At 41.8% G+C, this 67959-nt stretch overlaps 9 protein-coding genes and 1 pseudogene across 9 annotated transcripts; 2 read left to right on the top strand and 8 right to left on the bottom strand.

The window, feature by feature from the left end:
- Positions 1-552: 552 nt before the first annotated feature.
- Positions 553-2968, bottom strand: LOC124410417 (annotated as a pseudogene).
- A 709-nt stretch (positions 2969-3677) lies between these two features.
- On the bottom strand, positions 3678-6193 carry LOC124410415 (venom carboxylesterase-6-like). The gene is made up of 8 exons (XM_046888767.1): positions 5857-6193; positions 5478-5796; positions 5182-5379; positions 4919-5097; positions 4671-4839; positions 4150-4485; positions 3962-4085; positions 3678-3907 (listed from the first exon to the last, which is right to left on the bottom strand). Exons 1-8 carry the CDS (start codon positions 6055-6057, stop codon positions 3721-3723), a joined length of 1713 nt encoding a protein of 570 aa, XP_046744723.1. The 5' UTR covers positions 6058-6193; the 3' UTR covers positions 3678-3720.
- A 1315-nt stretch (positions 6194-7508) lies between these two features.
- Positions 7509-10121, bottom strand: LOC124410523 (venom carboxylesterase-6-like). Its single transcript, XM_046888973.1, has 10 exons — positions 10091-10121; positions 9962-10029; positions 9861-9873; positions 9542-9678; positions 9170-9467; positions 8639-9105; positions 8397-8568; positions 7960-8295; positions 7767-7890; positions 7509-7680 (listed from the first exon to the last, which is right to left on the bottom strand). Exons 1-10 carry the CDS (start codon positions 10119-10121, stop codon positions 7509-7511), a joined length of 1818 nt encoding a protein of 605 aa, XP_046744929.1.
- A 276-nt stretch (positions 10122-10397) lies between these two features.
- LOC124410419 (venom carboxylesterase-6-like) lies at positions 10398-13183 on the bottom strand. Its single transcript, XM_046888770.1, has 8 exons — positions 12980-13183; positions 12602-12899; positions 11817-12014; positions 11531-11709; positions 11277-11445; positions 10863-11168; positions 10656-10776; positions 10398-10572 (listed from the first exon to the last, which is right to left on the bottom strand). Exons 1-8 carry the CDS (start codon positions 13181-13183, stop codon positions 10398-10400), a joined length of 1650 nt encoding a protein of 549 aa, XP_046744726.1.
- A 22009-nt stretch (positions 13184-35192) lies between these two features.
- On the bottom strand, positions 35193-38746 carry LOC124410412 (venom carboxylesterase-6-like). The gene is made up of 8 exons (XM_046888763.1): positions 38299-38746; positions 37894-38215; positions 37614-37811; positions 37346-37524; positions 37058-37226; positions 36645-36980; positions 36431-36563; positions 35193-35602 (listed from the first exon to the last, which is right to left on the bottom strand). The coding sequence occupies exons 1-8, from the start codon at positions 38509-38511 to the stop codon at positions 35401-35403; spliced, it is 1752 nt and encodes a 583-aa protein (XP_046744719.1). The 5' UTR covers positions 38512-38746; the 3' UTR covers positions 35193-35400.
- A 2170-nt stretch (positions 38747-40916) lies between these two features.
- Positions 40917-44009, bottom strand: LOC124410522 (venom carboxylesterase-6-like). Its single transcript, XM_046888972.1, has 8 exons — positions 43797-44009; positions 43392-43713; positions 43112-43309; positions 42844-43022; positions 42555-42723; positions 42142-42477; positions 41928-42060; positions 40917-41118 (listed from the first exon to the last, which is right to left on the bottom strand). Exons 1-8 carry the CDS (start codon positions 44007-44009, stop codon positions 40917-40919), a joined length of 1752 nt encoding a protein of 583 aa, XP_046744928.1.
- A 1050-nt stretch (positions 44010-45059) lies between these two features.
- Positions 45060-54311, top strand: LOC124410406 (mediator of DNA damage checkpoint protein 1-like). Its single transcript, XM_046888744.1, has 8 exons — positions 45060-45267; positions 45360-45469; positions 45552-45650; positions 49510-49608; positions 49733-49930; positions 50010-52770; positions 53127-53438; positions 53887-54311. Exons 2-8 carry the CDS (start codon positions 45362-45364, stop codon positions 54102-54104), a joined length of 3795 nt encoding a protein of 1264 aa, XP_046744700.1. The 5' UTR covers positions 45060-45267; positions 45360-45361; the 3' UTR covers positions 54105-54311.
- On the bottom strand, positions 46045-49177 carry LOC124410413 (venom carboxylesterase-6-like). The gene is made up of 8 exons (XM_046888764.1): positions 48780-49177; positions 48385-48706; positions 48086-48283; positions 47408-47586; positions 47139-47307; positions 46730-47065; positions 46504-46627; positions 46045-46331 (listed from the first exon to the last, which is right to left on the bottom strand). The coding sequence occupies exons 1-8, from the start codon at positions 48990-48992 to the stop codon at positions 46130-46132; spliced, it is 1743 nt and encodes a 580-aa protein (XP_046744720.1). The 5' UTR covers positions 48993-49177; the 3' UTR covers positions 46045-46129.
- Positions 54312-54921: 610 nt separating the features above from the next.
- LOC124410397 lies at positions 54922-60130 on the bottom strand. Its single transcript, XM_046888729.1, has 3 exons — positions 60111-60130; positions 55290-55517; positions 54922-55099 (listed from the first exon to the last, which is right to left on the bottom strand). Exons 1-3 carry the CDS (start codon positions 60111-60113, stop codon positions 54959-54961), a joined length of 372 nt encoding a protein of 123 aa, XP_046744685.1. The 5' UTR covers positions 60114-60130; the 3' UTR covers positions 54922-54958.
- Positions 60131-65783: 5653 nt separating this feature from the next.
- On the top strand, positions 65784-67741 carry LOC124410396. Its single transcript, XM_046888728.1, has 2 exons — positions 65784-66157; positions 66247-67741. The coding sequence occupies exons 1-2, from the start codon at positions 65876-65878 to the stop codon at positions 66382-66384; spliced, it is 420 nt and encodes a 139-aa protein (XP_046744684.1). The 5' UTR covers positions 65784-65875; the 3' UTR covers positions 66385-67741.
- Positions 67742-67959: the final 218 nt, after the last annotated feature.

The following is a 67959-nucleotide window of genomic DNA, read 5'->3' as shown; positions in this document are numbered from 1 at the left end:
TTTTTTATATCTCATTTTCTTTCTATAATTACATGTTTTTCCAATGGACAAGGTTGAACTAGCAATAAGATTTGCAAGAACCTTAAGGTCAATGGATTAGCCTCGAGTGGTATTTATTTGGTTCTGAATTCATACGTGCGTTTGAGGGTTGAGTAAAATATTTCATAATGGGTTGTACAAAAAACTTTATTATTTCATCAATAATCGAAATTGAAGTCAAATATTTCAACACAGCCTAGATAAGCCTACTTCTTTTTAACATTACTTATTAAAATCAATCTTGTTTTTGCAATTATAATTGTGCAATGAAACTTGATTAGTCTATTGACTATTCTCTTATGTACATATCTATATGTATATTTGTATTCGTAAATTACTTAAAACTCTAGTGAACATGGAATAATACTCACTAATAATAATTTAACCATGTTAAATATTTACCATAAATACTCGTTTAAATACTATTTTCCATTTCTCACAAAGTACGTGATGACAATAATTGATATACATACGTCTTATTGTTAGTAAAAAATTTCCTATACATGTATATTCTCATATTTCGTTCAACTCAGTATCATCTACGTATTCTTCTTCAGATTCGCTGTCCAAAATATCTCTCCAATACGGGTCCTGAGGGATGCGTTGCATCGAATAGTGATTCTCCTGAAAACCGAGCGAGTGCCAAAAATTCTTATTACCAAAATTTCCGCTTTTGGCTGCGTAAAGAGCATTTGGTTCTGCTATGTGAAGGTAATGTAGCGTCTTTGTGTTGTTTTCCACTCTTTTCCAATCCAGTTCTACTTCGGGCGTGCTGAGGGAAAATGAAACACACTATTATTACCATTTCGGTAGCCGGTGAAACGTGTGAGGCATTATCGTAGTTACTTACCCATTGGTTGCGAAAGACACCCAAAGATTGATCATCTTCTTTTGCATGTTTTGGTCATCAGGAGTTGATGTGGCGTTGAAAAACGTGTACAGTACGTATCCCAAGTCATCCAGATGGCTGACTCCTTCGGAACAAGCGAATGAAATTTGTTAGCGACGCTCTTGATTCGGCGGCAAGATTTCACGGTTTTATGTAACTAGAAAAATGCTCTGTATTCATCTCGATGAAAACTTACCAAATTTTATTTGGTTGTTAGTAAAGGCTTCGGTTACACTGTGATTCCCTTTGTATGAGAAGTAGTAAAACAAAATGGAACTGTTGGTAACTTGTGCTTGTAATCTCGCCGCTTGTTCGGCATGGTAGAAGTACAAACGATCATTTCGCATTTTTATGACCGTGCGAAGTGTCAAAATCTGTCGCTCTTTTCGTATCCCAAATACTGTTCCCGTATATATTTTGCGACTGGTGCTTGCAGGCAGGTCGGAACGGTGTAATTGAAATCGAGAAGAAAGGGTGCCTTCTTTTCCCATTCATTATTAAGATATTCTAGATCCTTGCGTTCTGCGGTCAGCACTGAAAACACATATATAATCAAGAAATGTTACCGACGGCTAAAACGTTTCCCTTAAATCGTACGATTTCGACGAGTACGTGACTTACAAGATACTGGAAAGGTGCCATCTTCGCTAACAACGCTCGTGATCCAAGGTAGATCCTGAACTCTTTTGGATTTGAGTGCTTCGATGGGCGAATAATCAATGAAAGTGAATTCGTCTTTCGCAACCCCCTTCTCAACCACTGGGCCAAAAGGAACGTAAGGATTGTCTAACCACCCCTAAAATTCAACAGATGTTGGATTATTATTCTGCAGCGAAAAGTCCTGCCAAGAATTGTTCGAATGATCACAGATCGATAGCTGTACCCCACTTGCCTGAAATGCCTTAGTTGCTCGAACGATGTCGACCGTCTTTCGTGTTCTCAGACATTCCACCATTTCTTTGACGTCAGTGTCGTCACATTTTAATATCGTAGCCAACTTCTTGGCCTTCTCAAGAGACCCTTTGGTCTGAGCCCAGCTGTTCAAAGCGGTTCCGCTTATCGAAATTCCTCCTACGAGCGAATAAGTAATATGGTTTCGAACGATCGCGGAAGAGATTGGCAGGTAGTGATCAATTCTCGCACCGTCAACACTTTAAATCAGTCATACTCACTGTGAAACAAGCCTTTGGTGACGTTCTTAAGGTAGTGATAGTGCACGCTGACACCTCCTGCGCTTTGCCCGACGATAGTTACACTGTTTGGATCCCCCGTGAAGTACTCGATGTAATCCTGGACCCAGCGAAGAGCGACTACTTGATCCTTGAGCCCAAGGTTTCCGGGCACCGTGTCGTCCTCCGTACTCAAGAATCCTGAAGGTATGTGGAAATTTATTGACACTCTCAAATTTCATTGGAGAATCTTGTCGCCAGTCAGGACTTACCTAGTGGTCCCAGTCTATAATTAATCGTGACGAGCACGACGTCTTTGTCAAGCAGGTATTGGGGTCCGTAAATGCCTCCGCTTCCCGATTTAAACGCACCTCCAGGAATGAAGAATATCACGGGTAGCAATTTGCTTGCATTTTTTAATCTCGTACCCGGGGTGTAGATGTTGAGGAAAAGACAATCCTCTGATGGCTCGATTCCACTTGAACCCATCAGTTTTATCGAACTGAATTGCACACAAGGCGCACCGACTCGACTCGCTATCCGAGCATCTTTCCACGGCGAGACGGGTCTTGCCACCTGAGAAATTGTTGCAATTTGGATTATAGAATCATGCGTATTCTGCCAATACTGAATAATAGTTATTATTGCGCTTTTTCGGAGGCGCACGTACCTTGAACCTCAATTCTCTTATCGGTGCCTCGGCGTAAGGTACACCCTCGAAGGCTGCATACAAACGCTTCCCACTCGAGATGTCGTAACGTCCTATGATTAGTCCTAATGCCGTATTGACCAGCGGACTTGATCGCACGTTCCCTTTTGCAAGGCAGAGAAAAGATCCGAGTAGCAACGTCCTTGCAACGGCGAACTTCATCGCGTTCAGTGTGACACAGTAGACTGTTTACCACAGAATAGACCGCTTCGCGATAACACTCTGCCATATATGTGGATAGCTGAGTAATTTTTGAGTTGAGCCCGCTTTGATTTGATAATTTTCCTCGTCGCGCGTATCCGAGCAAATTTCAGTGTAAATTGACTTTTTCCTTGTTTCGTTGGAGTTACTAATGCGCAAGTCGAGTAACTTGGGGAAGTTTAGAAACTGCAGGTGTGTGGGTGTCCTCTTACGTACATATTTTTACAACGCTATTGCTTTTATGATTCATGATTCGTGCTCATTCAATCAGCCAATACATATAGCAAGCTGAATCTTTAAATTTGGATTTATCCAAATGAGATTTCCTTGAAAAGACTTTAGTCCACAACGAAAAAAAGGGCCGTCAAGAATATACCTCGTACCGTTAAAAGTAAAATTAATCATTTTGTATAACATTTGGTATATTCATCATTATTATGCTTGTTCGGCGAATCTAGTTATTACTTTTCCGTGTCACGCGTGACCGATTGCGGAAGTCCCCGCAACGGTACAATATTTGCGGAGCCAAATTATCTCTACACCACATCCTCCTAAACGTTGATGTTCTTTTACACTATATTACTGACTCCGGCGTACCGAATTAGACGCTAAGTTTTCCTGATACTTGGAAAAAAGCTGAATGAACTGAAAATTGCGTGATCTATCTATCTATATTGTGATTCATTGTACAAATTTTACATTTTTCAATCATTTCATACATGGATTCCAGTCACGGTCACTGGGATATTCTCCCGAAAAGGGATAGAGAGCCAAAAATTCTTATCCCCAAAATTCATGTTGCCGTCCATACGAATTTCTTCCGGCGACGCAATGCGAAGATAACGGAATTCTTCGTCACTTGGGTCCACCCTAGACCATTCGACACCTACCTCAGGTGTGCTGAAAAATATCTTTCACATCATTCGCTAAAATTTTAGGACAATCCGTACTTACCCTGAACTGGCGAAGGAAACCCAGAGATTCGTCATCACCTTCTGCATTGCGTGATCTCGCGGCGTTGTAGTTGAATCAAAAATCGCATCCAATACGTAAGGAAGATCATCCAGGTGACTGACTCCTTTACAAATGCAAGCTGCATAAGTTCAGGGTTTAATGGTATAAACATGTGTTTGAAAACGTACCAAAGTTCTCCTGGACACCAGTGAAGTCCTCGCTCAAACTGTGAGCTCCTCTGTACGTGAAATAATAAAACCTCGCAGGGTGTCGGGTGGCTTTTGCTTGTAGCCTCGCAGCTTCCTCGGCGTCATAGACAAACAGCCTGTCGCCCATCATGCGTACGATTTGCTCGACGGTGGAATTGTCGATTTGCTCGATTCCCAGGTAATGATGTCTTATCAGCCTCGCAACTTTGCGATGGTCGGACCGAGGGATTGTGTAGTTGAAGTCCAACAGAAACGGTGCTAAGTAATCCCAGTTATCATTCAATTCTTTCAGTAGAGGTTCGTTTGCCACGAATTCTGAAAATACGTTAACATTCTTTTCTCTTAATTGGAATCTTAGAAATTGTACTTCTAGTTAGCAAAGCGAGGTGTGACGATGTCGTTGCATACGTACGAATCAGTCATTTCTCATATTCGCACAATGATAAAATCTGGTCATTTTCATGTGCAATATAGTCACGACTGATCGGAGAAAGTCTTACCATCAGCCGTGAAGAGGCCCTCCTGGCTTACTACTGATGTAATCCAGGGTAGGTCCTGGACATTGCCAGAAGCCAATATTTTGGCCGGTGGCTCATCGATGAACACAAAGTCGCTGCAGCCTTTTTCTACAACAGGTCCGAACGGCGTAAAGGGATTCTCCAGCCACGGCTGGAATCGTGACGATCGAGTCATTCATTTCCTATTACGTGAGTATTCCATTCTTTGAATTCACTGCACGTGCTCTTACCATGAAATCGCCAATTGCTTGAGTGATCAGACGTGCGGGTCGAGTCCTCAAACAATCCACCATATCTCGGACTCCGTTGGAGGGACATCCAACGATGGTCGCGAGTTTCTTAGCCTTCTCTAAAGAACCTTCTGCCTGGGCCCAGCAGTCCAGCGCAGTTCCGCTTATGGACATTCCCCCTGAAAATATCGTTGCATGGAACAGTGGAGTGATTCTTTAAGGACACTTTTGCTACGACCACGTAATCCAAGGTGACTACCTACTCTGAAAGAGGCCAACGCTTAGCTTCGATAAGTAATGATACTGCACGCTCGAACCCCCGGCACTCTGACCAACAATCGTTATTCTGTTTGGATCACCACCGAAGAACACGATATTATCCTTGACCCATCTCATCGCGATTACTTGATCCTTCAAGCCCATGTTTCCCGAAATCATCTCGTCCTCGGTACTTAAGAAACCTGAAAAAATTTCGATAGAGTCAAAAAAATTTGTATACATACCTACACCTCTGTCAACATCTAGAATACATCGAATTTTCTCCGACATCGATACTCACCGAGTGGTCCCAGTCTGTAATTAATCGTAACCAGTATCACGTCGTAGTCGAGTAAATATTTCGGTCCGTACAGGCTTCCAGTTCCAAATTGAAACGCGCCTCCATGTATGAATAATATAATCGGTAGCGAATTGGCGGACGATGCAATTCCATCGCTGCGATTCGTGACTGGAGCATAAATGTTGAGGTAAAGGCAATCTTCCGATCCGCTTACCCTGTCGTCTGGCTCAGGGGTTGGAAGAGGGGCGAAAGCCATGCAAGAAGAACCGAATTCATTCGCACTCAGGACGCTCGTCCAAGGTGGTATGGGTTTCGGTGCCTGAAAAACCCACCATAGAATTGTGAATCACAGGTTAAGGTCAAGTGTGCAGCCACTTACTCGGAATCTCGAATCTCCGATTGGAGGTTCAGCGTAAGGTATGCCTTTGAAGGTCGCGTAAAGGCGACCTGCGCTCGAGATGTCGTATGAACCTTCAATCCCTCCAAGTGGTGTGAAGACTCTAGGAGATGATTCTTTCGGTACGACAAAGAGGATGAGATCACATCCCAGTAACAATGACGTGGCAATAATAAACCTCATGATTTGTCGGATTTAAACTACCGCGAATTACGCTTACGCAAGTCCCAATATCTATATGAGTGACTGTTTCTTCTTATTGAATGGTAATACTTTTGCTTCAACGCTGCTTAACATGTCGAAAAAGAAGCTATCGGCCAAGACCTTCTGCTTTTTCACTGAATACCAACGATCTGCATTATACATGTCCGCGTAATTTCGTGTTTTCTTATTCCACGACGTTCGATATAGACAAGAAACGAATAATAACAAAAACACATCTGTATCAACTTCGAGTACAAGGTGTTACTGTAATTATTCACACGGCAATATAGTTATTACAGAACAATTGTATAGATCGTGGAATTGGTAAAAATTGTTTTCCAATCGGCAACCTCCTCCTCTTGGGCGCAGAAGATGGGAAAACCTATGAAGAATGTGGCAGTGGAATGAGATCATCATAGTTTATTATAAAATCCTCGTAGCTGACGTATCCTTAATCAAGTTGTTCTGGGATACTTTTGAAATTGTTCCTGCAGCCTGTGGTATGGAAATATTTATGAATATCGTTATTATTTGATGCACAGCTTGACACTTATGGCTTACTTGAAAGAAATTCAAATTATTCATTCTGTCGAACAAGTCGTTCTAATATTCGACTCACAGTTGATTGAAGAATATTTTTCAAACGAACTTCAATACATTTCTACACATCGTTAGGATCTTGACGATAAGCTGCATTTGCAAATGTACATCTTGAGATAATAAATAAATAATGTATCAATATAGTAAGAAAAATTAAAAAAATAAGAGTTATTTTTCGAACGCACGTATCCGAAACATGTTCAAACATATTTCTACCAATTGTTATGATATATTTTTAGGACTCTATCAAACTTATATGTCACAAGTAGTTGATAATATATTCGTTAAATTTTGTGAACATTGAGTTCATCAAGTAAAAAGTTACGGCTGCTGGGTCGGCAGCACAGCTTTGCTAAGCATTGAGTTTCATATTTTTTGAAACTCAAATATTACCATCGACCTTGAGCAGCCTACGAGGCAACGTGTAAAAACTGAACATTTAACGCTCTAGAATCGATCAGAATTCACCTCTGCATACGTACCAGATGAATAAACAGAAGACCACATGTCTGCAAAGCAGTTTTTCTAATATTCTTTTTAAAATATATGATCACGAATTTTTATTCCATTAACATGGAATTTTTTTCACTACCATATACACATGTATTACATATAGAAATTTTATTTATTCTCTACTGTAAATTTATTGAAAGACGCTTTAATTTACTACAATGACAATTTTTCCTTATGATATGCAATTTATAATTGATTTTCTGTACTCTCTGAACCAATATTCTAATTAGTGATCATCTACTTCTTACATTACTTATTCTGGTTTGTATATGTAAAGTGTTGAAATTCTTGATTTTCTTTTTTTTACTATTTGTTAATCAATCCAGTGATATCATATCCCCTTGAAAATTGATAGATTCCCAGAATATTTTGTCCCCGAAGTTTGTACTACCTTTCATGCTTATGTCACTGGGTCCAGCTATTTGAAGATAAGAGAAGTTCGTCTTGCATGGATTCAGCCTAGACCACTCGACACCCACGTTGGGCTTACTGTAAAGATCAACTTAGTAAATGAAAGGGTTTCACATGGTGGGGCTCGCGATAAAAACTAGCGTCTATGATAGAAATACGTTCACCTGTTGCTAGCATATGATACCCAGAGATCGATCAACTTCTTTTGCATCTCTCGGTCTCGCTCGGTTGTCGTTGGATCGAACCACGACTTCAGGACGTACGCGACATCGTCAAAGTGCGCGACTCCTGAACAACGTGAGAAATTTTGTCGCCCTGAGAAATTTCACTTTCGATTTTAACGATTAAAGAAGTTACCGTAGTTCTTGTTGTTGTCAGCGTAGAGTTCGCTGACACTATGGGCCCCTCGGTAAGAAAAGTAATAAACCCAAACGGGGCTCTCGGCGGCTCGTGCCTGCAACCTGGCACTTGCTTCTGTCTTATAGCCATACAGTCGATCAGTGGCCATTTGAGTCAGATTCGGAGCAGATGATCTATCGATCCGTTTCGAACCAAGGTAGTGTTCTCTTATCAACTTGGCGACTTCGGATTTCCGTGTTTCGGGAATGGTGTCAGTGTACTGCATCAAGGTGGGTGCAATCATTGCCCAATTTCTGTCCAAGTCCGTAAGCGCCATTCCATTGTTCACGAATTCTAAATAAGGGGAAAAATCATGCAAATATGATTGATTTCAAGACTAATCATGGTTTAGCTTCGTTTAAAGGTACTCATGTCCTCAAACAATGGAGTCTCACGAGCCGTTGGGATTAGACCATCCTCATCCGTGATACTTGTGATCCATGGTTTATTTTGTACAAGCCCATTGGCCAGTGAGTCGATGGGAGGCCGATCGATGAACTTGAAGTCATTGCTTGATCCTTCCTCAACCGATGCTCCAAACGGAGTCTCGGGGCTGGCCAAATACGTCTAACAAGACAATGCCTTCGTTAAGTAATACTTGGATCTACTACTAGAAGTGCCATTTTTTGTCACTCACAACAAACTTTGTGATGGCCAGTGTGATCTGCTCCGCGGATTGCACTTTCAAACAGTTGACCAAACTTCGAGTGTTGTTAATCGGGCACCCGAAAATCCCACCAAGTTTCTGGGACTTTTGTAGAGGATTCTTGACTAAACCCCAAGGATTCAGCGGGTTTCCGCTAATCGACATTCCTCCTACGAATGAAAAGAAATCCTCGTCAATAAAATCGACGTCTGCTGGATACAACGTGACGATAGACTTTGGAATCACTCGGTTATACCCACTTTGGAATAAGTCTGATGTGATGTTCGTAAGGTAGTGATATTGCACGCTCACACCTCCGACGCTCTGACCAACGATCGTAATCTGCGACGGGTCTCCGCCAAAATACCGGACATTGTCCTTCACCCAACGCATCGCGACCATTTGATCCTTCAGCCCCATGTTTCCGGGCACGACGTCGTCCTGCGTACTCAGAAAACCTGACACAGAGGAGTCAAGAGAGTTGCGTAGCGAGGAAGAATTCCGGGGCGAATTTTGGCTTACCCAGAGGTCCCAGTCTGTAGTTGATGGTAATCAGTACTACATTCCAGTCGAGTAAATAGTCAGGTTGGTACTGCGAACCGGCACCGAACCTAAAACTACCTCCGTGAATGAAGAATATAACCGGTAGTAGTGAATTCGAGGAATTTATTATCGGGGCAAAAACGTTTAAAAACAGACAATCCTCGGAACCGAATAATTTTACGTCTGTACTTCCAGCTTTTGAGGCGTATTGCAAACATGGAGATCCATATTGTTTGGCCTCAATAACGCCCGGTTTTCGTGAGACAGGCTTGGGAACCTGTAAAACCGTACTTTGTACATACCGTGAATTTTTTATCTGCGCAAAACTGTAATCAACGTGCGTTTCCTTACCTCAAATCTCAATTTTCCGATTGGGGGTTCTGCATAGGGTATTCCTTCAAAGGCTTTGAAACGACGGCCTCCGTACGAGGTTCTAAAGTAACCCAGTATCAGCCCAATAGTCGTATTTGCACGCGGTGTCGTCGTCTCTGTTTCGTTTTGCGTATCACATAGACCACATCCGATTAAGAACGTAGCGATAATTAAAAACTTCATGACTTGGCACTATATGTGGATTAGCTAGCTTGAGAAGCACTGGAATAGTACAGCAAACTTTTCAGCTTTTAGGAATGGCATCTGACTTAAATGGTAGGAGTTGTTTCATAATTACCCCATATTTTCCTCTATCGTTTAGAAAGATACATATAGGGTACCAAATACAGCCTATAGACCTTTGTTCATCCGTGAATAATTCATATTATTCTTATGTACTCGATAGTTTATTACGATACAGTTGATACGAACTGGAAATAATTGATGTATGCATACTCTAACAGATGCTTTTGTACCAGTTAATATTAAACATAGGTATATTAAACATATTTTATCAATATAACCTACATAGCTGTGTTTGGAAATGTATCGACCGCATTTTGAAGCTCGTGACTACGACTTACTTCCAAACAGTTTCGAACGAGAGGCTGAGTAGGAAATAAAAAACAAAAACGTTTGTCTGATATATTTTTCATATATTTTCCTTAAAAACAATTACTATCAACTAATGATCAAACGCAATTATAATCTAGAGAGTCATTACATATTTTATATTATAACTTCTGAGTCGGCGATAATTTATCAGGATAGAACATCTGGGGTTATGAATAGTATACTTGCGAAGACAGAGTGCTTAATTATTTCTAATACGCATTCAGCTAACGTACGGCAGGATGTTCTCTTGAAAATCAATAGTCTTCCAGAACTCCTTATTTCCAAAGTTTGTGCTACCGTTCATGTAAATTTGCTCTGGTCCAGCGATTTCAAGATAGCGAAACTCCGTCTGGCATGGATTCAGGCTGGACCACTCGACACCCATATTCGCCGTACTGAGAGTATAGAAGTATTTTAATATCGCACTGGGACTTCCGGTAGAGATTTAATTGTTACCACATAAAGAGGATTCACTTACCCATTGGTGACATATGATGCCCAAAAATTGATCATTTTCTTCTGCATTTTCAAGTCTTGTTGGGTCTTTAGTGTAAAGGATGTCGGAAACAAATAAACAAGATCGTTGTAATGGGATACGCCTAGAAAAATTTAGTTAGTTTTAGAAAGTAATTCTGTATTCTCAAATCTACATAATTCGCGAATGCAAAACGTGATTTCAAATTACCGTAGTTGATGGTGGACGATTTGTACGTGAAAAAATAACAATAAACGGGGCTTCGAATGGCTCGTGCATGCATCCTCGCAGCCTTCTCGTTACCTATTCGATACAGCCAATCGGTCATCATCTCTGTGACCTTTTCTACGCTTATCAAGTTGATTGGTCTTCTCTGCAAATAATATTCTCTCACTCGTCGGGTACGAGGGGATTCGTTCATCTCTTGCACAGTGTCATCGTAGTGCAGCAAAGAAGGTGCGATTTTCTCAAAGTTCGTATCCAATAGGTACAGTTGTATAGGATTATTGATAAGTCCTGAATGGATTTACGTTCACAAAGATGATTATTATTTTTTCCTTACAACAATGGCTCGTTTTATCCGAATGGTCACTTAATAACTCACGGTCATTGATCGTATCTCACCGGATGATGTGATTTGGCCTTCCTCTTCAACACTAAAAAGATACCACGGTAAGTTTTGCACATAGCCAGCAGCAAGTGATTCCATCGGTGGTCGATCGATCATTTTAAAATCACCGGGCCCCTTCTCTTGAACTGGTCCAAAAGCGGTTGAAGAAACGCCTGGGAGTAGCTAGGAACGTAATGGACTTGGGTGAACAAATCGTATAACGTACGAAAGCATTTTGTAACGTAAACAGCCATTCTGCACCACTTACTTCGAAATCTTTTAAAGTAAGCGCAATTTTATCCGCAGGCTGAGCTTTCAAACAATCGACCATGGATCGGATGTTGCTAGTTGGACATCCAACAAGAGATGCAACTTTCTTTGTTTTTAGAAGTGGTTTTTGAACAAGAGCCTGAGGCTGCAGTACAGTACCGCTAATTGACATTCCCCCTGAAAATACTGGCATATAGTATCCAAAACGATGATGTGGTTGGAGGATGAGTTTAGTGTAGGTACGTTAAGGATGCAACGGCCATTGGCAATGCTTGTACACCTACTCGAAAACAAGCCCGCAGTCTTGTTCGTAAAGTAGAAAAATTGCACGGAGATACCTCCAGCACCATGTCCTATAATCGTAATCCTTGAAGGGTCTCCACCGAAAGAGGCTATGTTATCCTTAACCCAACGCAGTGCGATCACTTGATCCTTTAATCCCATGTTTCCGGGAACAATGTGGTCTTCCGTGCTTAGGAATCCTAAAGAAATGGGCCCAGGTATTAAGTATTGCGGGTATTGTCCCAACCAAAAGTGAGTGAAATTTTTTTTCTTTTATGTAAAAAGAATGCACTGATTATTCTGAATACCTGAATGAATTTTTTTTTGGAATTCTCGACGTTTTCGAATAATTCCGTTTTCCAAAATTTTCTATCGCTTTATTTATTAAATTATTCGTTCCATTTATGAAAACCATTTATGAAAACTTATCCGAAAAGTCAGGACTTTTGATCTGTTTTTTCCAAATTTAAAAAATTTTCGAAAACTGGTTTTTCAAAATCACGTAAAAATTCCAAAAAAATTCATAGGCATTCAAAAAAATAAATGAATTCATTTTACATGAAGTGAGAAATATTTCATCATAGATTTGTTGAATAAATTTTTGTTCAACCAACTTATTAACAACTTTTTGGCATTATTATTATTTCATACGAATTATCTTAACTCAGTTATGATTGATTTTTTTCAGATTTTCATCGCACCGCGAAGTTTCCAATATTCTCACCGAGCCTCACTGTTAGCTAAGAATATACGTTCCATGACATCTTAAACACAAATTTCGACGTACCCAGTGCTCCCAATCTGTAGTTAATCGTCACCAAAATTAAATCCCGATCGAGTAAGTGGTTGGGTTTATAATCCGAACCCGCTCCCGCTATAAAGTTACTTCCGTGGAAGAAAACCAGCACCGGTAGTGGATTTTGAGTAGATGTAGACGGTTTGTAAACGTTCAGAAAGAGACAGTTCTCGGAACCACTCAATTTTTGAACAGTAATTTTGCTTTCCGTGTTGTACTGAAGGCACCTTGATCCGGGTGCTTTCGCCATCAGAACATCGGGCCATGGAGATGAAATCGGCTTCGGAATCTGCAAAACCAGAGGTCACAGCGTAGTGTCATAACTTTCACAGACCTACGAAAAAAGTCTGATATTCATTAAACCATTACCTCGAATCTCAAATCTCCAATTGGTGGTAGCGCATATGCGATCCCTTCGTAAGCTTCAATTAGTCGACCGTCGCTTGATATTTGGAAGGAACCTTCGATCGTGCCCAAAGGCGTATTTGTTCTTGGGTCTGATCGACGTGTATTTTGACCCGGGTCACAGCTGCAGAATCGGAAAAATAACACGACTAGAATCAATGAGTTCATCGTCAAATCCCGAATCGTAGCGTACCCACGCAATGTTGCAACGTTCCGCAAAAAACAGTTGTGCAATGGACACGGAGTCGGGTTTACATTACTGAAAATGGTGTCTTGCATTTATATACTCAAGCGAGACACGTGAATACATCTGAAAGTGTACAAGTAGGTCAAAATTATTTGCGATAATATAATAATTCAGGCGTTTCAAATTGTTTCAGGTGGAATTCGAAAGACGGGGTCATCAAGTACTCTTAATTCCTGGGGCAAGTAAATAATGTTACCCGTATCTCTTGACGATGACATTCACCGATCATCCTGTGGCACAATTCAGCACTTGGATGCTGTGGTTCTTTTTTAAGAAAATGTTCAAACGTCGGTATCTTGGATGAATTCTTCAGAGTTTGATTGGGAAAAATGGTCCTTCATATCGATTCTGGAACACAGCCAAAGTTTAGACGATTTTGAATATTGCTGGTATTTATTCTCTGATGGACTGTACCGATATTTTTTTTCAAGAGGTGGAAAATGAATGACAAATTCATGGCTGCGGAAGGTCAGTCTCACAATCGGTACAGTGTCAGTGCTCCAAATATTCTTGAACTGTGGTACAAGTGCGGGTATTAGTGTGTAGTAGTTGAACAAGTTGCCAAATAGCTACATATTATATTCAGAGAAAAAAACGGATGGAGAATCTACTGAACATTCTATGTAAGGTCTAATTGTTGTATGAGAGTGACAAAGTACAATATACATTATTTCAAGCAAGATATAAGAGATGTTATGTCAGGTAGATACTATCAAAGTTTGTGATAATATAGTTTGAGTTTCAGCCTACGGACAGGTGCTACGTACCTCTACAAGTTTCGATATGTAGTGTACGATAAAGTATTGTGACTATATCATGTAACGTGAACTGACGTAAATAAAGACTTAGATCGCTTCATATTTTCTGGGTATATTTTATTCTCCATTTTTCTGCTGCTGGTCTTTGCGTCCTCATTTCTCTGCTGTTGGTCCTACGCTCTTTTTCATGTGTTTTTTGAGTTCCTGGGGGTCCATTCACTCCGGAAAGGATCGTACAAATCGATTCCAGAACGAAAAATTTTTGGCTCCGAAAATGAGGAAAAAACTAAGGCTAACCCCTTTGGATTTTTGGCCGAAATTTCGACGACTTTGAAAAGTGCTGCGATTAATTCTTTCAAGCACTATTCCGACGTAATTTCGCGAGAGGAATCGATTAAGCGCAGTCCCAATACGCTGCGAGCAACGGATCAAAAGTTACAGGCGAAAAACTGCTTATTTTCGTCCTCATTTCTCTGCTGTTGGTCCTACGCTCTTTTTCGTGTGTTTTTTGAGTTCCTGGGGGTCGATTTACTCCGGAAAGGGTCATTTAAATCGATTCCAAGACAAAAGATTTTTCGGCCAAAAAAAATCCAAGGCTAACCCCTTTGCATTTTTGGTAAAAATTTCGACGACTTTGAAAAGTGCTGCAATTGATTCTTTCAGGCACTATTCCGACGTAATTTTGCGAAAGGAATCGATTGAGCGCAGTCCCAATACGCTGCGAGCAACGGATCAAAAGTTACAGGCGAAAAACTGCTTATTTTCGTCCTCATTTCTCTGCTGTTGGTCCTACGCTCTTTTTCGTGTGTTTTTTGAGTTCCTGGGGGTCGATTTACTCCGAAAAGGGTCATACAAATCGATTCCAAGACAAAAGATTTTTCGGCCAAAAAAAATCCAAGGCTAACCCCTTTGCATTTTTGGTAAAAATTTCGACGACTTTGAAAAGTGCTGCAATTAATTTCTTCAGGCACTATTCCGACGTAATTTTGCGAGAGGAATCGATTGAGCGCAGTCCCAATACGCTGCGAGCAACGGATCAAAAGTTACAGGCGAAAAACTGCTTATTTTCGTCCTCATTTCTCTGCTGTTGGTCCTACGCTCTTTTTCGTGTGTTTTTTGAGTTCCTGGGGGTCGATTTACTCCGGAAAGGGTCATACGAATCGATTCCAAGACAAAAGATTTTTCGGCCAAAAAAAATCCAAGGCTAACCCCTTTGCATTTTTGGTAAAAGATTCGACGACTTTGAAAAGTGCTGCAATTAATTTCTTCAGGCACTATTCCGACGTAATTTTGCGAGAGGAATCGATTAAGCGCAGTCCCAATACGCTGCGAGCAACGGATCAAAAGTTACAGGCGAAAAACTGCTTATTTTCGTCCTCATTTCTCTGCTGTTGGTCCTACGCTCTTTTTCGTGTGTTTTTTGAGTTCCTGGGGGTCGATTTACTCCGAAAAGGGTCATACAAATCGATTCCAAGACAAAAGATTTTTCGGCCAAAAAAAATCCAAGGCTAACCCCTTTGCATTTTTGGTAAAAATTTCGACGACTTTGAAAAGTGCTGCAATTAATTTCTTCAGGCACTATTCCGACGTAATTTTGCGAGAGGAATCGATTAAGCGCAGTCCCAATACGCTGCGAGCAACGGATCAAAAGTTACAGGCGAAAAACTGCTTATTTTCGTCCTCATTTCTCTGCTGTTGGTCCTACGCTCTTTTTCGTGTGTTTTTTGAGTTCCTGGGGGTCGATTTACTCCGGAAAGGGTCATACGAATCGATTCCAAGACAAAAGATTTTTCGGCCAAAAAAAATCCAAGGCTAACCCCTTTGCATTTTTGGTAAAAATTTCGACGACTTTGAAAAGTGCTGCAATTAATTCTTTCAGGCACTATTCCGACGTAATTTTGCGAGAGGAATCGATTGAGCGCAGTCCCAATACGCTGCGAGCAACGGATCAAAAGTTACAGGCGAAAAACTGCTTATTTTCGTCCTCATTTCTCTGCTGTTGGTCCTACGCTCTTTTTCGTGTGTTTTTTGAGTTCCTGGGGGTCGATTTACTCCGAAAAGGGTCATACAAATCGATTCCAAGACAAAAGATTTTTCGGCCAAAAAAAATCCAAGGCTAACCCCTTTGCATTTTTGGTAAAAATTTCGACGACTTTGAAAAGTGCTGCAATTAATTTCTTCAGGCACTATTCCGACGTAATTTTGCGAGAGGAATCGATTAAGCGCAGTCCCAATACGCTGCGAGCAACGGATCAAAAGTTACAGGCGAAAAACTGCTTATTTTCGTCCTCATTTCTCTGCTGTTGGTCCTACGCTCTTTTTCGTGTGTTTTTTGAGTTCCTGGGGGTCGATTTACTCCGAAAAGGGTCATACAAATCGATTCCAAGACAAAAGATTTTTCGGCCAAAAAAAATCCAAGGCTAACCCCTTTGCATTTTTGGTAAAAATTTCGATGACTTTGAAAAGTGCTGCAATTAATTTCTTCAGGCACTATTCCGACGTAATTTTGCGAGAGGAATCGATTAAGCGCAGTCCCAATACGCTGCGAGCAACGGATCAAAAGTTACAGGCGAAAAACTGCTTATTTTCGTCCTCATTTCTCTGCTGTTGGTCCTACGCTCTTTTTCGTGTGTTTTTTGAGTTCCTGGGGGTCGATTTACTCCGGAAAGGGTCATACGAATCGATTCCAAGACAAAAGATTTTTCGGCCAAAAAAAATCCAAGGCTAACCCCTTTGCATTTTTGGTAAAAATTTCGATGACTTTGAAAAGTGCTGCAATTAATTTCTTCAGGCACTATTCCGACGTAATTTTGCGAGAGGAATCGATTAAGCGCAGTCCCAATACGCTGCGAGCAACGGATCAAAAGTTACAGGCGAAAAACTGCTTATTTTCGTCCTCATTTCTCTGCTGTTGGTCCTACGCTCTTTTTCGTGTGTTTTTTGAGTTCCTGGGGGTCGATTTACTCCGAAAAGGGTCATACAAATCGATTCCAAGACAAAAGATTTTTCGGCCAAAAAAAATCCAAGGCTAACCCCTTTGCATTTTTGGTAAAAATTTCGACGACTTTGAAAAGTGCTGCAATTAATTTCTTCAGGCACTATTCCGACGTAATTTTGCGAGAGGAATCGATTAAGCGCAGTCCCAATACGCTGCGAGCAACGGATCAAAAGTTACAGGCGAAAAACTGCTTATTTTCGTCCTCATTTCTCTGCTGTTGGTCCTACGCTCTTTTTCGTGTGTTTTTTGAGTTCCTGGGGGTCGATTTACTCCGGAAAGGGTCATACGAATCGATTCCAAGACAAAAGATTTTTCGGCCAAAAAAAATCCAAGGCTAACCCCTTTGCATTTTTGGTAAAAATTTCGACGACTTTGAAAAGTGCTGCAATTAATTCTTTCAGGCACTATTCCGACGTAATTTTGCGAGAGGAATCGATTGAGCGCAGTCCCAATACGCTGCGAGCAACGGATCAAAAGTTACAGGCGAAAAACTGCTTATTTTCGTCCTCATTTCTCTGCTGTTGGTCCTACGCTCTTTTTCGTGTGTATTTTGAGTTCCTGGGGGTCGATTTACTCCGAAAAGGGTCATACAAATCGATTCCAAGACAAAAGATTTTTCGGCCAAAAAAAATCCAAGGCTAACCCCTTTGCATTTTTGGTAAAAATTTCGAAGACTTTGAAAAGTGCTGCAATTAATTCTTTCGGGCACTATTCCGACGTAATTTTGCGAGAGGAATCGATTGAGCGCAGTCCCAATACGCTGCGAGCAACGGATCAAAAGTTACAGGCGAAAAACTGCTTATTTTCGTCCTCATTTCTCTGCTGTTGGTCCTACGCTCTTTTTCGTGTGTTTTTTGAGTTCCTGGGGGTCGATTTACTCCGGTAAGGGTCATACAAATCAATTCCAAGACAAAAGATTTTTCGGCCAAAAAAAATCCAAGGCTAACCCCTTTGCATTTTTGGTAAAAATTTCGACGACTTTGAAAAGTGCTGCAATTAATTTCTTCAGGCACTATTCCGACGTAATTTTGCGAGAGGAATCGATTTAGCGCAGTCCCAATACGCTGCGAGCAACGGATCAAAAGTTACAGTCGAAAAACTGCTTATTTTCGTCCTCATTTCTCTGCTGTTGGTCCTACGCTCTTTTTCGTGTGTTTTTTGAGTTCCTGGGGGTCGATTTACTCCGGAAAAGGTCATACGAATCGATTCCAAGACAAAAGATTTTTCGGCCAAAAAAAATCCAAGGCTAACCCCTTTGCATTTTTGGTAAAAATTTCGACGACTTTGAAAAGTGCTGCAATTACTTCTTTCAGGCACTATTCCGACGTAATTTTGCGAGAGGAATCGATTGAGCGCAGTCCCAATACGCTGCGAGCAACGGATCAAAAGTTACAGGCGAAAAACTGCTTATTTTCGTCCTCATTTCTCTGCTGTTGGTCCTACGCTCTTTTTCGTGTGTTTTTTGAGTTCCTGGGGGTCGATTTACTCCGAAAAGGGTCATACAAATCGATTCCAAGACAAAAGATTTTTCGGCCAAAAAAAATCCAAGGCTAACCCCTTTGCATTTTTGGTAAAAATTTCGATGACTTTGAAAAGTGCTGCAATTAATTTCTTCAGGCACTATTCCGACGTAATTTTGCGAGAGGAATCGATTAAGCGCAGTCCCAATACGCTGCGAGCAACGGATCAAAAGTTACAGGCGAAAAACTGCTTATTTTCGTCCTCATTTCTCTGCTGTTGGTCCTACGCTCTTTTTCGTGTGTTTTTTGAGTTCCTGGGGGTCGATTTACTCCGGAAAGGGTCATACGAATCGATTCCAAGACAAAAGATTTTTCGGCCAAAAAAAATCCAAGGCTAACCCCTTTGCATTTTTGGTAAAAATTTCGTCGACTTTGAAAAGTGCTGCAATTATTTCTTTCAGGCACTATTCCGACGTAATTTTGCGAGAGGAATCGATTGAGCGCAGTCCCAATACGCTGCGAGCAACGGATCAAAAGTTACAGGCGAAAAACTGCTTATTTTCGTCCTCATTTCTCTGCTGTTGGTCCTACGCTCTTTTTCGTGTGTTTTTTGAGTTCCTGGGGGTCGATTTACTCCGGAAAGGGTCATACGAATCGATTCCAAGACAAAAGATTTTTCGGCCAAAAAAAATCCAAGGCTAACCCCTTTGCATTTTTGGTAAAAATTTCGACGACTTTGAAAAGTGCTGCAATTAATTCTTTCAGGCACTATTCCGACGTAATTTTGCGAGAGGAATCGATTGAGCGCAGTCCCAATACGCTGCGAGCAACGGATCAAAAGTTACAGGCGAAAAACTGCTTATTTTCGTCCTCATTTCTCTGCTGTTGGTCCTACGCTCTTTTTCGTGTGTATTTTGAGTTCCTGGGGGTCGATTTACTCCGAAAAGGGTCATACAAATCGATTCCAAGACAAAAGATTTTTCGGCCAAAAAAAATCCAAGGCTAACCCCTTTGCATTTTTGGTAAAAATTTCGACGACTTTGAAAAGTGCTGCAATTAATTTCTTCAGGCACTATTCCGACGTAATTTTGCGAGAGGAATCGATTTAGCGCAGTCCCAATACGCTGCGAGCAACGGATCAAAAGTTACAGTCGAAAAACTGCTTATTTTCGTCCTCATTTCTCTGCTGTTGGTCCTACGCTCTTTTTCGTGTGTTTTTTGAGTTCCTGGGGGTCGATTTACTCCGGAAAAGGTCATACGAATCGATTCCAAGACAAAAGATTTTTCGGCCAAAAAAAATCCAAGGCTAACCCCTTTGCATTTTTGGTAAAAATTTCGACGACTTTGAAAAGTGCTGCAATTACTTCTTTCAGGCACTATTCCGACGTAATTTTGCGAGAGGAATCGATTGAGCGCAGTCCCAATACGCTGCGAGCAACGGATCAAAAGTTACAGGCGAAAAACTGCTTATTTTCGTCCTCATTTCTCTGCTGTTGGTCCTACGCTCTTTTTCGTGTGTTTTTTGAGTTCCTGGGGGTCGATTTACTCCGAAAAGGGTCATACAAATCGATTCCAAGACAAAAGATTTTTCGGCCAAAAAAAATCCAAGGCTAACCCCTTTGCATTTTTGGTAAAAATTTCGACGACTTTGAAAAGTGCTGCAATTAATTTCTTCAGGCACTATTCCGACGTAATTTTGCGAGAGGAATCGATTAAGCGCAGTCCCAATACGCTGCGAGCAACGGATCAAAAGTTACAGGCGAAAAACTGCTTATTTTCGTCCTCATTTCTCTGCTGTTGGTCCTACGCTCTTTTTCGTGTGTTTTTTGAGTTCCTGGGGGTCGATTTACTCCGGAAAGGGTCATACGAATCGATTCCAAGACAAAAGATTTTTCGGCCAAAAAAAATCCAAGGCTAACCCCTTTGCATTTTTGGTAAAAATTTCGACGACTTTGAAAAGTGCTGCAATTAATTCTTTCAGGCACTATTCCGACGTAATTTTGCGAGAGGAATCGATTGAGCGCAGTCCCAATACGCTGCGAGCAACGGATCAAAAGTTACAGGCGAAAAACTGCTTATTTTCGTCCTCATTTCTCTGCTGTTGGTCCTACGCTCTTTTTCGTGTGTTTTTTGAGTTCCTGGGGGTCGATTTACTCCGAAAAGGGTCATACAAATCGATTCCAAGACAAAAGATTTTTCGGCCAAAAAAAATCCAAGGCTAACCCCTTTGCATTTTTGGTAAAAATTTCGACGACTTTGAAAAGTGCTGCAATTAATTTCTTCAGGCACTATTCCGACGTAATTTTGCGAGAGGAATCGATTAAGCGCAGTCCCAATACGCTGCGAGCAACGGATCAAAAGTTACAGGCGAAAAACTGCTTATTTTCGTCCTCATTTCTCTGCTGTTGGTCCTACGCTCTTTTTCGTGTGTTTTTTGAGTTCCTGGGGGTCGATTTACTCCGGAAAGGGTCATACGAATCGATTCCAAGACAAAAGATTTTTCGGCCAAAAAAAATCCAAGGCTAACCCCTTTGCATTTTTGGTAAAAATTTCGACGACTTTGAAAAGTGCTGCAATTAATTCTTTCAGGCACTATTCCGACGTAATTTTGCGAGAGGAATCGATTGAGCGCAGTCCCAATACGCTGCGAGCAACGGATCAAAAGTTACAGGCGAAAAACTGCTTATTTTCGTCCTCATTTCTCTGCTGTTGGTCCTACGCTCTTTTTCGTGTGTTTTTTGAGTTCCTGGGGGTCGATTTACTCCGAAAAGGGTCATACAAATCGATTCCAAGACAAAAGATTTTTCGGCCAAAAAAAATCCAAGGCTAACCCCTTTGCATTTTTGGTAAAAATTTCGACGACTTTGAAAAGTGCTGCAATTAATTTCTTCAGGCACTATTCCGACGTAATTTTGCGAGAGGAATCGATTAAGCGCAGTCCCAATACGCTGCGAGCAACGGATCAAAAGTTACAGGCGAAAAACTGCTTATTTTCGTCCTCATTTCTCTGCTGTTGGTCCTACGCTCTTTTTCGTGTGTTTTTTGAGTTCCTGGGGGTCGATTTACTCCGGAAAGGGTCATACGAATCGATTCCAAGACAAAAGATTTTTCGGCCAAAAAAAATCCAAGGCTAACCCCTTTGCATTTTTGGTAAAAATTTCGTCGACTTTGAAAAGTGCTGCAATTATTTCTTTCAGGCACTATTCCGACGTAATTTTGCGAGAGGAATCGATTGAGCGCAGTCCCAATACGCTGCGAGCAACGGATCAAAAGTTACAGGCGAAAAACTGCTTATTTTCGTCCTCATTTCTCTGCTGTTGGTCCTACGCTCTTTTTCGTGTGTTTTTTGAGTTCCTGGGGGTCGATTTACTCCGGAAAGGGTCATACGAATCGATTCCAAGACAAAAGATTTTTCGGCCAAAAAAAATCCAAGGCTAACCCCTTTGCATTTTTGGTAAAAATTTCGACGACTTTGAAAAGTGCTGCAATTAATTCTTTCAGGCACTATTCCGACGTAATTTTGCGAGAGGAATCGATTGAGCGCAGTCCCAATACGCTGCGAGCAACGGATCAAAAGTTACAGGCGAAAAACTGCTTATTTTCGTCCTCATTTCTCTGCTGTTGGTCCTACGCTCTTTTTCGTGTGTTTTTTGAGTTCCTGGGGGTCGATTTACTCCGAAAAGGGTCATACAAATCGATTCCAAGACAAAAGATTTTTCGGCCAAAAAAAATCCAAGGCTAACCCCTTTGCATTTTTGGTAAAAATTTCGACGACTTTGAAAAGTGCTGCAATTAATTTCTTCAGGCACTATTCCGACGTAATTTTGCGAGAGGAATCGATTAAGCGCAGTCCCAATACGCTGCGAGCAACGGATCAAAAGTTACAGGCGAAAAACTGCTTATTTTCGTCCTCATTTCTCTGCTGTTGGTCCTACGCTCTTTTTCGTGTGTTTTTTGAGTTCCTGGGGGTCGATTTACTCCGGAAAGGGTCATACGAATCGATTCCAAGACAAAAGATTTTTCGGCCAAAAAAAATCCAAGGCTAACCCCTTTGCATTTTTGGTAAAAATTTCGTCGACTTTGAAAAGTGCTGCAATTATTTCTTTCAGGCACTATTCCGACGTAATTTTGCGAGAGGAATCGATTGAGCGCAGTCCCAATACGCTGCGAGCAACGGATCAAAAGTTACAGGCGAAAAACTGCTTATTTTCGTCCTCATTTCTCTGCTGTTGGTCCTACGCTCTTTTTCGTGTGTTTTTTGAGTTCCTGGGGGTCGATTTACTCCGGAAAGGGTCATACGAATCGATTCCAAGACAAAAGATTTTTCGGCCAAAAAAAATCCAAGGCTAACCCCTTTGCATTTTTGGTAAAAATTTCGACGACTTTGAAAAGTGCTGCAATTAATTCTTTCAGGCACTATTCCGACGTAATTTTGCGAGAGGAATCGATTGAGCGCAGTCCCAATACGCTGCGAGCAACGGATCAAAAGTTACAGGCGAAAAACTGCTTATTTTCGTCCTCATTTCTCTGCTGTTGGTCCTACGCTCTTTTTCGTGTGTATTTTGAGTTCCTGGGGGTCGATTTACTCCGAAAAGGGTCATACAAATCGATTCCAAGACAAAAGATTTTTCGGCCAAAAAAAATCCAAGGCTAACCCCTTTGCATTTTTGGTAAAAATTTCGAAGACTTTGAAAAGTGCTGCAATTAATTCTTTCGGGCACTATTCCGACGTAATTTTGCGAGAGGAATCGATTGAGCGCAGTCCCAATACGCTGCGAGCAACGGATCAAAAGTTACAGGCGAAAAACTGCTTATTTTCGTCCTCATTTCTCTGCTGTTGGTCCTACGCTCTTTTTCGTGTGTTTTTTGAGTTCCTGGGGGTCGATTTACTCCGGTAAGGGTCATACAAATCAATTCCAAGACAAAAGATTTTTCGGCCAAAAAAAATCCAAGGCTAACCCCTTTGCATTTTTGGTAAAAATTTCGACGACTTTGAAAAGTGCTGCAATTAATTTCTTCAGGCACTATTCCGACGTAATTTTGCGAGAGGAATCGATTTAGCGCAGTCCCAATACGCTGCGAGCAACGGATCAAAAGTTACAGTCGAAAAACTGCTTATTTTCGTCCTCATTTCTCTGCTGTTGGTCCTACGCTCTTTTTCGTGTGTTTTTTGAGTTCCTGGGGGTCGATTTACTCCGGAAAAGGTCATACGAATCGATTCCAAGACAAAAGATTTTTCGGCCAAAAAAAATCCAAGGCTAACCCCTTTGCATTTTTGGTAAAAATTTCGACGACTTTGAAAAGTGCTGCAATTACTTCTTTCAGGCACTATTCCGACGTAATTTTGCGAGAGGAATCGATTGAGCGCAGTCCCAATACGCTGCGAGCAACGGATCAAAAGTTACAGGCGAAAAACTGCTTATTTTCGTCCTCATTTCTCTGCTGTTGGTCCTACGCTCTTTTTCGTGTGTTTTTTGAGTTCCTGGGGGTCGATTTACTCCGAAAAGGGTCATACAAATCGATTCCAAGACAAAAGATTTTTCGGCCAAAAAAAATCCAAGGCTAACCCCTTTGCATTTTTGGTAAAAATTTCGACGACTTTGAAAAGTGCTGCAATTAATTTCTTCAGGCACTATTCCGACGTAATTTTGCGAGAGGAATCGATTAAGCGCAGTCCCAATACGCTGCGAGCAACGGATCAAAAGTTACAGGCGAAAAACTGCTTATTTTCGTCCTCATTTCTCTGCTGTTGGTCCTACGCTCTTTTTCGTGTGTTTTTTGAGTTCCTGGGGGTCGATTTACTCCGGAAAGGGTCATACGAATCGATTCCAAGACAAAAGATTTTTCGGCCAAAAAAAATTCAAGGCTAACCCCTTTTCATTTTTGGTAAAAATTTCGACGACTTTGAAAAGTGCTGCAATTAATTTCTTCAGGCACTATTCCGACGTAATTTTGCGAGAGGAATCGATTAAGCGCAGTCCCAATACGCTGCGAGCAACGGATCAAAAGTTACAGGCGAAAAACTGCTTATTTTCGTCCTCATTTCTCTGCTGTTGGTCCTACGCTCTTTTTCGTGTGTTTTTTGAGTTCCTGGGGGTCGATTTACTCCGAAAAGGGTCATACAAATCGATTCCAAGACAAAAGATTTTTCGGCCAAAAAAAATCCAAGGCTAACCCCTTTGCATTTTTGGTAAAAATTTCGACGACTTTGAAAAGTGCTGCAATTAATTTCTTCAGGCACTATTCCGACGTAATTTTGCGAGAGGAATCGATTAAGCGCAGTCCCAATACGCTGCGAGCAACGGATCAAAAGTTACAGGCGAAAAACTGCTTATTTTCGTCCTCATTTCTCTGCTGTTGGTCCTACGCTCTTTTTCGTGTGTTTTTTGAGTTCCTGGGGGTCGATTTACTCCGGAAAAGGTCATACGAATCGATTCCAAGACAAAAGATTTTTCGGCCAAAAAAAATCCAAGGCTAACCCCTTTGCATTTTTGGTAAAAATTTCGACGACTTTGAAAAGTGCTGCAATTAATTTCTTCAGGCACTATTCCGACGTAATTTTGCGAGAGGAATCGATTAAGCGCAGTCCCAATACGCTGCGAGCAACGGATCAAAAGTTACAGGCGAAAAACTGCTTATTTTCGTCCTCATTTCTCTGCTGTTGGTCCTACGCTCTTTTTCGTGTGTTTTTTGAGTTCCTGGGGGTCGATTTACTCCGGTAAGGGTCATACAAATCAATTCCAAAACAAAAGATTTTTCGGCCAAAAAAAATCCAAGGCTAACCCCTTTGCATTTTTGGTAAAAATTTCGACGACTTTGAAAAGTGCTGCAATTAATTCTTTCAGGCACTATTCCGACGTAATTTTGCGAGAGGAATCGATTAAGCGCAGTCCCAATACGCTGCGAGCAACGGATCAAAAGTTACAGGCGAAAAACTGCTTATTTTCGTCCTCATTTCTCTGCTGTTGGTCCTACGCTCTTTTTCGTGTGTTTTTTGAGTTCCTGGGGGTCGATTTACTCCGAAAAGGGTCATACAAATCGATTCCAAGACAAAAGATTTTTCGGCCAAAAAAAATCCAAGGCTAACCCCTTTGCATTTTTGGTAAAAATTTCGACGACTTTGAAAAGTGCTGCAATTAATTTCTTCAGGCACTATTCCGACGTAATTTTGCGAGAGGAATCGATTAAGCGCAGTCCCAATACGCTGCGAGCAACGGATCAAAAGTTACAGGCGAAAAACTGCTTATTTTCGTCCTCATTTCTCTGCTGTTGGTCCTACGCTCTTTTTCGTGTGTTTTTTGAGTTCCTGGGGGTCGATTTACTCCGGAAAGGGTCATACGAATCGATTCCAAGACAAAAGATTTTTCGGCCAAAAAAAATCCAAGGCTAACCCCTTTGCATTTTTGGTAAAAATTTCCACGACTTTGAAAAGTGCTGCAATTAATTCTTTCAGGCACTATTCCGACGTAATTTTGCGAGAGGAATCGATTGAGCGCAGTCCCAATACGCTGCGAGCAACGGATCAAAAGTTACAGGCGAAAAACTGCTTATTTTCGTCCTCATTTCTCTGCTGTTGGTCCTACGCTCTTTTTCGTGTTTTTTTTGAGTTCCTGGGAGTCGATTTACTCCGGAAAGGGTCATACGAATCGATTCCACGACAAAAGATTTTTCGGCCAAAAAAAATCCAAGGCTAACCCCTTTGCATTTTTGGTAAAAATTTCGACGACTTTGAAAAGTGCTGCAATTAATTCTTTCAGGCACTATTCCGACGTAATTTTGCGAGAGGAATCGATTGAGCGCAGTCCCAATACGCTGCGAGCAACGGATCAAAAGTTACAGGCGAAAAACTGCTTATTTTCGTCCTCATTTCTCTGCTGTTGGTCCTACGCTCTTTTTCGTGTGTTTTTTGAGTTCCTGGGGGTCGATTTACTCCGAAAAGGGTCATACAAATCGATTCCAGGACAAAAGATTTTTCGGCCAAAAAAAATCCAAGGCTAACCCCTTTGCATTTTTGGTAAAAATTTCGACGACTTTGAAAAGTGCTGCAGTTAATTTCTTCAGGCACTATTCCGACGTAATTTTGCGAGAGGAATCGATTAAGCGCAGTCCCAATACGCTGCGAGCAACGGATCAAAAGTTACAGGCGAAAAACTGCTTATTTTCGTCCTCATTTCTCTGCTGTTGGTCCTACGCTCTTTTTCGTGTGTTTTTTGAGTTCCTGGGGGTCGATTTACTCCGAAAAGGGTCATACAAATCGATTCCATGACAAAAGATTTTTCGGCCAAAAAAAATCCAAGGCTAACCCCTTTGCATTTTTGGTAAAAATTTCGACGACTTTGAAAAGTGCTGCAATTGATTCTTTCAGGCACTATTCCGACGTAATTTTGCGAGAGGAATCGATTAAGCGCAGTCCCAATACGCTGCGAGCAACGGATCAAAAGTTACAGGCGAAAAACTGCTTATTTTCGTCCTCATTTCTCTGCTGTTGGTCCTACGCTCTTTTTCGTGTGTTTTTTGAGTTCCTGGGGGTCGATTCACTCCGGAAAGGGTCATACGAATCGATTCCAAGACAAAAGATTTTTCGGCCAAAAAAAATCCAAGGCTAACCCCTTTGCATTTTTGGTAAAAATTTCGACGACTTTGAAAAGTGCTGCAAATAATTCTTTCAGGCACTATTCCGACGTAATTTTGCGGGAGGAATCGATTGAGCGCAGTCCCAATACGCTGCGAGCAACGGATCAAAAGTTACAGGCGAAAAACTGCTTATTTTCGTCCTCATTTCTCTGCTGTTGGTCCTACGCTCTTTTTCGTGTGTTTTTTGAGTTCCTGGGGGTCGATTTACTCCGAAAAGGGTCATACAAATCGATTCCAGGACAAAAGATTTTTCGGCCAAAAAAAATCCAAGGCTAACCCCTTTGCATTTTTGGTAAAAATTTCGACGACTTTGAAAAGTGCTGCAGTTAATTTCTTCAGGCACTATTCCGACGTAATTTTGCGAGAGGAATCGATTAAGCGCAGTCCCAATACGCTGCGAGCAACGGATCAAAAGTTACAGGCGAAAAACTGCTTATTTTCGTCCTCATTTCTCTGCTGTTGGTCCTACGCTCTTTTTCGTGTGTTTTTTGAGTTCCTGGGGGTCGATTTACTCCGAAAAGGGTCATACAAATCGATTCCATGACAAAAGATTTTTCGGCCAAAAAAAATCCAAGGCTAACCCCTTTGCATTTTTGGTAAAAATTTCGACGACTTTGAAAAGTGCTGCAATTGATTCTTTCAGGCACTATTCCGACGTAATTTTGCGAGAGGAATCGATTAAGCGCAGTCCCAATACGCTGCGAGCAACGGATCAAAAGTTACAGGCGAAAAACTGCTTATTTTCGTCCTCATTTCTCTGCTGTTGGTCCTACGCTCTTTTTCGTGTGTTTTTTGAGTTCCTGGGGGTCGATTCACTCCGGAAAGGGTCATACGAATCGATTCCAAGACAAAAGATTTTTCGGCCAAAAAAAATCCAAGGCTAACCCCTTTGCATTTTTGGTAAAAATTTCGACGACTTTGAAAAGTGCTGCAATTAATTTCTTCAGGCACTATTCCGACGTAATTTTGCGAGAGGAATCGATTAAGCGCAGTCCCAATACGCTGCGAGCAACGGATCAAAAGTTACAGGCGAAAAACTGCTTATTTTCGTCCTCATTTCTCTGCTGTTGGTCCTACGCTCTTTTTCGTGTGTTTTTTGAGTTCCTGGGGGTCGATTTACTCCGGTAAGGGTCATACAAATCGATTCCAAGACAAAAGATTTTTCGGCCAAAAAAAATCCAAGGCTAACCCCTTTGCATTTTTGGTAAAAATTTCGACGACTTTGAAAAGTGCTGCAATTAATTTCTTCAGGCACTATTCCGACGTAATTTTGCGAGAGGAATCGATTAAGCGCAGTCCCAATACGCTGCGAGCAACGGATCAAAAGTTACAGGCGAAAAACTGCTTATTTTCGTCCTCATTTCTCTGCTGTTGGTCCTACGCTCTTTTTCGTGTGTGTTTTGAGTTCCTGGGGGTCGATTTACTCCGGAAAGGGTCATACAAATCGATTCCAAGACAAAAGATTTTTCGGCCAAAAAAAATCCAAGGCTAACCCCTTTGCATTTTTGGTAAAAATTTCGACGACTTTGAAAAGTGCTGCACTTAATTCCTTCAGGCACTATTCCGACGTAATTTTGCGAGAGGAATCGATTAAGCGCAGTCCCAATACGCTGCGAGCAACGGATCAAAAGTTACAGGCGAAAAACTGCTTATTTTCGTCCTCATTTCTCTGCTGTTGGTCCTACGCTCTTTTTCGTGTGTTTTTTGAGTTCCTGGGGGTCGATTTACTCCGGAAAGGGTCATACAAATCGATTCCAAGACAAAAGATTTTTCGGCCAAAAAAAATCCAAGGCTAACCCCTTTGCATTTTTGGTAAAAATTTCGACGACTTTGAAAAGTGCTGCACTTAATTCCTTCAGGCACTATTCCGACGTAATTTTGCGAGAGGAATCGATTAAGCGCAGTCCCAATACGCTGCGAGCAACGGATCAAAAGTTACAGGCGAAAAACTGCTTATTTTCGTCCTCATTTCTCTGCTGTTGGTCCTACGCTCTTTTTCGTGTGTTTTTTGAGTTCCTGGGGGTCGATTTACTCCGGAAAGGGTCATACAAATCGATTCCAAGACAAAAGTTTTTCGGCCAAAAAAAATCCAAGGCTAACCCCTTTGCATTTTTGGTAAAAATTTCGACGACTTTGAAAAGTGCTGCACTTAATTCCTTCAGGCACTATTCCGACGTAATTTTGCGAGAGGAATCGATTAAGCGCAGTCCCAATACGCTGCGAGCAACGGATCAAAAGTTACAGGCGAAAAACTGCTTATTTTCGTCCTCATTTCTCTGCTGTTGGTCCTACGCTCTTTTTCGTGTGTTTTTTGAGTTCCTGGGGGTCGATTCACTCCGGAAAGGGTCATACGAATCGATTCCAAGACAAAAGATTTTTCGGCCAAAAAAAATCCAAGGCTAACCCCTTTGCATTTTTGGTAAAAATTTCGACGACTTTGAAAAGTGCTGCAATTAATTCTTTCAGGCACTATTCCGACGTAATTTTGCGGGAGGAATCGATTGAGCGCAGTCCCAATACGCTGCGAGCAACGGATCAAAAGTTACAGGCGAAAAACTGCTTATTTTCGTCCTCATTTCTCTGCTGTTGGTCCTACGCTCTTTTTCGTGTGTTTTTTGAGTTCCTGGGGGTCGATTTACTCCGGTAAGGGTCATACAAATCGATTCCAAGACAAAAGATGTTTCGGCCAAAAAAAATCCAAGGCTAACCCCTTTGCATTTTTGGTAAAAATTTCGACGACTTTGAAAAGTGCTGCAATTAATTTCTTCAGGCACTATTCCGACGTAATTTTGCGAGAGGAATCGATTAAGCGCAGTCCCAATACGCTGCGAGCAACGGATCAAAAGTTACAGGCGAAAAACTGCTTATTTTCGTCCTCATTTCTCTGCTGTTGGTCCTACGCTCTTTTTCGTGTGTTTTTTGAGTTCCTGGGGGTCGATTTACTCCGGTAAGGGTCATACAAATCGATTCCAAGACAAAAGATTTTTCGGCCAAAAAAAATCCAAGGCTAACCCCTTTGCATTTTTGGTAAAAATTTCGACGACTTTGAAAAGTGCTGCACTTAATTCCTTCAGGCACTATTCCGACGTAATTTTGCGAGAGGAATCGATTAAGCGCAGTCCCAATACGCTGCGAGCAACGGATCAAAAGTTACAGGCGAAAAACTGCTTATTTTCGTCCTCATTTCTCTGCTGTTGGTCCTACGCTCTTTTTCGTGTGTTTTTTGAGTTCCTGGGGGTCGATTTACTCCGGAAAGGGTCATACAAATCGATTCCAAGACAAAAGATTTTTCGGCCAAAAAAAATCCAAGGCTAACCCCTTTGCATTTTTGGTAAAAATTTCGACGACTTTGAAAAGTGCTGCACTTAATTCCTTCAGGCACTATTCCGACGTAATTTTGCGAGAGGAATCGATTAAGCGCAGTCCCAATACGCTGCGAGCAACGGATCAAAAGTTACAGGCGAAAAACTGCTTATTTTCGTCCTCATTTCTCTGCTGTTGGTCCTACGCTCTTTTTCGTGTGTTTTTTGAGTTCCTGGGGGTCGATTTACTCCGGAAAGGGTCATACAAATCGATTCCAAGACAAAAGTTTTTCGGCCAAAAAAAATCCAAGGCTAACCCCTTTGCATTTTTGGTAAAAATTTCGACGACTTTGAAAAGTGCTGCACTTAATTCCTTCAGGCACTATTCCGACGTAATTTTGCGAGAGGAATCGATTAAGCGCAGTCCCAATACGCTGCGAGCAACGGATCAAAAGTTACAGGCGAAAAACTGCTTATTTTCGTCCTCATTTCTCTGCTGTTGGTCCTACGCTCTTTTTCGTGTGTTTTTTGAGTTCCTGGGGGTCGATTCACTCCGGAAAGGGTCATACGAATCGATTCCAAGACAAAAGATTTTTCGGCCAAAAAAAATCCAAGGCTAACCCCTTTGCATTTTTGGTAAAAATTTCGACGACTTTGAAAAGTGCTGCAATTAATTCTTTCAGGCACTATTCCGACGTAATTTTGCGGGAGGAATCGATTGAGCGCAGTCCCAATACGCTGCGAGCAACGGATCAAAAGTTACAGGCGAAAAACTGCTTATTTTCGTCCTCATTTCTCTGCTGTTGGTCCTACGCTCTTTTTCGTGTGTTTTTTGAGTTCCTGGGGGTCGATTTACTCCGGTAAGGGTCATACAAATCGATTCCAAGACAAAAGATGTTTCGGCCAAAAAAAATCCAAGGCTAACCCCTTTGCATTTTTGGTAAAAATTTCGACGACTTTGAAAAGTGCTGCAATTAATTTCTTCAGGCACTATTCCGACGTAATTTTGCGAGAGGAATCGATTAAGCGCAGTCCCAATACGCTGCGAGCAACGGATCAAAAGTTACAGGCGAAAAACTGCTTATTTTCGTCCTCATTTCTCTGCTGTTGGTCCTACGCTCTTTTTCGTGTGTTTTTTGAGTTCCTGGGGGTCGATTTACTCCGGAAAGGGTCATACAAATCGATTCCAAGACAAAAGATTTTTCGGCCAAAAAAAATCCAAGGCTAACCCCTTTGCATTTTTGGTAAAAATTTCGACGACTTTGAAAAGTGCTGCACTTAATTCCTTCAGGCACTATTTCGACGTAATTTTGCGGGAGGAATCGATTAAGCGCAGTCCCAATACGCTGCGAGCAACGGATCAAAAGTTACAGGCGAAAAACTGCTTATTTTCGTCCTCGTTTCTCTGCTGTTGGTCCTACGCTCTTTTTCGTGTGTTTTTTGAGTTCCTGGGGGTCGATTTACTCCGGAAAGGGTCATACAAATCGATTCCAAGACAAAAGTTTTTCGGCCAAAAAAAATCCAAGGCTAACCCCTTTGCATTTTTGGTAAAAATTTCGACGACTTTGAAAAGTGCTGCACTTAATTCCTTCAGGCACTATTCCGACGTAATTTTGCGAGAGGAATCGATTAAGCGCAGTCCCAATACGCTGCGAGCAACGGATCAAAAGTTACAGTCGAAAAACTGCTTATTTTCGTCCTCATTTCTCTGCTGTTGGTTCTACGCTCTTTTTCGTGTGTTTTTTGAGTTCCTGGGGGTCGATTTACTCCGGAAAGGGTCATACAAATCGATTCCAAGACAAAAGATTTTTCGGCCAAAAAAAATCCAAGGCTAACCCCTTTGCATTTTTGGTAAAAATTTCGACGACTTCGAAAAGTGCTGCAATTAATTTCTTCAGGCACTATTCCGACGTAATTTTGCGAGAGGAATCGATTAAGCGCAGTCCCAATACGCTGCGAGCAACGGATCAAAAGTTACAGGCGAAAAACTGCTTATTTTCGTCCTCATTTCTCTGCTGTCGGTCCTACGCTCCTTTTCATGTGTTATTTGAGTCCCTGAGGGTCGATTTACTCCGGAAAGGGTCGTACAAATCGATTCCGGAACGAAAAATTTTTGGCTCCGAAAATGAGGAAAAAACTAAGGCTAACCCCTTTGGATTTTTGGCCAAAATTTCGACGACTTTGAAAAGTGCCGCGATTAATTCTTCCAGGCACCATGCCGACGTAATTTTGCAAGGGGAATCGATTAAGCGCAGTCCGAATACGCTGCGATCAACGGATCAAAAGTTACTGGCGAAAAACGAAGGAAGCATTTTCTTCATTCTGCTGCTGCTGGTCTTCGCGCGTGACGCTGACTCGGGAATCCAATTAGTCAAGAAAGAGTGACACCTATACACGAATAATCCAACATTTACTGCCTCAAACACTTAATTTGCGTTGGGATTTTGAAGAGATGGGGAAGAAAAATCACAAATTCATAAATCCAAACATTCAGTTTATTCAAGTTACCTCATACCAATACAAGTGTGTGCGTGTCAGTGTATAGTATTTTAACAACTTGTCAAACGTATTGAAGTGAAGGACAAAATGTAACGTTAACATCGATTGAAGATCACATAAGAAATCTGTTTATTATATGAGGACAATCAGTACATGAGAAATGTTATACGAGATAATTTATTTTATTGTTGTTCGTAAGTGTAGTCTTAATTTCGGCCAGTGTTCAGGTATAATAATACACCTAGGCAGGATACGATGTGTATAATAAATATTTTCTCCTATTCGTCCAGCCTTGGTCCTCGTATGTTTCAAATTTTTTTTTTTTTTTCTCAATTGTCCGCGACTCAACTAGGCTACGAGCAGTCATTCAAAAGATCTCTGTTTTTTTCGTACTTCATAAGCTGTTATTTCTGCCCAGTTTTTCATTTTTCTTTATTTTACATTTCGTAGTTTCCAAATTGTCTGGAAAAAGTTGTATGAATCGATTTTGAGACAAAAAAAATATATCTCATGTCGATCTTATGTCTCATAGGCATCATGCTATTCCTCACGTACACACACGTATACATTTCAAATATATTAATTTTCCTGAGTATGTTTAAATATTTATAGCTCAATGCTTCAGCTCCAACATTGGAGATACAAATATTTTATTTCCGATGTGATTAAATATTGACACACATCGATGGCAAATATGACAAACACTCTTAATTTTACACCAATATATTTCTCTATTTATAGCTGGGAGTATTCTATTTCTCAATATAAGCACACTTAGCGTGCTCATTCATACTGATTCATATTCTTCATTTTGCTTTTTGGAAATAACGGAATCTCTGATCACTCGTATTCAACCTGTTGTATCTAAAGTCAAGAAAAATTTTATTTTTAAATGGATTCTCCGGCGAATGAAGAATTCTGACAACAGGCATGTAACAATTGACATATAATTACTTGCTCACCGATAATGTGTCCGCTCACTGGATCACATTTCCTAGCAGCTAATTATTGAGAATCGCCGTACACTTACCAGCCGGTGAACAAACGCCGTCGTTCTAAAACGATGATAGTAAATACCTCTAAAACGCTATAACTTAAGACGAATAATAATTGTAGCGTGCATTACTACTATACCTATTGAATGTAACTAAGGTTGAAATCTTAATTTTTTACAGTACGCGTGATTTCGCCCGAAGGTTGCGAGTCCAATTACCCCTTTCGTTGGACATTCAACAAAGTCTGCATCTTGCTTGGCCTTCCGAAGAGAACCTTGGATCAGAGACGGTGATTTTAATGCGACTCCGCTTATCGATATGACTTCTGTATGTACTTGTGTGTACCGTTCAGAATTATGCTCAGTAAGTGGGAAAACTATAATTTGTTGATACACGAGCACCCAGTTCGTAACAAGCATGAAGTGGTATTCGTCAAGTAGAAATGTCAGACACTTGTAGCCTCAGCATTCCGTCCAAAGATAAAAACCCTAGACGCGTTCGTGTCAAGAAACTGAATCTTTTTCTTACACTAAGGTAGTACCACTACTTGATTGCTCGATCCCACATTTCCGGGCACCGTGCCGTCTACCGTACTGAAAACCCCTCAAACAGACCCGAGGCTTCAAGTCGACGACCTCAATTTAAGCTTCTGTATCAACCCTTAATCGGTCCCGGAAACGCATTTACCCTCGGTGCTGATATCTCTACTTTCCTCTGAAATGAGAACGAGAACATGGCAACAACGATATACTTCACCTTCAAAAGCGAGTCGCATTTTCTCATATGAAATATGAAACCAATTAGCCACTGTGTATCTGGATTCTCAAAACCTGTAACTACCTTGCAAAAGCACCTTAAAACCTTTCACAAGGTTCCTTCTTTTAAATCAATCGTGTTTATCTGAGCTCGTGTATTCCCCATGGCGAGTTAAATTTTTGTTGGTATACCATCATTGCAGCTGTTATGGACTCATTCCTCCAAAATCTTCAATTCCAGGAGAGAATTTGGCTCTTGTATTTAACCAGCTTTGCAAGGCTCTGTTTTTACTTATACCTAGTTGAAGCATCAGCTTTTTTCATTTTTCGCACCATTTGCTTATCCAGTTCAATATTTACCTTTTCCGTACTCGTACGGAACTGCGGCGAAAGTTAAAGCATCCGTTACAAATTAAATCGCTTATCGTTGCCTTACAGAACATCGATACAACACAAATTCCGTGCGTACAAAAAATCTAGGCTCATAAATAAGAGTATCTACTAAATGGGTACATCATTGTATGTAATCACTCTTAAGGTGTAACGATTTACTTAAACATCTTATAATCATACGTTGCTACGTTAATTTTTTATTGTAGCAAGTATATCGTGTCAAACTTGTGTATAAATGCGGTGCGCCAATACGTATGACCTACATAGTTGTTCTGCGAATATAATTAACGGTAATTTCCAGATCAAATTAGACATGCAATCGAGTGGAACCGACGAACGTTGTATTACAACTCAGTTCTCCTGGCCTTGCCGTAGTTCTTCGATTCCATAATATTTTCGCGTAAATCGATACCATGCCAAAATCTCTCCTCTCCAAAGCTGGGCCCATCCCTTACAGCAATTTCTTTCGGCCCTCCGATGTGCAGATAGGAAAATTTATCCGTGGATCTGCTTACCTCAGGCCATTCAATACCGATATTTGGAACGCTAGAAAAAACGTAGACGTTTTGAATATTTAACAGTAATCATCGTTTCGTAGTAGAATTCGTGGAACAGGCCTCACTAGGCCCTTAAAAAAGTCATTTTCGAATTTCGAACAGCTCACCCCCAAATCGTCTCATATATTTCAAAATCGTACGTGTCACATAATTCAAAAATGATTCCCTAATTTTTTCAAACTTTCATCTTACCTTTAGCCCGTGCCCTAAAGCGGGTTGATTTTCCCATTCGATCCTTTTAGAGGCACATCAAATCTACCGAACGGGCTTGGATGAAATTTGGTATAGGGGAGTTCTTTCGGTTACCGATTACGCATCTGAACTCACAATTTAAAAATTCAAAATGGCGGATATAATACAGTAGACTAAAACCCCAAAAGTCACTTGATATTGCCGTATTGGGTCGGCCATTTTGAATTTTGTGATTCCGAGTTCAGATTCGAAATCAGCGACCCCGGAAACCCCCCGAGTGTTGAGTTTTATCGAAATGAAATGACGTTTTGGATTCCACTCTACCAAATCGGACCCGGTTTTTGGATTTTCTAATTTTGAGTTCATATTTGTAATGAACAGCCCAAAAAACCCCGATACCAAAATTCATCTAAATCCATGGGGCAGATTTGATGTGCCCCTGAAAGGTTGAATGGAACCCACCCTCCTTGTGTCACGGGTTAGAGTTGAGATAAAAAATTAAAAGTTGAGATAAGAAACTGAAAAATTAGGGAATTATTTTTGAATTATCGGGAGCCAATTTGGGAGAGGAAGAGCGGGTGAAAATTTAAAAATGACTCTTTCAAGGGTCACCCTAAGGACTTACCCTTCTGTTGCATACGACACCCAGATATTAATCAACTCCTTTTGCATGTCTCGGTCTTGCGGCGTTGTCGATGAATTAAACAATGCCGATGAGGCATCCAAAACATACGCAACGTCATCCGCGTGACTGACACCTGACAATGAGAAAATGTGGTAAATGCATTTACTGTCCCTGCCAAGGTACCAATTTTCCAACCAATTCAATCAAAACTTACCAAAATCATCCGTACTGCCGCTCATTGCTTCGCTCAGACTGTGGGCCCCTCTATATGTGAAATAATAAAATCGCACGGGACTTTGATTGACCCGAGCTTGAAGTCTCGCAGCCTCGATACCATCGTAGACAAATAGACGATCACCAATCATTTGCACGATTTCCTTGACGGTGGATTTCTCGATTGGTCTTGTTCCCAAGTAGTGTTGCTTTATCAATCTTGCAACATTGGAGTGTTCGCTTTTCGGTACGGTGTAATTGAAATCGAGTAGGTGCGGCGCGATCGATTCCCAATCATTATTCAGGTCTCTGAGAAGCTTCTCGCTGGCCACAAAATCTATGCGAAATATGTCTATTCAAAAAAATATGCTGATGGTACACATACGTACTTTCAATTATTTTTTGCTAATTTACCAGCAGCTGGATAGAGGCCTTCCTCGCTTGTGATACCCGTGATCCATGGAACGTCCTGCACTTGACCAGAATTTATTATTTCAATGGGAGACTTATCGATGAACGTAAACTCGCTGCCGCCTTTCTCGACCACTGGTCCAAAGGGAGAATAAGGGTTGTAGAGCCACGGCTGGTGAAACAATAAAACGTCTGATTAGTTCATACAGTCGATTACTCCAATACGTGCTTGCAATTTTTTTCTATTATTATTCTGCTTATTGGTCATAGCAGGCTGTCGCTGCCACTTACCATAAACTCTCCAACGGCTTGCACGATCTGATATCCGGGGCGACTTCTCAAACAATCCACCATGTCTTGGACATCTCTTGACGGACACCCTACGATAGATGCCAGTTTTTTCGCCTTAACCAGAGCTCCTTCCGTCTGCGTCCAGCAATCCAACGCTGTGCCGCTCAGCGAAATTCCGCCTGCGAATGTCGGTGAGTATGCACGTGTATAGTATAATGACGTCTGCATATACATACATTTTCACCCCTGAACTTTCACTCTATCTCACCTTTGAACAAGCCTGAGGTGAGATTCGTCAAGTAATGATAGTGTACACTAGCCCCCCCAGCACTATGCCCTACGATGGTAATCCTTGCCGGATCCCCGCCGAAGGACTGAACGTTGTCCGCAACCCAACGCAAGGCAATCACTTGATCCTTGAGACCCATGTTCCCGGGGACTGTCGCGTCCTCCGTACTCAGAAAACCTGACGCATAGGTATGTGTATAATAATTAGTGATATGCCAGTATCGCAATGAAGAAAATTCAACGAGATACAATCAGCTTACCCAGTGGTCCAAGCCTGTAATTAAACGTGACAAGAACAATGTCTCTGTTGAGCAAGTAGTTTGGCCCGTAAGTCATCGCACTCCCGAATTGAAACGCGCCTCCATGAATGTAGACAATAACCGGTAGTAAATTGGCTGATTCTGCAGCTCTCCTGAAGTGGCGATCAGATCGATCCGCCGCGTAAACATTCATGTAAAGGCAATCCTCGGAGCCTTCGACCTTGTTGGCAGGATCCATCGGAAAGTGATTGTACTGCAAACAAGGCAGCCCAAACCGTTTCGCCTTCAAAACGCCGGTCCATGGCGAGAGACGGCTAGCAACCTGCGAGATTCGTGTCATCAAAATTAAGAATTCTTTGGTCTGATGATTTGGACACGCCAAAGTTGACGCCGTTCGACACTTACCCGAAATCGCGACTCGCCGATCGGTGGTTTGGCGTAAGGTATACCTTCGTAGGCTTCTAGACGACTACCGTTACTCGATACTTTGTAATACCCTTCTATCGTTCCAAGCGGTGTAACAACTCTTGGGAATGATTCCTCGACTTTTGCGGAGAGACTTGAATGACAGCCGAAAAAAACCGCGAGGAAAATTGCCAATGTCGAGGAGAGCTTCATCGTGCAGCCCGGGTGTCGTCTTTGTGACAGTCACACTCTACGCACAATTGTCGACTGATATGTATGTTTATTATTGCATCTGCCTGTACCCAATTTTCTATTGTGCCAAGGAATAGTTAGAACAACTTTGTCACGACTATTATCTAACGACGCTTAAATATAACTGAGTTCGATGTGGTCACAAAGTGTATAATTTACTCGTTATCTTCGTATAATATCCCACTGAATGTAGATAAGCGATATACCCAATGGTCTGATAATCTTCGCTTATTTCTTGGAAACCACAGAATAGTCAGAGGATTCTCGGGTCACCGGTTGATGTTGCGTAATGTCACGTGAATGAACATAAATCCGTAAACATACGTAGTTATAGGTATACAAATATATGCATTAGTATTACGGTACGTTTTAAAAATATTTGAAACTTAATTTAGACTAATATTGCGGTTCGCTACCTCATAGTTAATGTATAATGCATTATTGGTTTGTATCGACATAACTATGCTCTTTTGTTACATCTATTTATAGTGATAATGCCAAGGGCGAGAATACATACATATATTCAGTATAACGTCATCTATCTTCGCACTGACAAGGAAGGTATCCCCGGTCGATCTCTCCGATTCAATTCATTTTGTAATATGTTATAACAGATTAAAAATTAAGCGACACGTGTTTTTGTTTACCCGCCATCAAACACTTTAGGGGGGTAAAACCACCTTTCAAAGTAAGGCGTGTCAACGGGCGATTTAGCAGTTTCACCCACGACTACATAATATTTTTCAATCAATCCAACTGGAAAAGTTTTCTCATAACGAGAAATGAAAAATGTAAATTTCTCAGTTATCGAAAAGAAGTAACTACCAAATCGCCCCTTCTCATGCCTTACTTTGGAGGATGGTTTCATCCCTTTAGAATGTTTGGCAGGTAAAAAAAAAAGAATACGTGTCGCTTAGTTTTTAGTCTAGTTTAACATATTACAAAAGAAATCGAGTCGGAGAGAGCGACCTGGGATACCTTCCTTGTGAGATGACGTACCCCTAAACAAGCCTGCGCTGAGATTCGTGAGGCAATGGTAATGCACACTAGCTCCCCCGGTGCTCCGACCAATAATCGTAATTCTCGACGGATCCCCGCCGAAGTGCCGAATGTTATCAGCGTCCCAACGTAGCGCAATTGCCTGATCCTCGAGCCCCATATTTGTGATTTTAATGCGACTCCGCTTATCGATATAACTTCTGTATGTACTTGTGTGTACCGTTCAGAATTATGCTCAGTAAGTGGGAAAACTATAATTTGTTGATACACGAGCACCCAGTTCGTAACAAGCATGAAGTGGTATTCGTCAAGTAGAAATGTCAGACACTTGTAGCCTCAGCATTCCGTCCAAAGATAAAAACCCTAGACGCGTTCGTGTCAAGAAACTGAATCTTTTTCTTACACTAAGGTAGTACCACTACTTGATTGCTCGATCCCACATTTCCGGGCACCGTGCCGTCTACCGTACTGAAAACCCCTCAAACAGACCCGAGGCTTCAAGTCGACGACCTCAATTTAAGCTTCTGTATCAACCCTTAATCGGTCCCGGAAACGCATTTACCCTCGGTGCTGATATCTCTACTTTCCTCTGAAATGAGAACGAGAACATGGCAACAACGATATACTTCACCTTCAAAAACGAGTCGCACTTTCTCATATGAAATATGAAACCAATTAGCCACTGTGTATCTGGATTCTCAAAACCTGTAACTACCTTGCAAAAGCACCTTAAAACCTTTCACAAGGTTCCTTCTTTTAAATCAATCGTGTTTATCTGAGCTCGTGTATTCCCCATGGCGAGTTAAATTTTTGTTGGTATACCATCATTGCAGCTGTTATGGACTCATTCCTCCAAAATCTTCAATTCCAGGAGAGAATTTGGCTCTTGTATTTAACCAGCTTTGCAAGGCTCTGTTTTTACTTATACCTAGTTGAAGCATCAGCTTTTTTCATTTTTCGCACCATTTGCTTATCCAGTTCAATATTTACCTTTTCTGTACTCGTACGGAACTGCGGCGAAAGTTAAAGCATCCGTTACAAATTAAATCGCTTATCGTTGCCTTACAGAACATCGATACAACACAAATTCCGTGCGTACAAAAAATCTAGGCTCATAAATAAGAGTATCTACTAAATGGGTACATCATTGTATGTAATCACTCTTAAGGTGTAACGATTTACTTAAACATCTTATAATCATACGTTGCTACGTTAATTTTTTATTGTAGCAAGTATATCGTGTCAAACTTGCGTATAAATGCGGTGCGCCAATACGTATGACCTACATAGTTGTTCTGCGAATATAATTAACGGTAATTTCCAGATCAAATTAGACATGCAATCGAGTGGAACCGACGAACGTTGTATTACAACTCAGTTCTCCTGGCCTTGCCGTAGTTCTTCGATTCCATAATATTTTCGCGTAAATCGATACCATGCCAAAATCTCTCCTCTCCAAAGCTGGGCCCATCCCTTACAGCAATTTCTTTCGGCCCTCCGATGTGCAGATAGGAAAATTTATCCGTGGATCTGCTTACCTCAGGCCATTCAACACCGATATTTGGAACGCTAGAAAAAACGTAGACGTTTTGAATATTTAACAGTAATCATCGCTTCGTAGTAGAATTCGTGGAACAGGACTCACTAGGTCTTTAAAAAAGTCATTTTTGAATTTCGAACGGCTCACCCCCCAAATCGTCTCATATATTTCAAAATCGTACGTGTCACATAATTCAAAAATGGTTCCCTAATTTTTTCAAACTTTCATCTTACCTTTAGCCCGTGCCCTAAAGCGGGTTGATTTTCCCATTCGATCCTTTTAGAGGCACATCAAATCTACCGAACGGGCTTGGATGAAATCTGGTTTAGGGGAGTTCTTTCAGTTACCGATTACGCATCTGAACTCACAATTTAAAAATTCAAAATGGCGGATATAATACAGTAGACTAAAACCCCAAAAGTCACTTGATATTGCCGTATTGGGTCGGCCATTTTGAATTTTGTGATTCCGAGTTCAGATTCGTAATCAGCGACCCCGGAAACCCCCGAGTGTCGAGTTTTATCGAAATGAAATGACTTTTTGGATTCCACTCTACCATTACGGACCCGGTTTTTGAATTTTCTAATTTTGAGTTCATATTCGTAATCAACAACCCAAAAAACCCCGATACCAAAATTCATCTAAATCCATGGGGCAGATTTGATGTGCCCCTCAAAAGTTGAATGGAATCCACCCTCCTTGTGTCACGGGTTAGAGTTGTGATAAGAAATTGAAAAAATGACGGAATTATTTTTGAATTATCTGGAGCCAATTTGGGGGAGGACGAGCGGGTGAAAATTCAAAAATGACTCTTTCAAGGGTCACCCTAAGGACTTACCCTTCTGTTGCATACGACACCCAGATATTAATCAACTCCTTTTGCATGTCTCGGTCTTGCGGCGTTGTCGATGAATTAAACAATGCCGATGAGGTATCCAAAACATACGCAACGTCATCCGCGTGACTGACACCTGACAATGAGAAAATGTGGTAAATGCATATACTGTCCCTGCCAAGGTACGAATTTTCCAACCAATTCAATCAAAACTTACCAAAATCATCTGTACTGCCGCTGATTGCTTCGCTCACGCTGTGGGCCCCTCTATATGTGAAATAATAAAATCGCACGGGACTCTGATTGACCCGAGCTTGAAGTCTCGCTGCCTGGATACCATCGTAGACAAATAAACGATCACTAATCATTTGCACGATTTCCTTGACGGTGGATTTCTCGATTGGTCTTGTTCCCAAGTAGTGTTGCTTTATCAATCTTGCAACATTGGAGTGTTCGCTTTTTGGTACGGTGTAATTGAAATCGAGTAGGTGCGGCGCGATCGATTCCCAATCATTATTCAGGTCTCTGAGAAGTTTCTCGCTGGCCACAAAATCTATGCGAAATATGTGTATTCAAAAAAATATGCTTATGGTACACAAAAGAGCTTTCAATTAGTTTTGGATAATTTACCAGCAGCTGGATAGAGGCCTTCCTCGCTTGTGATACCCGTGATCCAAGGAACGTCCTGCACTTGGCCAGAATTTATTATTTCAATGGGAGATCGATCGATGAACGTAAACTCGCTGCCGCCTTTCTCGACCACTGGTCCAAAGGGAGTAAAAGGGTTGTAGCGCCACGGCTGGTGAAACAATCAAACTTATTATTAGTTCAAACAGTCGATTACTCCAATACGTGCTTGCAATTTTTTTTCTATTATTATTCTGCTTATTGGTCATAGCAGGCTGTCGCTGCCACTTACCATAAACTCTCCAACGGCTTGCACGATCTGATATCCGGGGCGACTTCTCAAACAATCCACCATGTCTTGGACATCTCTTGATGGACACCCTACGATAGATGCCAGTTTTTTCACCTTATCCAGAGCTCCTTCCGCCTGCGTCCAGCAATCCAACGCTGTACCGCTAAGCGAAATTCCGCCTGCGAATGTCGGTGGGTATGCATATGTTTAGTATAATGACGTCTGCATATACATCCATTTTCACCCCTGAACTTTCACTCTACCTCACCTTTGAACAAGCCTGAGGTGAGATTCGTTAAGTAGTGATAATGTACGCTAGCCCCCCCAGCACTATGCCCTACGATGGTAATCCTTGCCGGATCCCCGCCGAAGGACTGAACGTTGTCCGCAACCCAACGCAAGGCAATTACTTGATCCTTGAGACCCATGTTCCCGGGGACTGTCGCGTCCTCCGTACTCAGAAAACCTGACGCATAGGTATGTGTATAATAATTAGTGATATGCCAGTATCGCAATGAAGAAAATTCAACGAGATACAATCAGCTTACCCAGTGGTCCAAGCCTGTAATTAAACGTGACAAGAACAATGTCTCTGTTGAGCAAGTAGTTTGGCCCGTAAGTCATCGCACTCCCGAATTGAAACGCGCCTCCATGAATGTAGACAATAACCGGTAGTAAATTGGCTGATTCTGCAGCTCTCCTGAAGTGGCGATCAGATCGATCCGCCGCGTAAACATTCATGTAAAGGCAATCCTCGGAGCCTTCGACCTTGTTGGCAGGATCCATCGGGAATTGATTGTACTGCAAACAGGGCAGCCCAAACCGTTTCGCCTTCAAAACGCCGGACCATGGCGAGAGACGGCTAGCGACCTGCGAGACTCGTGTCACCAAAATTAAGAATTCTTTGGTCTGATGATTTGGACACGCCAAAGTTGACGCCGTTCGACACTTACCCGAAATCGCGACTCGCCGATCGGTGGTTTGGCGTAAGGTATACCTTCGTAGGCTTCTAGACGACTACCGTTACTCGATACTTTGTAATACCCTTCTATCGTTCCAAGCGGTGTAACAACTCTTGGGAATGATTCCTCGACTTTTGCGGAGAGACTTGAATGACAGCCGAAAAAAACCGCGAGGAAAATTGCCAATGTCGAGGAGAGCTTCATCGTGAAGCCCGGCTGTCGTCTTTGTGTTAGTCACACTTTACGCACAATTTTCGACTGATATGTTTGCTTATTATCGCATCTGCCTGTACCTAATTTTCTATTTTGCCAAGGAATGGTTGGAAAAACTTTGCCACGAGTATTATCTAACGCCGCTTTAAGACAACTGAGTTCAAAGTGGTCAAAAAGTGTATATAATGTACTCGTCATCTTCGTATAATACCCTACTGAATGTAAATAAACGATATACCCAATGAGCTGACAATCTTAGCTTATTGGCTAGAAACCGCAGAATAGTCAGAGGATTCTCGGGTTCACAGCTAAATGTTGCGCAATGTCACGTGAATAAACATAAATCCGTAAGCATACGTAATTATAGGTATCCAAATATATACATTAGAATTATAGTACGTTATAAGAGTATTTGAAACCTAATTTAGACTAATATTGCGGTTCGCTACCTTATAGTGAATGTATAATGCATTGTTGGTTTGTATCGACGTAACTATGTTTTTTTGTTATATCTATTTATATTGATAATGCCAAGGACGAGAATCAGTAGTTAATCACAGTTTTTAATGACTGGATCTAGTTCCATTTTAACATTTTGTAGTTTATCTCATTTTCATTGCATTAAAAATTTATTGTGCACTGCGTATTTCTCCAAAGGATGCAGTTTATAATGTACAATAAATTATGGGCCATATTTATTGCCGTCTTACGCAAGGTAACATGTATGTACAGGGTATTATCGAATTTAACGAGATTAAGGATATAACTGATAGTCAAAAAAAGAAAGTGATAACTGGATGTGTGGGTGTATTTTATAAATCTCTTAATAAATCCATATTGCAGTACAAGGTGTCTCAAAGTTTCGTACTTCTTTCCACCAATTTTATTACCGTATCATGATTTGAAATTCTAACATTCCAACCGTTCCAACTGACAACAGAATTTCGTCGCGGTCTATTGCGATGAAGACGCGCCGTAAGTAACCGTCGCGTTTTCGAACACGCGAATACTGCATTCAAATTTTCCTCAGCGACGCCACGCGTGCCGAAAAATGTAAACACACAAAGTGCGCGATATTTTATTTGGCTGGGACTATTTTTTACATACCTATAAATGGAGACTTAATTAGATTAAAATTTACCGCGACTATCATTATCATTAGCAGAAAAGTGACGGAACATTTTGAGGACCTAATCAAATCCGGAACGCGTAAAATTCGCGCAACGCCGGTTCTTCCGCCGTCGACTAGGTTATGAATTGTGGACATCAACCGTCATTGCGTGATTTTTTATCATTCTCTTGGGGTTAAAACGATTTATGGCTTGTGAATAGCTTTAATAGCCATGGATTACCCTGCTACTCAAATGTTCGTCAACGACGATGACGATAAAAGTGAGAATGAGGAAGATGATGATGCTGCTACGCCTCTGCGAGCAGCAAAAAATATCAAAGTTAGCATAATTTGTGCATACCAAAGAATCAGACTCGTATAATTGCAAAGTAATAAATTTTTACATCTAATGCTAATTTCAGATTGGAACGCTTGTCGTCGATTCAGATATCTATCCCGTTTGTCGAGGATTCAACAAAGTCGGCAGAATCGACTCGTGCGACATTGTCATTGGTCACGACGTAAGTTGATGGATAATGGCAAAGAGGCATCGACGAGTAATATCATTCACCTCCTTAACTCGCTGTGTCTTTTTCCCTGCATCCGAAGTAATATTATCTATACTTGCTTGAAAAATAGAAGATTGCTTTATAACAAGAGATTATACAAGTACCAAGGATTTCACACTTATTGCAAAATGCACCCTGGTTACGTGTGTTTTTTGAATTTTTTTTTCGTTTTATCCCCTGACACGATCATAAGCAACACTAATATTCTTGGAATATTCTTTCATCAGTGAACAACGATACCCAACACTGATTTTTATTATTAATATACATTTGTTGTTGGTAATCAGCCACTGTTTATTATAAGCATTAATGATTAAGTATACTTGGTGATTGAGAAATGAGATAATCGCAAATAGGTTTAAACAAACTAAATGTCAATGGCATTCAAAGAGTTTTGCATATTGAATATGAAGCTCCCGCTAAGCATAACTTTACAACTCGATTTTCTTCTGATCCTTATAATCTTTTGAACGCATTACATTTTCACGAAAATTGATGCTATCCCAAAATTTCTTTTCTCCATAGTTCGGTGTGTACCTCACGCTGAATTCTTTTGGTCCTGTAATATACAGATAAGGAAATCCGTCTGTTGATTTGCTTAAGTTGGGCCATTCGACACCAACATTAGGAACACTGAAACATTTAAATTATCCGTGACGATTGGTTTGTGTATTATGCGCATATGTATAAGATTGTCAATATTTTTCAAGATATTAAAAAAATGGAAACCAGACTAAAGTTGGTATGGCGAATAACAATGTGAATAGACCGTAGAACGGAGCAGAGTTTTTTAAACAAGACTCACCCTTCCGTGGCATAAGATACCCAGAGATCAAGAAGCTTCTCTTGCATATCCCGATCGTTTTGTGTGGTTGTGGGATCGAAGAACGATTGCATTACGTATGCAAGATCATCACCGTGAGAGACTCCTATTAAACGCAAGCAAGGAATAGATTAGGATTGATCAATTTGTCCAATATTAAACATACCTATACCGATAGCATTTCTGTATAGCAAAGTCTGCTGATTACCAAAGTCCTTAGTACTGCGACTCATCGATTCACTCAAACTGTGAGCTCCTCTGTACGAAAAATAATAAAATCGTACAGGACTTTGGTTGACCCGAGCTTGAAGTCTTGCAGCCTCGATGCCATTGTACACAAACAAGCGATCACCAACCATTTGTATGATTTCCTTGACAGTAGATTTGTCGATTGGTCTTGTTCCCAAATAATGTTGCTTAATTAGTCTAGCAGCATGTGACCGATCAGATTTTGGAACCGTATAATTGAAGTCGAGTAGATGAGGCGCGATTGATTCCCAGTTGTCGTTCAATTGTTTGAGGAGCTTTTCACTGGCCACAAAATCTGTACAAAACATATGTGATAAGGTAAATAAGCTCGCTGTGTAAGTGGTTTTCATCATTTTTTGCTCACTTACCAGCAGCTGGGTAAAGGCCCTCCTCGCTTGTAATACTCGTGATCCATGGAACGTCCTGCACTTGACCAGAATTTATTATTTCAATGGGAGACCTATCGAGGAACGTAAACTCGCTGCCGCCTTTCTCGACCACTGGTCCAAAGGGAGAATAAGGGTTGTAGAGCCACGGCTAGGAGTACGAAAATTAAGTTTTTACCAAGTCTAACGATTGATCGCTTCCGCGTTTGGAACGTTTTTAATAATCGCAAAACGTTCTCCTTACGACTTACCATAAAATCTCCGACAGCTTTGACGATCTGATGAGCTGGTCGAGTTCTCAGACAGTCCACCATTGCTGGAACATCTTCCGATGGACATCCAACGATTGTTGCAAGTTTCTTCGTCTTTTGCAGAGCTCCTTCTGTCTGCGTCCAACAATCCAATGCAGTCCCGCTCAGTGACATTCCGCCTGCAAACGCCGATATACATATATTCAGTAAAACGTCATCTACCTTCGCACTGACAAGGAAGGTATCCCAGGTCGATCTATCCGATTCGATTTATTTTGTAATATGTTATAACAGACTAAAAATTGAGCGACACGTGATTTTGATTAACCGCCATTAAACGCTTTAAGGGGGTAAAACCACCTTTCAAACTAAGGCTTGTCAAGGAGCGATTTGGCAGTTTTACCACGAGAACATAATATTTTTCAATCAATCCAACTGGAAAAGTTTTCTCATAACGAGAAATGAAGAATTTAAGTTTCTCAGTTATCGAAAAAAAGAAACTACCAAATCGCCCCTTGACATGCCTTACTTTGGGGGATGGTTTCACCCCTTTAAAGTGTTCGGCAGATAAAAAAAAAAGAATACGTGTCGCTTAGTTTTTAGTCTGTTATAACATATTACAAAAAAAATCGAGTCGGAGAGCGCGACCTGGGATACCTTCCTTGTGAGATGACGTACCCCTAAACAAGCCTGCGCTGAGATTCGTCAGGTAATGGTAATGCACACTAGCTCCCCCGGCGCTCTGACCGATAATCGTAATCCTAGATGGATCCCCGCCGAAGTGCCGAATGTTATCGGCGACCCAGCGTAGCGCAATTGCCTGATCCTTGAGCCCCATATTTCCAGGGACCGTCGCGTCCTTCGTACTCAGAAAACCTGATAGTAAACATAAGTATAATAGAGAATTGTGATACTTGTTATGTTTGTCTGCGGAACATTAACTTACGCAGGTAATAAATTTAATGTAATTGGCTTACCGAACGGTCCTAGTCTGTAATTAAAGGTAACCAGGGTGACCTCCCTATCGAGTAAATACTTGGATCTGTAATCGGACCCGCTTCCGTATTGAAATGCACCTCCATGAATGAAGAATACAACCGGAAGCAGTTGGCTTGACTCGATGTTTATTTTGTACCGATCGTCATCCGCAATCGTGGTGTAAATATTCATGTAAAGACAGTCCTCGGAGCCGCGGATCCTGTTAGTATCATTGCCGACTAAATGATTATACTGCAAACAGGGGGGTCCAAATCGTTTCGCCATCAGGACTCCCGGCCATGGTGAGATGCATTTTGCGATCTGCGAAATTGTAATTTTTATCGTGAGACTGCTGCTATCATGAATGAACAGTCCAGCGAAACTTCATCCTCACCCTGAACCTTAATTCTCCAATCGGTGTCTCGGCGTAGGGAATTCCCTCGTAGGCTTCGTATCGCCGACCGCTATTAGAAATCTTATAATACCCTTCGATTTCTCCAAGTGGTGTGACGACTCGTGGAAATAACCCCTCGATTTCCTTGCTCAGACTTGAATGAGATCCCCAAAGAAGGGTGAAAATAGTCACCGATATTACCGCGAACTTCATCGTCTCCCGTTTTCAATTCCGTCTCTTCAAAAGCAGCGCTCTCAAAGTGTGTTATACTGGAATCACAAACGTTAAAGCTCTGCGAGAGTTGTGCCGACCGATTCTGTGTCAGTTCAATTTATCGATAGCTTTATCTAGTCTCACACTTGATTGTATTAATCATTTATGCGTCTGCATATCATTATGTTATAGGGTAAATTCAGGCGGATCAGTGCGGCAAATGAATCTTGTTGTGATGATATTGTCCTCTCAGCAAAACTGATATACATATATAACTTTTGTAGTTGCATTTGCATTATCTATGTATGCCTTTGTCAAAGTTCGCGCAGTCAATGACCAAGTGATTCTTTCAACATTATAAGCGATTGTGTGAACGTATAATACCGAACATTATTTCTTAACTGGTAATCGAAATTTATTTATACTAAAGAATAATCAAGCATTCTCATATTGGTTGTCTCTTCGTTTCTTTATATATTATGACAGATAATAAAATAAAAATTTATTCACGTTACAGACGATATCCAAAGAGCACGCTGAAATCGAGGCGGGATTGGGCCCAAAATCAACCTTTATCTCGGATCTGGGGTCATTGAACAAGACGATATTAAACGATGTAATTAACACGCTTTTACTCCATCTTACCAATACCACTCTGCAATCGATTATTGTCTAAATTCAAGTCTTTGTTTACGCCGAAGTATAATTTAATCTCCATTTCCATGTGCTATCTCTCTTAGGCAGTACTTCGACCCGGGAGATTGTACCAGCTGCAGGATGGCGACGTTCTGAGGTTTGGTTCTGTGCGAGCGGTCTTCAAGGTAGACCTGAGCAAGGATGGTGAAAATACCTCGAAGGAATTCGTCGTGCCCGAAACCCCGGGACCGACGGCAAAGGAAACGCATCCGATCATACCGGGCACCCCTGATCTGTCCTTTGTAAGATCCTTACAAGATTCACTCAACCCATCGTCGAAGTTACCGTGTAAATAAACAGAATTTAAATTTCCTATTTCAGGAGGACGTGGTGCAGGACAAGTCGACTGACGGAAACCGCCCCAGCGAGGTATTCCTGGTCGCGGGAACTCAGCAGGGTGGTAATACGCCAAGGCAAGTGGATGCAGAAAAATCCGACATTCCGAAAGTCAAAGATTTAGCAATCGATATCTCGGACTTGGAAACCCAGACGAATTTGCCTGATCCCAATTCGGACGAGGAGGAGGAGGACGAGAATATATTCGACATGATGACGCAGAAGACTGGCATACACGATTACGAAACCCAGAAGTTACCATCGGCGGAAAAGGGCGACCCGATTACCACATCGCGACGTGACATTCACGACGTAGAAACGCAGGAGTTTTCGGTTGGCGAAGGGCGACCCAACGCAACCGAAGAGGTAAAACCTCTTCGGAACTCGATAAACGACCTAGAGACCCAGCGATTCCCGATAGTCGAAGGTCGATCTGTCTCTGCCGATGACACGAAGCAGAATTCGATTTCGATCGATGACTTAGAAACCAAGAGGTTCCCGACCGTCGCTGAGTCGAATTTGCATTCGATAAACGAGGCGGAGACCCAAATGTGCCGTACTAATCAGACATCGATGGTCACGCGCGATGCGGACGACGATTCCGAAACCGATGAGGAAGGCTTGTTCGAGGACAGCGGCGGCGGAGTCATCGACATGTTCGACGCTCCGACTCAGGTGATTGGACGCCCTGATAAGGAGGACCGACCTCGACCCAGAGACCTGGAAACTGAAAGCAAGGAGGAGGTGAGCGAGTCGATCGTCGAAGAGAAGCGTCAGCCTGACTATGAAGCAGAAACAAAACGACGTGAAGAGGAAGCTAATACAGAGGATGAAAAAACTTCCGCAGACCCGACGAATGAGGATACAAAGTCAAAACCGAACGACAGCATCGAAAGTAAATTGAACAACATGTTCGACGACGTGAACGATAGCGGCACAGATGAACCGACGCAAATGCTGACCCAGCATCTTGAAAGGGTTTTGGAATCAACCCAGATCATGGATGATAAGATGGGAATTACTGGGAAAGGTGGCGAGGACGATGAGGATGAGGAGGAGAGGAACGAGGCGACTAGGACGGACGAAGAAGCGACGGTATCTCGAGGGCCGGAAATCCTGAGTACGCAAGAGATCTTCGCGGACCTGCCGCCAGTCGACATCCTCAGGTGGTCCGCGATTGGGTCTCGATCTACGTCGGAAGAATCCGACGCAGTTTCGTTGAACCTTAACATGAGTTCGAAATCAAGGAGCAGCAAGAAAAGTCAGTTGGATTCATCGGAACAGTCCGAGAAGGTCACACCGGTGAATCCGAAGCATTCGAAAAGTTCGAAGTTAAGAAAACCGACGTTGAAGTCAGGTCCGAAAAGTGTAAAAGTCGGAAAAAGTGAACAAATTGTAGAAAGCCCCAGGGCAAATCGGACTAGTCTAAGAGGCAAAGTAAAACCGGTGAATACGCCACCGAAAATTGATGTAAAGGTATCAAATTCGGTGGAGGAAGACTCTGCGAACGCGGTAAAGAAGAGATTGCCACCAAAGAAACGGCGTTTTTCAAATTCCTTGTTTTCGGCAGCGGCTACGCCACCGTCGTCGCCAAAAGTTGAGGTCACGGAGTTGCCGAGAGCATCGAAGAGGTCAAAGACCAAAATTAAAGACGGGTCTTCTGAGCCGAGTAAAAAATCTTCGACGATTGTTGTTCGTTCCGTAAACATCAGCATCAACGATGAGCTGCCTGATGAGCTACCGGAAGCTAAACGGCCGTCGAGCGCGACGACAAGATTAAATTATGCAAAACCCGAGTCGCCTACCCTGGCTTCGCCGGGTCGTCGGCGAGGTGCAAGGACACGGAAGAACGATACCGGCAGGGAACCCGAACCGGTGGTGCGTAGCAAGCGATTGCGAAAAAACGCACGGGAAGAGAACGAGCCGTCGAGTCCACCGATGCCTGTCAAAAAGGCGAGGACGACGATGGCGGAGGAGAGAAAGGAGGTGAAGAAGTCTTCTTCAAAGAATTCAAAACAGCCTGAGTCAGCTGTGGAAGAACCGTCGACTCCAAGGACCCGGAGAATGCGACAATCAGCAACATCGGCGTTGGTCAGTGAAAATGAGAATGCAACGCAGTCAAGCCTGGAGTCTCAAGAGATACAAGCGATTCTGGGAAATACGAATCGCGGAGGTAATGAAAGTCGTGTTGAACAAATGAGAGCATCGCGGAGTCGCGAACGAGGTTTGAAGGGTTTTCCGCTGGCGGAGGAGAGCTTCGAAATTCCCGTAGTCGAACCAAAAGGTAAGAAAAAAATTGCCGCGACCATAGACACATCGGTGAATAGAACAGTTGAGAAAGTTCAAACAACGATGGAAAAATTCGTAAAACCAAAACCGCCACCGCGACAGCCGCCCGCCGTTACGGATTCTGAAGGCGATGAGAATGGTCGGAGTTTGGCGCAGACTCGTGGTAAAAGACAATTAGCCCCGCGAAAGGCTTTGGCGAAGGAGAATTCGACCGAAGAAATGAAGCCGAAGAGAGGTAGGAGAAGCACGTCTACCGTAACGAAGCGAACGAAGCCTTTGAGTTCGGCCTCATCCTCAGAGTCTTTGGAAGAAGAGGCAAAACCGATACCGGAAGTTTCGTCACCGAGAAGAGGAAGAAGTTCGGTGTTGTCGCAGAGCCCACCAGGCAGGACGAAATACAGGATACTATTCACGGGATTGAACGACCCCCAACTCGTAGCGATCGTTCACAATTTGGGTAAGCTACAATTTTCTACGTACCTACGTAAGTTTACTGGGGAGGGGGGACTCGAGGATGACCTAACGCGGATGCTGGTGGACGAGGCCGAACGTGCAGAGCGAAGGTGACGCAGGGGGGTGGGTCCGTGCATACGTGTCTTCCTGCTACCGCTTACGACCGACCTCGAGCCTCTAAATCACAACTCAACATATAGCATAATAAACGAGAATGACGCAAACGCGTCTCAAAAACGTGTCCAGCCGATTTGATGTTCGTAATCATAGAGCGTGTCATATTACACGTATGTCTACAGCTGTAAGGTACAAAGGCAAAACTTTGTATTTATATTGATAATAATGTTGTTGGAAGCGCAGGTGGCACAGTTACGGAAAAACCGGGCGACTGCACGGCTTTGGTGACGGACAAGGTGCGTCGCACGTACAAATTCCTATGCGCCATGGCGATGGCCGTACCCATCGTCCCCATCGACTGGCTCAGGGAGAGTGGTAGGAGAGGCTGCTTCCTCGACACCAGGGATTTCTTACTCGAGGATCCCGCTGAAGAGGCAAAGTTCAAATTCAACCTTCGACGGACTCTTGAAGTGGGAAAAAACCACGGACTCCTGGACGGCTACACCATTGTTCTCACCCCGAACACGGCCCCGCCTCCGATTGTCGAGATGAAAGGTAAATGACAAAAAAATTAATTGAATTGAATTCTCGTTAACCTTTCGTTGGATTTGAAATTTCGAGTTCAGATTCGTGATCAGTGACCCCGAAAACCCTCAAACACCAAGTTTCATCCAAATCGAGTGACCTTGCGGATTTTGGTTCGCCATTTTGAATTTCGAAATTTCGAGTTCAGATTCGTAATCAGTGACCTCATAAACTTTTAAATACAGAGTTTAGATAGATTGCTCCACAGCGCCTACATTTAGATTCCCCAGCGGTCTAAAGGTTAAAGGACAATCTACCAAACCATTCGAACAACAGATAGGAGCTCTGTTTTCAATATTCCAGGCGTTTCTAATTACAATATCGAAAATAGCGAACCTCGGTGAAAATATTCTCCATTTCACCAATTCTTCCTTTTGACTGTTTCTAGAGATTTTTTCTTTTTCTTTTTACCACACAGGTATAATTCAGGCGTGCGGAGGAAAAGTGCTGGTTAGACCCCCTCCAAAATGGCCGAATAAATCTTTGATCATATCACGATCCGAGGACGTAAAAAACGCAAAGAAATATCTAGCCAAAGCGCCAAAATCAGTTCGTCTTCTATCCGTCGAGTTCATCCTCACTGGAATATTGCGGCATGAATTAAATTTCGACGAGCACAAGTTAGACGTTGAATGATGAACGGCGGTTACCCAAAATTAACTAATTATTTGTACGTGAAAATCGGTTCCCATCATGGTATTACATAAATACTTACTCGAGCTGATCTTCCACGTATTCGGATCAACACCCCGCTCCGGTGAGACAAGATTCAAGGTGTCGTTTCCACTTATTACTACACTATTATATATATAGATATATATGTATGTATATCATACTCATATCTATGTCCAATTATTATAAATATCAAAATTATATAAGAAGTTATGGTAAGAAAATTTTTCATGTAATGATGATTAATATAATTATAGTATGATATTTGTGTAAGATATTTTAAAAATAATGGTGAAATAAAAAAATTATTTTAAACGTTCTTCGATTTATTATTATTATTATTGTTATTGTGTTACGTAACCTTATTCGCTATCACGATTACCGCTCGCCTTAGTTACCATATTTTCGTCACATTTCAGTTCTTCGTCTCTGCGATTTGTCACCGACCTGAAGCAGAATGCGCCTCCGCTATAGCGTCAGAGGAAAACGTTTTTCGATATAAAAAAAAAAAAGAATAAAGGAAAACCAACGTTATCAGTCACTCAAAGAGCGGCAGCACGGCAAAAGGTCAGTTGTAGAAATCGTGATAACGCGTATACGGCAGGCGGTTTCCGTGCTACGGAACCAATAACAAACAGTGAAACAAAGAATCCAGCATCACGGAGAGGTAGAGTTACACACGTGCATTCGCTAACTAATCGTACTTAAGGTATGTCGGAACGGATAAGATTGTACGTTTCTCTTCGTTAAGAGAGACGTGGACGGAGTTGCATTGTGTTCAGTTTTTCTTTCTTCTTCTTTACTCCCCGTCGACGAGATTAGACGCCGCCGTCCGGAAGCATCGCGGAATCCGAGAACCCGTCGAACGTATGACTGTTGCAGTGATCGTTGCCACAGGCATCCGCGGGCGTCGATCCTGCAGGCTTCTTCGTAGCCGGGAGATATTCTAACGGCGACACCTGAACACATACGAGAAAATCCCGATAAATCTCTGCCTCCTCCTCCTCCTCCTCCTCCTCTGTCTTGTTCCTTTATTCGCTGGCGGTGGAGGATCGATGCAGAATACAAAATGGTCACGTTGCTTGCAACTTTTCTTAAATTTAAGGCAACCTCTAGGCATCCGAAAGGCTTGTAGGCGACAATACTTACGCTCCTGCATGTGTAGCCTCTGAAATCCCGGTTTTTGTAGAAGGATACCCGCTGGAGACCCATGATGCTTCGGAGTCTCGAGGTGGGATCGGGTTCCAGGAGTCTTTTAAGCAGGTCCAGTGCCCCCGTTGACAGAGACATGTTCGGGGATGAAAAGCGAGAGAAAGACTCCTCCGGTGTTCCAGCGCTGCTTGTTGGCAAGGTCTTCGGTTCCGGAGGCACCGGGTACTGGAAGCAAAATTGTTAAAAATCTTTTACAATTATAATTATACGAGTGAATTTTGCAAGCAAAACTTTTCACATTTCTTAAATGTTCATCGACGATGAGAAATCGTTCGGACAAACTGTAATTGCTCCCGTAGATTTTCTTTCGCATGATGAAACGTGATGATCGCTCGTCAAATTGTAGGTACATACCGGGTATTGGTATATAATTGCTGAAATAAAATTGCAATTGCGTCAACATTTTTTTCTCTACATTAAAAGTTTACAAAACGGTTAGATGAGTTTCGTTCCAATGTAATAAAGAAAAAAGATTATAAAAACTACCAGCCGATTTCGCTATTAGGCACGCGACGAACGCGATTGTTTCATAATATTATTACACGTCGAAATGGAAGCTTGCGCGTGTCGCTCGTCTCGGTTTCGCTGGGGACAAAATTCTTCGATTTTTGTTTAAAGTATAAACAACGCAGTAGGAGGCATTCGGCTAGGTTTAAATACGGCAAGGTACACGATGATGACGGTTCTATTATACAGCGTTCGCAATTTTACAACTCTGCTAATTTTCGTACCAACAATCCAAGCTACGAGCCGCAAGTGAGCGAAGAACCGAGACCAACAACCTTCGAGAACCTTGAGCCAGCTGTACAATGAGCAAGAATTGCTCTCCGAGACTGCTCGGCGTTAGGCAAGCGGGTCAAGATTTCGTCGGAGTAAATCGTGAGATGGATTTGATTGTTATACACAAGAAATCGATCGCTATTCCAGGAATTCGGAAAATTCATTTAATCAACTTTTTATAATCCATCGTTGCATATTTCCATAAACACATACACACAGAGCGTGGTTGAAGGGCTGAGGCTCGAGAAGATCTGGATAAGAGAAGACTTAGGCGAGTGTAGCTGCTCGAATATAATTATCCGCGCCTATTACACAGAAGAGGCGAACACCGTCTACTCCTCCTCCTTCTCCTCTCATCCTCGGGCCCCCCTGGAATCGCACTGAAACCCGAAGGTCTAAACGGGTATTTCTATATACGTTATACCGTTCGCTGCTGTAAAAGAAAAAGGATGAGGACGCGGATGAGGAGGAGGAGGACGCGGAGTCGATCCAGGCACCAATACTCATCGAGCACATCTCTACTTCAATACACACACACACACACACACACACACACACATTGAAATAATTTTCTTCTTCTTCTTCTCCTTCTTCTTCAACTTCTGTAAATCTGTATTGGTATAGCTAATTATACACCAAGGTACGCCTCGAAGGTGCATACGTGTTGGCATCTACCTATCCTACCGGTATATGTGATGCTATTTATAGAAAACCATGGATGGCAACAGAACGTATGGTACACATATCTATATGTATGATGCACCGCGCGGATGTGTATCCCTGCAGCGCTGAATCCCTTGCAACTTTTTCTCACATCTCTATACATACATATATATCGAGAGTTGTATACAGGTAGGTATAGTAAAAAGTGCGGACACACATAGCATACGCACATTTTTAATCGGACAAGATCAACAAGCTGCTATTGCTGCTGCTGCTGCGTGCACGTCGGAATCTATCCAGGTGCCTTACGGGTATAACGTATACTTATAGTTACGTACAGGTGGATGATCCGTCGTCGTCGTCGTCGTCGGTGTGTACACGTAGAATCCTAAATGCGCGCGGTGGACTTCTTATGCATCCGAGTATATATTGCGGAGATTAAGAGAAAAAGGAGCGAGGAAAAACACCGATTCTCAATCATATTGTATATATCACATGTATGTACCTACCTATATCTATACATATATAATACGCTCGAAGTTCAGTGACATAACGAAACTGTTATGTATTCTTGTTGACTTGTCGACGCGGCTATCCGTTCACATTAAGGAAGAGTTACACCCATCACTTGTTGCGTCACATACAAGTTTTAATTTGGCAATTCCGAGTGAAGATCGACCGAACGATCGTTAGGCGTTATCAGGTAGGTATATATAAACCCGTAATATTCTTTTACCACGATTCGGGCAATTGGGATCATCATTTTGCAATCCGTGATATGGTGGAAAAAAATAAAACTAATGCAACCAGGCTGACAGCTGACAATTGACAGTCTTTTTTCGCGTATGGATAGTGTAACAGTAATATTATTGATTATGTTTATTAAATTTATGTGTCACATGATTAATTTGAAAACCCAAGAATTATGATTTGCCTCCACTGAACTTAAAAACTTAGGTTATGTGTTGATAAAATGGCGTCAACAACCAACCTCTGACGTTATGAGAACATTTTCCAATATCACGTGACTGAAAATTAACAACGACGAAATTTACTCAAGATAAACCGGTACACGGAAAATTCTCCGAAAGCGACAAGAAATCAATAAATCAGTAACAAAAAAAAAATAAACATAAGCATAAAGATTTGATGAGAGGAAAAAAAAAAAAAACCAATAAATAAATAACAAAACAAAAATACCGCGAGTTATATTTTCAGACCGATTCTAAGAAGGATCGACGCGATAAATTCACCGTTTCAACTATTTTCCACTGAGAAGAGGCGAGGCGGGAAAAAAAAAAAAAAAAAAAAAAAAAAAGACCAGAGTTGAACTGCGAGGAGTATAAGCGCTGAAGTCTGGTATCGTAAGCCGTGGGACGGACGGGATGAGAACGAGAAGGAGATTCGCAGCAGCGCAGGGCATGCGGTAAGTTCGCAGCCCTATCGCGGTTGCAATTCCGCCGCAGAATCTGCGAGAACCGTCCGGCAGGTAGACCCCTTCCATATACAAGACGAGGACGAAGAAACGGCACGCACATGCAATCAGGGCAATCACCTACCAGCTCTTAGTCAGAGGCATCCATCATATACCAGAAGATAAAGAAGGTATCCAACAAGAATCTGTAATATAACCTCTCATTAACGTATTTATGCAGCATACATAGGTGTATGTATATTATACGTCTTCGACGGTGAACTAACCGTATACGGCGTATTCGATGCATATGTTTATGAGTATAATAAGACTATGCACCTTCAAATGGAGTGGCAAAAATCAAACACCCGAAGCTTTTTGGAATGGCGTAAAACTGGTATGGAAATGTCTAGTCCAGTATTTTAGTTAGTTCGAGTTTTAACCATGTTCGGCTTCGTGTTCGGTTCAACCCTTTGAGTCGTAGTGGCAAGTATTCTTACCACTTATTTTATATAAGTTTTTTTGTACATTTAGAGAACTTTTAGACATATAATGTGAATTATTATTGTTAGAAATAAATTGATTGAAAAAAATTGACAAATTGAAGGGATAATTCATTTCGGAGACTGTTACTCCTCTTCAACTGTATATGCTTTACATGAATTACAAGTTTTTGGGGTCGCTGATTACTAGTCTGAAATCAGATTTTAAGGATTCAAGATGGCGGACCCAATATGGCGGACGAGAATTTCAAATTCGATCGCATCCGGAGGAAAAAACTATGTCCGAGGGTTTATGGGGTGGCTGATTACGAATCTGAAATCAGATTTTGAAAATTCAACATTGCGAATCCAATCAGTGACCCCGAAAACTCCTGTATAGAGTTTTTCGACCGTATACGATGAAATTTGAAGTTTTAGTCCACCATATTGGATCCACTATCTTGAATTTTTTAAACTTGATTTCAGATTCGTAATCAGCGAGCGCAAAATCCGCAAGATACCATCTTTTCATAAAAGTTGAATCAGCACTATAACGCATGCCTCAAAGGGTTAAGTTGGCTAATCCGTATAACGTATACATGCGTATTCATACGCGTCCTTCCATTTAATTGGATATTGAACCGTGGAATTGAACGAAGTTCAAAGTCAAGCCTTGACGTCTTACCCGTGCGGTGATTAAAATTGAGAAAAACAAGTGAATCAAACATTACAGAAAAAATTTCTAACGATTATCGCGTGCAAGCAAAAAAGAAAAACCCTTTTTCGCAAGTCATTCTAACAAAAAATTTCGGGTGTACGAATAACGTGATTTTCGTTAAGAATCTTTCCGTTAAATCGGATTCTAGAAGAATGAAAAAAAAATGGCCAAGGTTGATCAGGAGAAGTTGGAATCGAACAAATTGTATAACACACACACACACACACACACACACACACACACATAGACACACACACACATAACCCGAATGTTATGTTCGACGTATGCGTCTTGTTTACGATATCTTAACGATATATACGCGTCGTTGATCTTCTACACGTTATACGAGCGGCAAGTCGGACGATGTGATGGCAAGCATGGCAACTTCAGCATAACGTATAGCTAATATACAGGACAAGCACATGTACACGTGCATGTGTTTATATATATATATACCATTGATTTAATATACGGTGCACGGGCTAACGACGCCGGGGCCCGATCGCAATGACGGTTTGAAGCTATAAAGAGAGAAAGAGAGAAATATAGAGAGAGAGAAGAGAAAAGGAGCACGGGCAAAGACTTTCGGCAGCATTGCACACGCGTGAGACACGGACGCGACGGCGAATACCGACCGACTCGGGATGGGTGATAACCAGCCGCGCCATTATTCAATTGAATCCAATATATATGAAACCGACCATTGAGAAATTGCAGTTGGGAACTTTCTTTTGGCCCGCGTTCTATGGGGGGATCGAGTTGCCTGCAGCAAGAACTGCAGGGGGAGGTGAGACGAATCTTTGTGTGATTCACCTGCCGCCTGGAATTTTATTCGGGCAGTTGGTATGAGTGTGTGTGTGTGTGTATATATATATATTAATGTAGGTTGTTAAAGGGTGAGCGATGGAAATTTTCCATTTCTTGCCGCTTTCATTGTGGCCTTTATATTCTAATATTGTTATTAACACATTATAATCCGTAGTGTTAATTAGATTGTGCAAATATAATCGGATCCTTCATGTCAAATTTTCATTTCTTCCACGTGACTAATAACAGAAAAAATAATCTCTTACGAGATAAAGTTCGTCATTTTTTTTCATTTCAACGTGCAGCCTATTATAATATAAGTATAAAATAAATTAAGATTTTATTCATGTAAATAAAAACCCAAAAAAAAAAAAAAAATATATATATATATATATATACATACATATATGTACATGTATTTTTTTTTATTTTTTTCTTGACCCGTGTAATTCCATACATATATACTTAAATTTAATCGCCTCTATTATTCTGCCATAATTTTTTTTTATCCGATTTTCAGCGTGCCGATTCCCATCGGCGCAAGTTCCTGTTATACTAAGCAGATTATAATACGCGACAAGTGTTGGAATGAAAATTTGTATTTAGCATACGTTGTAAGATTTTTAACGATCGTCGATACCTATATCATGCGTCAGTCAATCAGTAGTCAGTCAAGTAAGTCATCATCGCGAAATGCAGCAGCAGCAACAGCAGCAACACCTGTTGTACGTCACGGGCGTACATATTGCTACGTACGTTTTACGTGTCCTTATAGATATAGACATATCACTGTAATAAAAAAAAAAAAAAAAAAAAAACTCCCGGTCACGTGCGTGACAATGTTCAATTAGTATACTCATATATGTATATACCTAGGTAATACCAATACCGATCACGTGCACGAAAGCCTAAACATATATATATATAATGCCTATAAAGTGAGAAATGTCAATGGAATAATGAGAAACATGCGAGGTGATGGGGTGGGACCGTAACATTAGCGATCGTCTCCGATGAGTCGTTAAATATCTGGCAATCATTTCACACTTTTTCGTCATTTTTTTCAAACGGTTTTTTTCTCCACTTGATGTTGCTCGCCGTATTTTTTCTCCCCACGTCACCTTCAAGCTTCTCGAGCCCGTATTCAGGTTTTGAATTATTAATTCGGAAAACTGTATACAATCCAGATATTCGAAACAATATTTTAGGATAAAAGGAGCAGGAATTTTTTGAAAGAGACCATGCCACCTCGAAAAAAATTGTAAATTTTTTCGTAGTGTCCGACAGTGCGGAAGAAGAAAAACGGAATCACCTTCCACTTTGCGAGTCATGCATGATATATTAAATACAGAGAGAATAATGTGAAAAGGAAATAAATCTCTTGAATTTGTCAAAGGTCTCAGTCATTGGTATTTGATACATTCGCCATTCGCCTAGAAATTACCGATTATAAACCTGTCCTGGGTCCCGTATTGGCAAATTCAATTTCTCTCTCTCTCTCTCTCTCTCTCTCTCTCCCTCCTTATTTTTTATCTCACTTCTACACATATATATACAAAGTGGGGGTGGTATAATACGCGTGCCGAATTTACCGCAGCTGTATATGTTGAGAAGAATATCTGTACTCACGAACAACGTTCCTCTTTCCGGTACAGGTCTACATAAAATTACACACCCACATACCGAACCTGTACGTGTATAGGTATAGTATGACGATCGGATACTACAATGTACGCACAAGAATTACATTATGACGCTTCGCTCGATCGATTCTGATCTTTCGTGATAAGCACGCGTTGCGTATAGGTAGGTAAGTAGATGGGTGAGTATAAGCTCGGCAATGATGTTGCAAAATGATTAATTAAATAATCTTACGAGGGTATAATACGTTGAGATTATATGTATAGGTATAAACAGAGAATTAACTTGTACATAAAAAATATGGTGTTGTAATCAGTGCGCGAATGTAAAATCACTGTGTGTATATGTATACATAATAATAATAATAATAAACGATGTAATCGCTGCATGAGCACGTTTTATTCTCTGCACATTTGTTAGTCTATTTGTCCCCCTTTCCCCGGCAGTTTATGTTTTGTTTTTTTTTGTTTTCTTATATACATTTTTATTTCAAACATTATACCAACATAATATTATACAATTCGTATGAGACAAACTGCGCAAGTCTCAAGTACAGTGTGTGGCTCGATTAATGGTGCGTCTGACCCAAAATAGAATACATAATTTCTCAGTCGTTTACTCGTCTATGTTTGCAGCCGAGATGAAGATTGTTTTTTTTTTATTCCCCTGAAGGCCGACGCAGTTAGTTATCCAGACTATTTTACTGATAAAATATTATTTATACAAGTATTGAAACCCTGAAAGTTTGATTGAAAAGAAAATATAAATGTAAAAATTTGAAACGTATAGGTGTACAAGAATTGCAGCCAAGGTATAATAAACTGAATTCGCGTTTCAGAACGCGGCATTCTAGAGTAGGTAGAGGTACTTCACTCTCTCGTTCCATCGTTTAGAGGTGCATATCACGGATGCGAGGAGGTCGTTCGAGGACGAGGACGAAGACGAGGACGAGGACGAAAATGGCATAGGCAGTACCTGCTGGTCTATACCTATACCTATACTAGCCATGCGATTATTTTAACGATCCCCCTCGCTCACTCAGAACTGCAAAACCTGGCCTGCAGGGCCTCAACCCGTTTCGCAGGATCTCCTTTGCTCTGCTCTGATGCAGCAGAAGTCCCTTCGCCGCCGGTGATATGCACGCTAAAGGATATAATATTGAAGAAGAAGAAGAAGAAGAAGAAGAAGAAGAAGAAGAAGAAGAAGTAGACGAAGAAGAAGAAGAAGAAGATGAAGAAGACGGGGCAGAGGAGGAGAAGGGAGGAGGCAACGGCAGCACGACGGACGCTCAAAATAGCACCGGCAGCTCCGCGATCGTCGGATCCACCCCCGAGCGTCCCTAACTCCCTCCCTCTCTCCCTCCCGCCCCCCATCCCCCGTCAAGACTGGCGAAGACAAGCGGCTACGCTACTTCTCGTTCCTGGGGCCCCGAGGTGTACAAGGTGGTTGTGCATAGCTTGGCCGACTGCAAAGAAAGACCGTAAACGAGTAAACCAGTACCTGGAGAGCCTGCATAGGTACAGGCAGCAAAATGGTATTATACCTATACCTCTAGCTCTAAACTCGCGGCGAGGGCAAGAGTTGGCAGCAAGCGAGTTGTTATATATCTATGCCCATGTATATACCCTCACAGTTTCTCAATGCTCGCTTGTCCTCCTCCTCCTTCTCCTCCTCCTCCTCCACCACCTTCTTCTCCTTCTCTTTCTCCTCGACGACGATCTTCTTCACGAGTTTCTAGCCGGTCCGAACTCGCCGCCCTTCACCCCGCGTATCGCGTGCTGCACCATCACCATCACCATCACCATCACCATCACCATCACCAGCACCAAGAGCAGAAGCTGTCGTCGCGTAAGTCTCACAGCAGCATCAATGGCAGCCGGCATAACTTTGGCTGCTTACTCTCGGTGTATAAGAAAAGCGTTATGTATATACTGTATATACTGTATGTACATATAGGTATATATACACAGGTATAGGAGATAGATATAGGGAGAGTCGGACCCAGGACAAAGACGCGAGTATAACCAGTGAACCTGGCCCTGCTACCTCCCCCACCCCCTTACCCTCGTGAATCTCCTTCTCTTTCTCTTGATCTTTCCAGCATCTTCTTCGTTTTCATCACCGAGAGTCCCATGTGTCTATATGCCTGCCTGCCTGAGAACGGGTGCTTATACTACAAGCACCCGTTGTTGTTGTCGTTATACCGTACAGTATAAACGACATGTGACGTCGTCTAGCGATGATATCTTCATAATACACTACAAAAGATGATATCTTCTATCATCGACGAGTCGACTCGCTAACCAGTCAGTTAGGGCTTCAGAACCTGTCGATGAATTACGAAATTCGTTTCACCGGATCGTCGAGGTGTATAGTCAATGTACCGTTAATAACGACCTGCCACACGTATTCGAGGTGTAATCTCCCCGCTCGAATATCCAATATACATTCGAACAATTTCGATATTATAGTTGAGTCTGAACGATGAGGGTGTACCTTGACTCTAATCGATGATCCGCTAAAATTACCCTCGAAAAGACGACGCCGCACCAAAGTGACAATAATGTTTACTGGATTCGATCGTGTCCGTGAAACACCCGTTTGCTCCTGTTTCGCTGGAACGATCCTGCGAAACGGTTAGAAACTCTAGGTGATATTTCAGAAGTTGAATACCTGCCGCAGTCTCGGCGACCGGTGTGGCTCGGGTCGAGCATCGAGTAAAGAAGGAGGTGGACAAGAAGGAGGAGTAGGAGGAGGGCGACGACCACTGTCGCCGTTTCAGAGACCTTGGGCCCGTTGCAAGATGATGATGATCATCATCATCGCAAAGATGATAATGATGATGACGACGAGGATGATGTTGTTACACCTAGTTTCGCGTTATAATACCCGTATTACAATCTGCACGACGTGCATTGCATCAATACGATTACCTCGGTCGTCTTGCTGGTCCACCAGGAGTTACACACGTACGAAAGTACGAAGTATGTTTATACGGTATAAGAATGCCAACGTAAAGCTCCCTTGGTCTCTCATCTCCACACCCGCACATGGCAACCTCCGTAGAGTGTCTCTATTGGTGTATAAAGTATAAGAGTCGTCAAAGTTGGGCGTTAATTGCTCGCAGAGTGTCGAAAATAGCTTTTCAGTTTGATATCACGTTAACGACCGTGTAATATCAATTCCATGCTCAGCCGATCATTGAGGGTAAAACCCACTCGGAAACCAAGACGATGTCCGAGTCTGATTTACTACCAAGTCGACCCTACGTCGGCGAACTTCCAATCTTTGCAGAGGATTGTTGGTGCTACTGACTAAGCATAACGGCAAAATATATTTCATAGGATTCTTTTTGTTTGTTTATTTAGAAGAAAAAAAGAGTGAAAAACAAACACACAACAACACCCTTGGACTTGTCAATGACCTTCCTCGAAACTGGTATAACAGAGTTTAAATCTAAATTAACTGGAATAACTTATAAACGGGCATTTACCTCGAGGAATTACGGTTTGAAGGTTCAATTAACCGTTTTCATCTTACAAAACAGGAAACGAAATTCAAGTTCTCCGACAGTCATCGTCCTGACGACGCGTGACGTACGAATGATTCTCGGAAGCTTGCTGTCCAAACACTCCTTCACTAGATGTAGTGCGTATATTTCAAATTTTCTTCACTCTCCTTTGACCGATGATAAGTCTGAAGACGATATAACGAATTACCTACGAATAAGGTAACGGAGGTGACGAATGATTAAGTTTTCAGGCTACAGGTGTAGTCCCAAGTATATATGCTTTGAGGCCCGTTTGTAGTGATGTTTCCATGCCTCTGCATGGCGTGGCGAATCGATGACAAGCGATGTCGGGTCGGAGGAAGAAGTGAAGTATCACCTAAACGTCGAGAATAGCCGTTGTTGTCCAGAGCCAAGCCAAAGTACAGGAGTGAGTACGTGCTTGGGTGTTCGTGTTCGGTTATCGCTTTCTACGTTCGCGCATACCGCGTTCGTTGTGAATATCTGGGAATGCATATCAGCTGCACGTCCAAGTCGATGCGTATAAGCGAGGGGTGCCCTTGCATTTGCCTTTGCTGTTGCGGGATGATGATGATGATGATGATGATGATGATGATGGCGATGGTGGTGGTGGTGGTGGTGGTGGTGGTGGCGACTGCGGCATCGGCGATGGAAACGGTGAGTGCCAAGGTGGAGGGGGACTCATCTCCACGGGGCCCGCCTGGCTCGGTATATAAACGGGGCCTCGCGAGCTCAGCCCTCATTCACCGAGTATTTCATCACGCGCAGGTGGTAGGTAGCCACGACGATTCGCGGTTCAACAAAAAATCGCGCATCTGTATTAAAAATAATCGGGGATTTTTTCCTTTTGTTCCTTTAAGGAAGGAAACGAGAAGAAGAAGAAGAAGAAGAAGAAGAAGGAGAAGAAGAAAATAACGCGAAAGGAACACTCTACCGTGACGAGAGAGACACTTGAAGTACCAGTGGCAGAAGTAAAGAACACATATCAAAGTAAGTAGTCAAGAGAGCCACCATCACCTTATATCATGGTTTTCCAATCATTCACAACTCCACACTCTGTTCATATAATTTCGTCTTATTCCAATGCACTGCACTTGTAACGTCATATATATAATACATGTAACAGTATTATAAGCATCGCTTAAAAACCCACCGCTTATATCGTTACTGCTCGATTAATGGTCTTGATGAGGTAATGGTCCAGTTTCCTTCCTGGCTCAGTGTGGCCGCATATGCAAATGATGGGGTTCTTATCGTCGCGACGGAATCTAGCGTTTCTCCGCGTAGCAAGATGATTTCTTCGTGTTAATTTTACATGCAAGAAGAAGAAAAAAAAAAAAAAAAAAAAAGAGTGATGAGCTGGAAATAGCTTTTTGGCAATGGAGTTTGAAAGTCTCGAGCGGTGAAGGAAAAGACAGTTACTACAACGTAACGCGGCATTATCGTGATAGGTTACAGCTAAAAATAACTCATATTTTTTTTCTTCAAATCTTTCGATGTTTACCACGAACCGCAGTATAACTCTACGCACACATTGAGCATCAATTTTGCACTGCAGCTAGACCAAAAAATAGAATCAGTATAGAACCGAATACAATCACCTATCTATGTTTCACCCTCGTCTCCCTTTCATTCGAGACCTTATCTACCTTAAGTATGATTAGAAGTAGCAATAGAAGAGAAAAAAATTACTCTTGGATTTATTACCACTTCGATAAAACGAGAGACTGATTAAGTACAGTTTTTGAAGAAACTAGTTTTTTTTTTTGTTAACGTTACCGCTGGAATCCTCCTATTTTTTACTAATCACAACCATATACATAGACACATATCTAATTTGCCGCGTAGAAAAATTGTAGTTACAAAAAATTGCGGTAACGTCAACAAGAAAAGCGTTCCATTCCGCAAAAGAAAAAAAAAAAAAATAGTAAATGCAACCAGTCATATTTTTTATTCCCTATATCAACTCAACTACTCCGGAAAGGATCTGCGCGTCAGAAATTACGACGTTCGTTCAAAGTGAGAAAAAAAAAGAAACGATCTTGAATCCTAATTAGCATAGGATTGCGTGCAAACCATATAATACACATAATATACGCAGTGCATAGTAAATGAGGTAAAAAAAAAAATCCCACTGCAAGCAACAACAAGTACCTATATAATAACAAGAAACAACACCAACATACTGTATTAACCCAAGGTCAAACAAAGTACGAGCATTACAGTTCGACGATGTCGCATTACTTCAACGATATACGTATCAAGAATTTCACAATTCCCCAGGATTTCCAGCCGACCGGATATCCCGGTATCGCTAGCAAATTTACGGATCATTGGTCATTCGCGTTTTACGGAAGTGACCCAAAGGGGTGGAGGGGGGGGGGGGGGGGGGGGGGGGGGGGGGGGGGGGGGGGGGGGGGGGGGGGGGGGGGGGGGGGGGGGGGGGGGGGGGGGGGGGGGGTTAGGTAGATTCTATTACGCTTACAAGGAACAAGTTGGGTAAATTTGAGAATGGCCTTGAAGGATATCTTATCGCGTGATCGTCGTCTTTTGACCGACATCCAGTTGCTTTT

Source organism: Diprion similis, chromosome 9, assembly GCF_021155765.1.
Source record: "Diprion similis isolate iyDipSimi1 chromosome 9, iyDipSimi1.1, whole genome shotgun sequence".
NCBI classification, from domain to species: Eukaryota; Metazoa; Arthropoda; class Insecta; order Hymenoptera; family Diprionidae; genus Diprion; species Diprion similis.
The sequence above is the reverse complement of the archived record's forward strand: the minus strand, read 5'-3'. Positions and strand labels throughout refer to the sequence as shown.

Excerpts from the sequence above, each read along its gene's own strand:
- LOC124410415 (XM_046888767.1), bottom strand. The coding sequence starts at position 6,057 with ATGAGGTTTATTATTGCCACGTCATTGTTACTGGGATGTGATCTCATC. Across the intron at positions 5,797-5,856 it reads TCGGAGATTCGAGATTCCGA|GCACCGAAACCCATACCACC; the intron begins GTAAGTGGCTGC and ends TGGGTTTTTCAG. Across the intron at positions 5,380-5,477 it reads TTACAGACTGGGACCACTCG|GTTTCTTAAGTACCGAGGAC; the intron begins GTGAGTATCGAT and ends AAATTTTTTCAG.
- LOC124410523 (XM_046888973.1), bottom strand. The coding sequence starts at position 10,121 with ATGCGGTCGATACATTTCCAAACACAGCTAT. Across the intron at positions 8,569-8,638 it reads TGGCCATCACAAAGTTTGTT|ACGTATTTGGCCAGCCCCGA; the intron begins GTGAGTGACAAA and ends TTGTCTTGTTAG. Across the intron at positions 8,296-8,396 it reads TGGTCTAATCCCAACGGCTC|AATTCGTGAACAATGGAATG; the intron begins GTGAGACTCCAT and ends CCCCTTATTTAG.
- LOC124410419 (XM_046888770.1), bottom strand. The coding sequence starts at position 13,183 with ATGAACTCATTGATTCTAGTCGTGTTATTTTTCCGATTCTGCAGCTGT. Across the intron at positions 12,015-12,601 it reads CTACAGATTGGGAGCACTGG|GATTCCTAAGCACGGAAGAC; the intron begins GTACGTCGAAAT and ends CCATTTCTTTAG. Across the intron at positions 11,446-11,530 it reads TTACTTTAAAAGATTTCGAA|CTACTCCCAGGCGTTTCTTC; the intron begins GTAAGTGGTGCA and ends TTACGTTCCTAG.
- LOC124410412 (XM_046888763.1), bottom strand. The coding sequence starts at position 38,511 with ATGAAGCTCTCCTCGACATTGGCAATTTTCCTCGCGGTTTTTTTCGGC. Across the intron at positions 36,981-37,057 it reads AGGCCTCTATCCAGCTGCTG|ATTTTGTGGCCAGCGAGAAG; the intron begins GTAAATTAGCAA and ends TATTTCGCATAG. Across the intron at positions 35,603-36,430 it reads GTGTCGTATGCAACAGAAGG|CGTTCCAAATATCGGTATTG; the intron begins GTAAGTCCTTAG and ends CGTTTTTTCTAG.
- LOC124410522 (XM_046888972.1), bottom strand. The coding sequence starts at position 44,009 with ATGAAGCTCTCCTCGACATTGGCAATTTTCCTCGCGGTTTTTTTCGGC. Across the intron at positions 43,714-43,796 it reads TCGGCGAGTCGCGATTTCGG|GTCGCTAGCCGTCTCTCGCC; the intron begins GTAAGTGTCGAA and ends CGAGTCTCGCAG. Across the intron at positions 42,061-42,141 it reads CGGCAGTACAGATGATTTTG|GTGTCAGTCACGCGGATGAC; the intron begins GTAAGTTTTGAT and ends TCTCATTGTCAG.
- LOC124410406 (XM_046888744.1), top strand. The coding sequence starts at position 45,362 with ATGGATTACCCTGCTACTCAAATGTTCGTCAACGACGATGACGATAAA. Across the intron at positions 45,470-45,551 it reads GAGCAGCAAAAAATATCAAA|ATTGGAACGCTTGTCGTCGA; the intron begins GTTAGCATAATT and ends TGCTAATTTCAG. Across the intron at positions 53,439-53,886 it reads TCCGATTGTCGAGATGAAAG|GTATAATTCAGGCGTGCGGA; the intron begins GTAAATGACAAA and ends TTTACCACACAG.
- LOC124410413 (XM_046888764.1), bottom strand. The coding sequence starts at position 48,992 with ATGAAGTTCGCGGTAATATCGGTGACTATTTTCACCCTTCTTTGGGGA. Across the intron at positions 48,284-48,384 it reads TTACAGACTAGGACCGTTCG|GTTTTCTGAGTACGAAGGAC; the intron begins GTAAGCCAATTA and ends GTTTACTATCAG. Across the intron at positions 46,628-46,729 it reads TCGCAGTACTAAGGACTTTG|GAGTCTCTCACGGTGATGAT; the intron begins GTAATCAGCAGA and ends TGCGTTTAATAG.
- LOC124410397 (XM_046888729.1), bottom strand. Across the intron at positions 55,100-55,289 it reads GAGGCTACACATGCAGGAGC|GTGTCGCCGTTAGAATATCT; the intron begins GTAAGTATTGTC and ends GTATGTGTTCAG.
- LOC124410396 (XM_046888728.1), top strand. The coding sequence starts at position 65,876 with ATGCATATCAGCTGCACGTCCAAGTCGATGCGTATAAGCGAGGGGTGC. Across the intron at positions 66,158-66,246 it reads TATTTCATCACGCGCAGGTG|GAAGGAAACGAGAAGAAGAA; the intron begins GTAGGTAGCCAC and ends TGTTCCTTTAAG.